At 42.3% G+C, this 72,089-nt stretch overlaps 1 protein-coding gene across 1 annotated transcript; it reads left to right on the forward strand.

The window, feature by feature from the left end:
• Positions 1 to 30,202: 30,202 nt before the first annotated feature.
• LOC147420973 (uncharacterized) lies at positions 30,203 to 32,223 on the forward strand. Its single transcript, XM_086505073.1, has 2 exons — positions 30,203 to 31,590; positions 31,722 to 32,223. The coding sequence occupies exons 1-2, from the start codon at positions 30,250 to 30,252 to the stop codon at positions 31,929 to 31,931; spliced, it is 1,551 nt and encodes a 516-aa protein (XP_086361199.1). The 5' UTR covers positions 30,203 to 30,249; the 3' UTR covers positions 31,932 to 32,223.
• The last annotated feature ends 39,866 nt before the right edge of the window (positions 32,224 to 72,089 follow it).

The following is a 72,089-nucleotide window of genomic DNA, read 5'->3' on the forward strand; positions in this document are numbered from 1 at the left end:
TTCAGAGTGAGGTTCTCAAGCTGTTGAGTTAGCCTTTGTAAAACCTCTTGTTGAGAGTTATCTCCTATTTGTGAAGATTGTGCAAGAGGGGCCCTAATTGGTGCTTCCATGGTTTGTGAAGACTCCCTCTCACTCACTTCATTCAAACCCGTTGCTCTATGTGCTTGGAGGTGTAGTTTTCTAAACTTGATGATGGCTACCTCACGTGCTTCTTCGAAGGTGGATGGGAACTTTAGCTCTACTTTAGCCTTTAAAAGTGGATACAAGACAACCATGAATCTCTCTTTTTTTAGAAAGTTAGGTGCACCACCATGATTTTCTAATGTAGCCTCCCACCTACCCCATAGATTGACAAAGGTTGCTTTATAAGAGGGATGGTCTTCAAGTGATACCTGCTTATGCCCAATAAGACATTTCCATAGTCCTTCAGAAGTATCACCTTGCCCGAACTTGGAGAGGAAGCTTGCTCGCAGTCTCTCCCAATTGGACTTGATTTGGGGTTGCAAGGTCTCATACCATGCTTTAGCTTCTGCTTTTAGAACCAACGGGAAGGCTCGTAGCTTTACTTCCTCTTCATCTATCCCGGATATGAGACGTGCCATCTCCAAGTTGTCAAGAAACTCTTGCGCATCTTCCCCACTTCTTGCATAGAACGTGGGAAAAGAACTTGACATTTTGTTTAGACTTTTTTAAATCTCTTTTTTTAAAGAAACTTTTCTCTTACAGGCCGCACAAGATTATTGAGACTATAAATCTGATTACATTAAAATGAAGATGTACACATCCATTGTTAATTCGTACTTTATCATAGGTAGAATAAATGGATTAATTGAAGCATTGATTTCATTGAGGCGAGTGGATCCAAATATCCTCCTTATGATAGACTGAAACCTAAACTTAGTTGCAATGATTATATGAATGGATTGCCGAGCAATAGGCCTAAAAGGTTCATTATTTTGATCGTGATTCATGTGCTACTCCTCGTTATTGGTTTGAAGACCTCGTTCCTTCATATGGCCCTTGAGCACCCCTTCACCACTCCTTGTTCCTGCCTTTAAAACAAAATGAAAATGTGAACATCAAAAGAAGTTTCATAATTGATGATTGGAAGTATAATTGGATTGGGTGATGCCAGTATTTCTCTAAGTCTTTCTGCACCAAACATAAAAACAATGCGTTGCTGGAAAAAGACTTTTCTATCTATGTGAACATTTACTCTAATGTGTTGTGCAAAATGAAATGGATAGATGGGAACTCCATTGTTCATCACTAAAGAATTTGAAGGTAACTTGGAAATATGTTCCTCCGTGGGGGCACCACTTTATGAGGGCGAGCTTTATGAAATGGGGCCTCTAAACCCAAACCAATGGGCCTACCCTCACAAAATGTTCGTAAAGAGGTACGCACACTACTTGGGGCACCACCTTCTTTTGGGAGTGGAGAAGGAAACCAATCAGAAAAATAACACTTGCACTCACCCACCCAAGCAACACACTTTGAAAACCCCCTTACTCTATATACACTTTGGACACTTGAACACCATCAACGATTATGCAACCCAATGCCGTGCATCAAAATGAAATATGTAATTTGTGGAATAGCATTCACCTTCTCCCCATAAGAATACCCATAATACATCCAAACTCTTCCTCTCTCAAGCACTCATCAAAAAAATCATGCGCGCAAGACTTGCCTCTCAAACACACAAGAGAATCACTTACATCAAACTAACACACTTTGCATAGAGAGCTCATCTCCATCCATGCAATGCCGTGACACAAATAAAATCACCATGAGAGGTAGCCACATGCATATGTAATGAAGCAAAAAAGAGTTGGAGTGAGAAATTTCTTTAGACCAATTGAATAAGTGTGGAGAAACAAACCAATGGTAAATTGAGAATAGAACACTTACTTGATTTCTCGCACACCTTTTAAGGGGAGGACAGACGCTGGCTAACCATCACGAATTGCGACACTTGAAAGTTTTTGAAGATGATTTCATGATCATTAACATAACCATGAGAGAGATCATGATGTATTTACAAGTTATTGAGGTGCTACAAATGATTTATTGGGTTGATGGAGTAAGAGATTGTAGAATGGAGAGAGTGGAGAATAGAGTTGCACTTCCTCCAAAGAGGAGGGTTAGGAGGGAGGATGTGAAAGAGGGAGAGTTGGGGTTTTCTCTACTATTGATCAAGAAACAACATGAAGTTGAAAATATAGGTGTGTGTGTCCTTGAGTCTCTCCAAGGGGGGCTATTTATAGTTGTGTAGGAGTGGGATTATGCTACACTTAATTAGAGTAAGTGATTAGACCTAATTAAGTGTCCTTTGACCACTCATTGAATATTGGACATAAAAGGGACTATTTATTCACCAAAAATATCATTTTAGACCGTGAAGGCTCCATAGGGGTGCATAATGTAGGTGGGCCCCACCATGAGGCCCTACGGGTGGCTCCTGCGGGGTATCTCAACTTGTCTGTCTTGGCATTTAGAAAGCATCTTTAGGTTGGTCCCATCACATGCAAGTGACCTTGAACACTCATTGCTCTTCTAGAAGATAAGTAGGGGAAAAATAAGATCTCACTCTCTTGATTTACTTGATTTACAGTTCCCTTTTGCTGCGAATCTGACAGATTTACACTATTTTGACCATAACTTTTTACCTGTAGCTCGGAATGACATGCTTCAAAAGGCAAAATTGACCTTCTCAACATGTTTGATATGAATTTGGACTATTCTTCACGCCCATGCACCAAGGAATTCGGTTTGGAAGGTCCACACTAGGCTAGGGAACCTTTTGCTTCAAAGTCTTCTTGTATGGGCCCTTTGCTTGTATGCATCCAAGGGGAATCATGCTTTTTCAAAAAGCTATGATGCTTAAACAAATATAGGAGGGCCCAATATTATTTTCTTGTGAAAGGAATATACAATTGGAGTCTTTTTGAAAGGAGAGAAACTATATGTATATTTTTAAGAGATATTGGGCCACCTATGTAGGGGGCATAGAAGACTTGTAGAGAGGGACCATAATCTTTGGTAAAGACAAGTGGAGAGTTGATTTCCATGGGAATTTATCTATAAGGGGTGGAAGATGGATATATTAATTTTCTACTACTAATTCACAAGAGGTAAGAAAGTTTGGGGGTATATAGTTGGTTATTGTATGCTTATTCTATTTACAAAGCAAAAAAAGAAAAGGGTGGTAATATAAATATATGACTAAGGTGACATTTTTGGGAAGAGTATAATGTATGTGTCACCACAAAGGTTAAACGAAGAGGGGGAATTTACTCTAGATAACTTAATAGCATAGAAAAATATATACACATATGAGGAAGAGGACGTTGAGTAGGCTGACAAATGTTGCAAAAAGATGGTTACCATTTTATGCCACTCAATGCTATGTATGACATATGTGGTAGTTGGGAAAATACAAAGTATACTCTCTTGGATTTTAGCAATGGTCTTGCAAGTGTAGAAACAGGTTATGTTAATGAATATGCATCTCTATGGGATATTGAAGACATTATCTTTGATAGCACATGCAAAAGTGATGAGGTCATGCAAATTGTGAATGTGAACTTCCAATATGAAGAAGATCATTTGGGTAAGCCTATGGTGGAGTATACATCATGGAAGCTTCAGGTAGGTCTTTGTGACCAAGAGGTCAAGAGTGATAATGAAGCATCATGTGATTGTGTGGAAGATAAAACTGTAGATGAGATGGATACTTGTCATGTGGATTTGGATGCTACAGATTCTCTCATGGATATTTCTTTTGGTGATGAAAGTGCTGATTTTGATGACTTGAATGCTGATTTGGAGTCCTTTTCTATCATTGATGTAAAGGTGAATGAAGACTATGTCTCGACATATGGGTTATTTGACGAGCTCCCCATGGTTATCAATATTGATGAAAGTACTCATGCTACACATGATTCTTTGGTGTCTTGTGCCTCTTTTGACAATGTGAAAATTGAGATATTTGATGATGATCAATATCCCATTGGTATCCATGAGATGGTGTCACATGAAGATTATGTGTTTACGTTTGGCTTGTTTGATGAGATTGAGGACATTTCTAACGATGCCAATCATAGAGATGAAGAGCATGCATCCCTTGCGAATTTTGATATGGTGGATGGTACTATGCCTCTTGCGAGTGGTTTTGAGATGCAAGAAAATGAGGAAAATTCTATGGGAGATGATGCTATTGTGGATGGTGGGAGACAAGACTTTGATGATGGTTTGTCTCTAGTTATGCCAAGAAAGGATACTATGTATTGTGTCATGAGTGAGAGATGCTTTGATGTTTATGTGAAGAGGATATTGAGTACCTTTAAGAAACATGGTAGCCAACTCATTGTATGTTCTCTCTTTTATGATGAGGTGTATGGTAGATATGTTGGGAGGTACCCTGCTGATATCAGTGATTTTGAGAATACTCATTTTTCATAGGATGGCATGCAATTTTATGTGTTTGATAGAGGTAAGCGGGATATACTTGATTTCACAAGTGCATGGGCTTTTGCTTCAAGCGATGTAGCTCTTGGTATATCACATGTATGGTTGTTACATGAAAAATGGAGGTGAATGGTGAGAGTATCCACCATTTCTAGTGTTTATCATGATAATTGGTGCCTTCTTGGGATGCAAGCTACATAAAGTGACTACTTGATGATAGAATGTGTACATGAAACACTTGAAAGTGTTCCATGCTTGTTGGGGGGGCAATATGTGACGTATTTTGGCGAAATGGTGCGGACCACCCCAAAGTATTTGAGAAATTTTTTTTAATGCTTTTGGGGGCCTTATATGTAAATAAATCATTCTTGTACAAAGTGTACAAAGGCGGTGTGTGTCAGCTGTCTAGAGCTACGCATGCAGGCCAGTTATGCGGGGTATATAGTTTTGATGTTTTTGTACATAGAAGTGTCAAGACTTCAAAGTGTGAGTTAGTGCTTTAATAATATGAAGAAAAACTGAACTTTTATCAGCTTGGGGTCGTGATTGAGGAGGGATATTCAGCTCTGAAGAAGAAACTATGTGTTGCTGCAGCCTGCGGTGAAGGGTGGGGGTTTTGGTGTAGAGGTGCTCCTCTTGCCTTGCGAGAGCTTCGTGTGGTGAGTTGAGAGTGTGTCTCTCCTCAATGGGCTGATGAAAGTGGGTTCTTAGCTCTGCATATTGACCTCTCTTCATCTTGGTTTGAGGTATGGTAGCCATGTTGTTTGTGGTTCCCTTTGGTGCAACTCGTCGAGGGTAGACTATGCATTGTAATTCCTTGCTTGTACATACGCAAAAGGGCAAGGTTTTCCCCAAGTTTTCCATCACTTTTTTTTTGAACTTTGTAGGCTTTCAAAGTGAGCTTGATTTGGATGGGTTTTGGTCAAGCTATGTGTATCTCTACTAGCGCATGGAAGGGCGTTTGAAAAGAAGTGAAGCTCTTGGTTTTATGAGGAAAAGTGCATAGATTTCCATTGTTTTTCTTTACGTTTTTACTTTGGTTTTCTTGGTTCCCTTGCTTTATTTGGTGCATTCAAGTATAGTGGGAGTTGTAGCAGTGTAGAGGGAAGCTAGTCGAGGCCGAGTGCGAGCGAGGCTGTCAAAATTTGTGAGAGAAGATCAGCCCATATTATCTTGAGAGAGCTATACTCTTCATCCTCTTTTATTGGTGTTGGTTTGAGGTGTTGTAGAGGCCAGCCCCCCAATCCTTCACACCGCCTTGCGAGCTTCCCACACCTCCATGTCCGAAAGATCCTACAAAAGTTCATGTTAGGAAAATACATTGGGATGGCCAATTACACAAGGAAGACAATTATCACATGTTGCATGTCGTCTTCTTCCGTAGTTGGTGTGAGGTAAAGGTTGAGGGACGATCTCCTCTCATCAACAATGTTTGGGGAATCAGAGTCAAGTGAGTCAACATGAAGGAGTTATTGATTTTCCACAAGCTTGGCTTGCGTTGCCAAGAACTTCTCCTCCATGACGTTTACCTGCTCTGGAACTGCAATATTTGAAGCGACTAAGGCAACTGTGTCAACGACTATGATCACTAACTTGCATAGTTTTAGAGACATCAGTTGGCATTGTAATATGAATGTCAAATGTCACAGGATTATCTTCAAGGCTTTGTAGAGGTATCCATTTCCCAGTCTTACACATACACTGCTCGTAGTGGAAGCGTATATACAAAGTTGTGCAAACTTTTAGGTACCGTATCGAAAGCCCATAGCTTGTGCGAACACTAACTTTCATAGCTTCAAAGAAATCATTTGGTATTATAATATGAATGTCAAATGTCACAAGATTCCCTTCAAGGCTTTGTAAGGTATCCATTTCCCTGTCTTACACATCCACAACTCTAGGTGGAAGCGTATATACAAAGTTGTGCAAACTTTTAAGTATTGTATCCCAATACCTAGATCCCCTAGCTTGCATCAATATCTATCTCCCTCATGCATACCCTCTATAAATCCCCAATTCTCTCCTAACAAGGATTGTAATGCTTCAAAAGACATATTCTTACATATAAATATAGTGGGTGTGACCTTTAATGGAAGGGCCTTAAATAAATGCACAAAAACATGCATGAGACAAGATCGACTTAGACCTACAAACCTAAAAGCCTTCTCAAACTTCAACAAGGAAATAATGTCAAACATCAGGCTCTAGTGACTCCATGCTAAGAAGTCATCGCATGTCAATTCCGTTGATCTTACCATAACAATACTCAGAGGTGGGCACTATTATGTGTGTGTGTGTGTAAAAGAATATTTTGCTTTGCAGTAGCATTGATGGTTGCACACTAGGAAGCATCATGGCACCAATGTCAACATGAAAATATTGAAAGGTTCCAGAGAGACTTCTTAATTGTTGTTGCTCACCAATTTTGATGGAAATATATCTACATAGACATCAAATGGCCCAAAATAAACATATTAGCATACTTGAACATATAGGTCAACTCAATGCATATGTCTATTGCAACAACAAATAAAAACAACTTACAATTAGGTGGAAAAAGTCTTGGATTAGTGTGCCCCAAATGAATATCAGGCATCAAATACACATGTTGAACATCAACTACCATCCCATTGATCCTATGGTCTTTGAGCCCAAGCAGCCTCCCTTCCCAATGTTGATCCAAGTTGTCACAATCTCGAACATGATGAGTCCTAGTGACTACAAGATGCATGAAGACCCAAGCACCTTTGCCTAACACTTTGAGGCACCCACTCCTCATTAAAATCTCTGGTGTTGTACAAGAAAACACTTTCTACCTCATCTTTTGGCTTTCTATGAGTAGTAGAGTTTGACACTGCTACAGAGAGGAAGGGGCTACGATAAGAGGGTTTGATGGTGGTTTTGAATGAGCTAGAGATGGAGGAAGAAGTAAATGTTTTTTGAGAGAGGAAGATACAGAGGATTAAACCTTCAGTGGAGAACCTTGGAGTGCAATACTGCAGCCATGGCAAGGAGACAAGAGGTGGTTGATAGAGTTTTTGTAGGTGCTCCAGCCATGGGAATCTTGGAGATGATGAGCTAATAAGGTGTACCTAAAAGGATACAAGAGGGCTGGAGAATCTCCTCTTCCTCTTCAGTACTATACACTCCATTCCTCTTTTCCTCTAAGATTGCCGCATCTAACCACCACCTAGTTGGAAAGTCAGGCAATTTCTAAAGATGGTCTGGAAAAGAAAGGTTTCTAGTGGCATGGTTGTGCTTGCATTGCAGGCGATCTGTCAAGCATTGTTTCTTTTCCCCTTCATGCCTCTCTAGCCACTTTTTCATGATGTTTGAGTTGAGAAGGAAAAATATCATAACTTTTTCTCACTTTGTGATGTCCATCTTCCTAATGATGCCTTGTCCCTATGGCTTGTTCCCTGTTAACTTGACGTTGACCTCAATAGTCCACATTCAGGGCATCTCTCTATCAATTGAGCCCAAAAATTCAAAGATGAGGACAAGAGACGTACTCTTGTAGAATCCATCCTTCAGCCATGCTACCCTCGGGGTGAGCCCTTTGACAAACGAACCCCTTTAAATTCTTCATAAATCTCTCCAAGAAGAACATCCACCTGCTATGGACTACCCTAGCAACTGCAACTTTATCAACCACAAGCACAATTACATGCAGTTGGATGGTAAGAATGTTTGATGGAAAGTACTTCTCCACCATGCACAGTGCTTCAATAGCATTTACGCGTGCTGCATTGATGTTGATTGCTCTTATCTCTTTTGAATTGATCCAATTACCAACTCACTCATTTTGTAGATTGTTCTTCTAATGTCATCTGTAAAACAATTCTTTATGGGAATAGGTAAGATAAACTATAAAAAATTGTGCCAATCGTGGGACTTAAGACCACTAAGATTGTCATCTCTTGTAAAAGCGGTTTTCATACATCACATGCACCCAGTGGGAGTCTTGAATGAAGATAAATTCTTCTTTACTTGTTTCTCTTTTTCACGACTCAAAATCCATGGACCTTTTGGTATAGCAAACTTTCCATTGGGTTTAAGTCGAGGCCACATCTTTGGCATTTGACCCACAGCCTGCAGGCCATCTCTCTGGGCCTTGCTCTCTCGTTTCCATTAATGGTTTTCCATATGATCTCCCCCACATTCTTGAAGATGTGCATTGGGTTGATCAGATGAATAATCAGCAGGTCATTCCAGTACGGAAGTTCATGGAAAATAGAAACTATTTTTATTCCAGGTGGCATGAAATCTCCCCTCTCGAGCCACATGTTTTTCCAATCGCTCGCTTTCAGTGGATGCATATTATGGTTGCATATGTTTGGTCCATATAACTCATGTCCTTAAGGCAAAAATCTACCATGCTCCTTGTAAAATTTCTTGCTCAAATGCTCAGAGCAGTGGAAGCCAAGTCGAGAAACACATTTTGGACATGCATGATTGCCTAAGTAACTCAAGCCTCAGAAAGTACAAGTTTAAAATATAGAAGTGTTGGAATAGCCAGGAATAACATGTGTGTGAGGGTTTCAAAGTCACTTACCTGCTCACTCGCTGAAGCTTGGCCAATCGTGCATGGTCCACATGAGAACCATGCACATGTACATTCCGTCATTCGATTGGTTGGGACATATCAACCACAACAATTCCTGTCCACAAGATTTGGAGCTCTTCTATAAGTGGTGCCAGATAGACCTCCATGTTCTTTGCTTTGTACTTTCCTAGGACGATCAATGACAACAACAGATGGCCCTTCTTGATAGCTATCCATGGTGGAAGATTATAATTAACCCAAAAAATAAGCCAGTGCTCCATGATGAACTTCTAACCCAAATGGGTTTACTCCGTCCATTGCCAGACCAAAGCGGATACATTGAGGCTCATTCTTAAATGTAGGTCAACTTTCCTCTATGTGCTTCCATGCACGAGAGTCAGCAAGTACCCGCACCACATCATCTGTCGATCTAGTATTTGAGTGCCATGTCATAAAAGCGTCTATAGACTTGCACCTGAACATTCTCTTTTTTGTTTGAATGATAGGAAAGTGTCGAAGGACCTTTGCAGGGAAAAATTTTCCTTGTGTGTCCTCTCTAAACCTGTTTGATCCACAATTGGAAAACTGTTCCAAATTTGCATACTCATTGTAAACAGTTGGTCAACACAAAAAGTATGCAAGTTAACACCACTTATGCTAGTTAACAACTAGTATGCTCACTAGCATGATGGGTATGCTATTTAAGACAAGGGTTATGCTAGTTAGAATTCTTTCCTTTGATTGACAAGTGTCTTATCAGGTTCGCATCCTGCATCATTGATACCTGTGTATTCCGTTCACCCATTAATTTTCATCGATACCATTTTGATTGCTTGTATGCATAGTGTGACAAGTAGCATTCCATGTACGATAGACATCTATATCCTGCAGACATTCATATTGTCTATGCTAGCTAGTATAAAACATGTGTTAACCACCATGATCAATATGCTAGCTAGCATACAAAATATGCTAACAAGGAAGTGTGAATATAGTGTGTATGCTAACTACCAGAGAATGTATGCTAATTAATATACATAAAATTTAATAGGCAAGATTGTGTGTATGCTAATGGTATGCTTATTAATGACGGTGTGATAATTAGCATACATGCTATGTTAATTGGCATAAATGGTATGCTAATTAGCATACACGGTTGTATGCTAATTAACATACAATGTATGCTAGCATAGATGGTATGCTAACTAGAGGATAAGTTATGCTAATAAACATAACGTCTCTGCTAATTAGCATACCATCTTTGCTGGTTAGTATATTGTGTATGCTATATAGCATACAAATTATGCCAGCTAACTCAAAATGTATGCTAAATAGCATAGAGGTATGTTAACAAGCATACACATTATGCTAGCTAGCAAAGAAGGTATGCTAGTTAGCATACTGAGTATGCTAATCATCATACCTTTTTTTATAGTTATCATACTTGCATGCTATCCATCATAAAAAATGTTCTAATTAGCTAGCAAAGAAGGTATGCTAACTAAACTTTGAATGCTTGTTAGCATGCACCAAATGCTCGCTAGCATACAAGGTATGCTAATCATCATACCTTTTTTTATAGTTATCATACTTGCATGCTATCCATCATACACAATGTTCTAATTAGCATATCTTGTTAGCTAGTTAGCACACATGGCTAACAAGGTATGCTAATTAGCATACTCTTTATGCTAATTAGTACACATGGCTAACAAAGTATGCTAAATACTTGCATGCTAGCCATCATACACAGTGTTCCAATTAGCATAAAAAGTATGCTAATTAACATATTAAATATGCTAATTAGCATACCCTGTTTGCTAGTTAGCACACTGTGCACTAATTAGCTTATTTAACATGCCGATTAGAATACTTTGTGTCTAATTGGGAAACTCTCTATGTTAGTTAGCATGCATAGTTTGATAACTAGCATAGAAGGTATGCTTATTAGCATACACAACCAGCTAGTATTCACAATATGTTAGCTAGGATAACTAGCTGTGCTAACTAGCATACACAGTATGGCTACCACCATGACAATGTATGCTAGCTATATCTCATAGTATGCTAACTAACATAACTAGGTTTGACAACTACCATACACAATATGCTAGACACCATACCCACTAAGCTAACTAGCATACCTTCTCTGCTAACTAGCATAACTAGGTTTGACAACTACCATACACAATATGCTAGACACCATACCCACTAAGCTAACTAGCATACCTTCTATGCTAGCTAGCATACACAGGGCTAGTGTAGGAATCAAGGCTAGATAATTGTTCCTTAACATTATCTTACCAGAACTCTGTGTGATTGGAGATCCTTGCCCTATGACCTTGCGAAACCATTCACAGGTGATAGGTATGCGCACATGGAATTTTGACCATTGCACTAATTTCGTGTACTTCTAGTGGCACACCATAGCCACTACACACGTTGCTTGTTGTTCCATCACGTACCCCTCCTATACACTCTGTAAAAGTGTCCATAGCTATCTTGCATAGGGCAGTGGGGATGAAGTAGCCTTGTATCATCCTACTTATCTGGATGAGCAACTGCATTTGACTATCGCAGGTGTGCACTTTTGCTTCCTGCACCTCCACATTAATCTACAAACCAATCAAAACAGGGGCATGATAAGTACATAGGATAGTTGTGCACATATTCAAAACATAAGGCTCAATCACAAAAACCATCGGCACTTACATGAAGACAAGTTTTATCAATATCAACAACAGTGGGGGCGTCCTCATTGTGCGGAAACCCCAAACCATCCAGTGTCTCCTTCAGTGTCTCGATCTTTACCTTGAGATCTATTTCTCTCATTACATCCACATTGTCAGTGAGGCCTAAACACCGCAATTCATTCTTAGCATCATGAAGCTTATGTTTCATAGCAAGTACTACAGGGCTGAGCATATCATGGCTTGCTTTCAGAACCCTCGCAGCTTCAAGCTCCTGAACCGCATTCTTGAGCTGTTGTTTAGCATCTTGCAATCGATTTCTGAGATGGTCATTTGAACTCATGATGTGTTGCAAATCAGAAAGCCCGAAATATTACAGGCTTGCTTTCACTTTGTGAGAGCTGTTAATAGAGAGGGGTGGTACCCTAGCATCAGAAACAACATTTGGAGCTACTTGACCAACAAAATCATCCTTTGTTTCCACGGAGCCCTACTCTATTTTTTGATTTGCGGGGTGAGTATTATGAACCCTCTACTTTTCAACATGGGCATCATAGTATCCTTTTTCTCGAAGGTCCTGCAAATGCTGGACAGCAAACTCAGTCCAATTGACCTACATGATTGAGCCACTGGATTGAATTGTTTTACAAAACCCTTTGCAAAAGCCGAATTAATTTCCATGTTGGTGGGGGCATTCTGGTACACTATATAGTGCCGCTGAAGTACTTGGTCGTACATGTCGCTACGAATGCTACTGCATTTGAAGTGATATTTGCGGTGATCCTTCGCCTCTCTAAATACACTGAACCACTCCAAATCTGTAATCTGCTCCCACTTCACCAATTTGGGGTCGGCACCGTCCATGGAGAGGTCATGGACAACATTAAACTCTTTTGTTGTTACAAAAAACGTTTTCTGCAGTGGGATGTTCAGCTTGGGATCTTTCCATCGGTCTACACAGCGTACATGATTATAAGATTAAAACCTTATAGAACCCCACTAGAATAGGGTTGTCAAGTAATTTCTACACAGGCAACTGCGCGGGCTCTCCTTAGATGCAATCATGTAAGCATGCACCTTGAATGCCTAAGGCAATGCACAAGCACCTGATGAGTGTGAGAGAATCCACAACTAGATTGTAGCCAGGGGCTACTGCAAAAACTAGCATATAAGTTGAATGCATAGTCCTTTTGTGTTGACTGCAGCATATGCTTAGCAACACAATTTTCTCATGGGTAAGAGGATTCACTATCAGATTTGTATTCGGGGCATGCTCGAGAAATGTGTCATCATTTGCTTGATTTACAACTTCCAAATGTGTTCCCCTCATTGAAGAGAGAGAGAGAGAGAGAGAGAGAGAGAGAGAGAGAGAGAGAGAGTATCTCAGTCCTTTGCTTACCCTCCCTACATGCATGTACTTTGACATTGGGGATCCTTGGGAATTAGAAGCATTCAATCTTTTTCAAGGAGGAGGAGAAGCAACAGAACCTTTGTCCCTTGACTTACCTTCTCGGTGGAGTACTGTCAAGATTGCTGTCGGAGGTGGTTGGATCCAATGGTGAGCTATCCTCCACTTGGGCTGACTGCTGGCCTCTGACTACAGACCTGCTTGTAGCTTGAAATCGCTTTCCTCCCTCTCTCTGACCTGTGGCCCCTGCGCTGTGCTTCCTTCCATGCTTTATGACTACACCACTACCTCAACGTAATGACTCAGCTTAACTCTTAGAGATTTTTAAAATATTACGATTCATTTTTTCGAAGTCCAAGTATTACACTTTCTATAGTTCATGATGGTGGCCCACACACTTGAATAAACATGATTGTCTGTCAAGGCTAGGGACTTGCTACACGCCGTGTGCGAGCCACAAAGGCTCCTAGCACACAGTCATACAACAGACAAGCTCACAAGGAAGAATGGTGTGTCACTCACCTTCCTGCGTAGTTGCGAATGAAGGATTCCCGCGCCGCGAAGAAGAGGGAGACGCCGCTACGCCGCGCTCAACCGCCTCGCCGCCGTCGTGCCGCCGCAACGCTCGATAACACACACACTCTCACACTCTCTCTCTCTCTCTCTCTCTCTCACACACACACACACACACACACACACACATACACGTACACACACACACACACAAGGAGATGGTGAAGGAGAAGGTGGAGATGGAGCAAGAGCGGCTTCTATTGCACAATGAGAGAATGAGTAAAAATTAGGTTTAGTGGCTTTTATATGAGCTCACCCCATTCACACTTGGGCTCCCATACTTAGCCAACTAACTCCTTGAATATTCCAGTTAGAGTGCGCCTGTCATCGGCGATCACCCTTACCCTGTTCCTATTGGTCCGACAAGCCCGGTACCTGACTCTAAACAATACAACGTTTATAGATCATAGGGTGTCCGTGTGCCGTGAGGGTTAACATGCCCCCCTTCCTGATGTAGATTTCGTCCTCGGAAGCTATCCAGTTGAAGCTCGTTTGTCGAGATGGAAGAGCAGTCGACATGGATGTGCGTAGCCTTCTTCAATCACTACAAAATCAAACAACATTGCCACAGTAATTGCATTCTCATATACAATTAAAAATAATATGCAATTTTAGACAGACAAATTGATTAGTAACAGAATTTTAGACAATATGTCAGCAATAAACATTAAATTGCAGTATAATCAAATGCATAAACAGATGTAAAGGTAAAAAATTAAACAAGTCCGGGGTCGCTAATTTAACGGTCAAAAGGCACTAGAGCTCGACTAATAATACCATGGGTAACTTCTCAATTTTTTCTGGTCAATTAAGTTGTTTAATCGCGAGAGCCAAGTATTTGATGTTCGAGGGCTGACTAGAGGCTATACCTAGAAGACCTTGTAGTTAAGCTACGATAAAAGGAATTTCTCATGAAATCATCGCCTGACTGATTACCTTTTCTTTGACCCCCCAAAGTCTTTTCACATTGATTCAATTTTGATGTGTGTGCTTATTTTGTATGCCTTGGGTTTTTTGCTTTTCAAGGAAAAGCGCCCACACTGGGAACCTCTAGGGCTCTAGTACCATAGGCGGTCCATGTGAGTGAAGTACCAATTTAAGCAGGGATTTCTCTTCCAGCTTAAAATTTTACATTGTGGCACTTTGATTTTTTGTTTGTTCATTTTTAGCATTTTAATTTTGTAACTTTGGGGGGTCATATAACACTGTTACCCTCCCCAGGCTCATCACATTAGTAAACTCCCTTTATAATACTTAAGCTAAAGGTCAATAGGGTTAAGCCCACTAGAAAGCCCTAGTACATTTCACACAATGCTGCCTAAATCGGATTAAGAACCTAAGTAACCATTGCTTATTAGGAAGGCATTCCCCATGGTATTAAGAGAAGATTTCTAATACCTAGCTTGGTATAACTAGCTTAGTCGGACTGCTTGATTTTTAAACCTAGACAAGTGATTATGACAACACATTACATTGAATTAAATGTTTGATACTAAGCAAATGCGCTGAATATTATGCTACCAATCACAATCAAAGCAGACAAACATGGATGCAAAAAGATAAGGGCAATGCTAATGGACATAAAACACCTGTTTGTGTTGATGGTCTCACTTGATTTGAAGTGTGAACGAGAGAAAGGTTCCATGAAGGTCCAAATCCTATCAATAGCAACACGCTCCTATATACACTAGGAAACAAACGGAATACCTCCAGGAGGCACATTAGTGGGAAAAGGTACCAACACTTATTGAACACAACAAAAAACATAAGGAACCCTAACCTAATTATTTGCACTCCCCCTAAAGAGTAAAGGGAATAGGATATTGTAGAGGTTGGGGGGAAACCCTAAGGCTAAACCCCTATCCTCGTCGTCGAGATAAACAAAGTCATCATCCATGAGACCATATGTGCCATCCATGTAGTCATGTAAATTTTCTTCTTCATCATAGGTGCCCATGTTTACTAAGAAGGTCACTAGACGCCTATAGTCATCTTGGTCAAAAGGGTAGGCTTGTGCAATGGGAGAAACGCTCTCTACTAAGTATGGATCAGACGTGGTCAAGATACGTATCAGCCATTCTAACTCCTCAAAATTCCTCTCACATGCTAGCGTACCTATCAAATCCCATTCACATGCAAGCACTGGAAAGACCATGTGAAACATTTGTGAAAAGTAACGAGGGTACCTCTCACCCAAGGCAGGAGTGGATGACTCTAGCGTACTAGCCATATCTGTACACGCAAATAGATGATGGTTAGAGTGCAAATATTACAAGGGTCGTGTTCTTGTACATAATTTGTTTTTATTATTTTGTGTTATGGCTCTTGCTCTTTTACTTTTGTATCTTGTTTTTGTGAGTATAAGGCTTTATATATACATTCCCTAAGATTGGAGATTGAGAGGTCAGGGAGGAAGGTTGAGAGGGAAGGAAGTGAATGACGGATGTCAGCAAACACTCCCCCCTTCCTTGGGTAGATCATACCTTTTGGAATGATGTCGTCACCTTTTGAAACCAATTGTTCCAAGTTGTTATGGGTAAAGGCTTTAACCAATAGTTTTCGATCACCCTATGTGTTTCATCTAGTTGCAAGGGTGGTAAGGTACTCTCCCATGATTTTATTTGCAACATTGTTGGAGGTGGTGAATCTACAACGGAAGGTGCAAACTCTTTCTTGCTTGTATCGATATGTACAATGGTAGGTGGAGGTTGTGTCGAAGCTTCTATTTCCGTATAGGAACTACATAAAGAGCAAGAAGCTTCATTTGCTTTTCCTGTTCCTGAGCTAGGTGGAACAAATCGTTCTTTCTTTGGTACCCAAACTAGCTCTGGAGCAGGTGTGTCGCATTCCGTGATTTTTTCCTTTCCACGATTTTCAATTTGTTTTGGAGCCACAGGATTGGGTTTACATGGGCCAGGTGACAGGTAAGAGTACAATTTACGTTTGGGCACCCAGATTTGATCATTTCCTTTATAGTATCCTTGGGCTTTTAATAGTCGTTTAGGAATCCAGCGCCACGTTTTCTTACATTTCTTGGAGCGAGTGGGACGTTTCTTACGAGGCTTCCGTTTTTTAGCATCAGCCATGGTTACTAAAGAAGCTTTAGGGACCCACTTGTATGCTTTCTTTGTTATATTAGGATGGTTCTTGTGTGTCTCAAGATTTCTTTCAACTACATCAGTTGAAGATCTAGAGAGTTGGGCTATGGGGACGTATGGTTCAACCTCCTGGACATGCAATGTCTTGGGTTTTATTTCCTTAGGAAATATCTCAGGGACTATGGCTTGAGTGGTAGGGATAAGAGTTGGTTTTTGCGTTGTGACACCCCCAGTCCCCCAATCAATAGTGCATTTGGTGGCTATCATCCACGTGCGTCCTAGGTTTATATTACCCTCCATAATTCCAGTAGGCATGACCAAAAATTCTTGAGCTACAATTCCATTGTCATAACTGACAGAAGTGTGCCAGATTCCAAAAACCGTAGTTTTTTTCTTGTTGACACCCTTGACTTGGATAATACTCTCAGATAGAGGTGGCTTCCCTAACTGACACCACACCCCATAGGATAGCAGATTATATTTAGCACCCGTGTCCAATAAGGCGTTATATAGCACTTTTCCATAGGCACTATTTAACTCAATAGGGTATCGTAGAGGTGTGTCAGAGTCCAATCAATCCTCTTTGATTTCCGCGTGGAATGCATTTGTGACTCCAAGGTTAGCCTTTCATTTTTGTCTTATACGTTGTTGTCGCTCCTTAGCCTCAGCTTGAGCTTGTATCTTCTTTAACTCGTTTTGTGCTTTGGCGGCCTTCTTTTGATGAATGGCCCGTAGTTCTTCTTGGCTTAAAGGATCATAATATCTTTTGAATTTACTCCCATTGAGGAATCCAATGGTTTCAACTCCATCAAGAGTTTCCACACGAAGGGTACCTTGTGCGGTAATTTCACATACTCTATATGGTCCTTTACCAGCATATTTCAACTTTTTCTTCTCTTTACGTACTCCATACATAAGGACTTTATCACCAACTTTGATGTCCTTGTCCTTCACATGGCGATCAAAACACTTCTTTCTCCTATCCTTTTCCACAAGAGCATTTTGCACAGCCAACTGTCTCTCTTCGTCTAGTTTTTCTAAGATATACAAACGCTCGATTAAGGGGTTACCATTCCATCCTTCTTGCGAAGCTACCCTAAGACTAGGAATGACAAACTCCCAAGGCATAATCGCTTCTTGGCCGTATACCATTTTGAATGGCGTACTATTAATAGCCACTTTATAAGCAGTACGATAAGCCCATAGAGAAGATGTCAACTTCAAATCCCAATCAGTGCGATGAGCTTCTACCGTCTTGGTTAAAATAGAGATTAGAGTCTTGTTGGTGCTCTTGGCTTGTCCATTAGCTTGCAGGTAATAAGGTGTAGACTTATGGTGGGATATCATAAAGGTCGTGGTAAGCTCTCTTATTACCTCATTTATAAAATGGGTACCATTATCACTAACAATTTCAAAAGGGCATCCAAATCTTGTGATAATGTTCTCAAAAAGAAACTTAGCTGTTGTCCTCGCATCAGCTTTTTGTGAAGCCTTAGCTTCAGTCCACTTTGTTACATAGTCCGTAGCAACTAGAATATATCGAGATTGAGTGTTGCGAGCTGTGGGACTAATTGGACCTACAAAGTCTAAGCCCCATTTTTCAAATGGTTGGGTTACTTTAATAGGATGTAAGGGCATTCTGTCTTTGCGCTGTGTGGTCTTGTAACGTTGGCTCTCATCACACCCTTTTGTAAAAAGTGATGCATCCTTAAATAAAGTTGGCCACCAATAGCCTGATTGCAGCACCTTTCTAGCAGTCAGGTCTCCTGAAAAATGTCTTCCTGCTATGCCCATATGTGCTTCTTGCAAGATATACAAATATTCATCCTCGCGGGCGCAACGCCTAAGAATATCGTCCTTGCCTAGTCTATACAGAGTTCCGGCAATCAAACAATAGGGTTCACATTCTTTTACTAGCCTTCGAGCGATATCCTTACGAAGTTCCTTGGGTGGAAAACCATTAACTAAAGAGTTAACAATGTTCTCACTCCATTCAGGCATAGTCTCAACTATGAATAGGGAAGTATCGGGTAATTCATCATCAACTCCTGTAGGGGCTTCACCATTGGGTATGCGAGACAAATGATCAGCCATGACGTGCCTTTTACCGGGTCTCACTACAATCGTGAAATCAAAATCCAGAAGAATTAACAACCATCGTGTGATCCTTCCTGTGGAGCATGGCTTGTTTACTAGATACAGCAACGCTTGATGATCCACATAAAATACAAACTTGTTTGCCAGAAGGTAGTAGCGAAATTTCTTTACTGCATAAACTATTGCTAAACCTTCTCGCTCTGTAGTGGTGTAGTTCCTTTCAGCATTGTTCAATTGACGGCTTGCAAAGCTAATGGGATAGTCCAATTTATGTTCTCCTGGTTGAGTGAGAACACACCCAATAGCAAAGTTTGATGCATCAATATGCACATGGAAAATGACATGCCAGTTAGGTGTCCTTAAAATCGGAGCACTTGCTAGTGTTTTCTTCAATTGTTCATAGGCCTGGTCACACTCTTCAGTCCATTTAAATTCAATGAGAAGCTTGTACAAAGGACGTGCTATCTCAGCGAAAAATAAAATAAACCGTCGATAATAACCCACGTGTCCCATGAACCTTTGAACTCCCTTGTAATTGGTTGGTGGTGGTAACTCTATAATCACTTTAATTTTGCTCTCATCGGTTGAGATACCATTCTTAGATACTATATGCCCTAAAATAACTCCATGCTTGACCCAAAATTGGCATTTGAACGGGTTCAATGAGATACGATATAACCTACACTTTTCAAACAGCTTCCGCAAACATGATAGATGTTCTTTCCAAGAAGAGTAAACACAAAGGTCGTCTAAGAAATCTTCACAAAACTCTCTCAAATATTCTTTAAAAGCAGTGTTTATTAATCGTTGGAATGTAGCAGGGGCATTTGTTAAGCCAAAAGCCATCACACGAAATGCAAACACGCCAAATTCTGTGATAAAGGCAGTTTTAGCTTGGTCCTGTAGCGCTATCGTGATTTGGTTGTAGCCTGAGTACCCATCTAGAAAGCTATAAGCTTCCTTGCCTGCAACTCTTTAGAGTACATGTTCGGAATATGGTAGGGGGTAATGGTCTCTTCTAGTAGCTGCATTAACTTTTTTGAGGTCCACGCACACCCTGAGTTTCCCATTCTTTTTTGGCACGATAACTATTGGAGACACCCATTCAAAGTGTTCAATAGGATATATGAACCCACATTTGATAAGTTTTTCTAGTTCTTCTTGAATGATCTTTGCGTACTTAGGATTCATCGGGTAGGGTCTTTGTTGTACGGGCTTCGCAGTGCTAATCATAGGGATTGTATGTTGGACCACAGAAGGTGGAACAAGTTTCATATCATGGTATGTCCAAGCGAATATGTCCTTGAATTCCTTGAGAAGCTCTTTGAGGACCGCCTCTTCAACTTCTGTGAGGTCTTGGGCAATAAAAATAGGTTTTGATTCTTCACTGGGGTCGGCTAATTCTATTTCTTTAACTATTTCCGGACCATCATAGATTCCATTATTCCCATCGATAGGTATTCTTTCGGCTTTTGTGTACACAACCTTTGCTTCCCCTGTGGTGTAAGATTTGAAATGTTCTGGTGCAGGATACAAGTCTGTGGATTCTGGTTGTGCTTTGGTCTATGCTTCTATTTCTGCTTTCTTGTGTTGTCGAGCTAACTCTTGGTTTTGACGCCTCCTTGCAGTGCGGCTCAACTTTGGCTTGTCTATGATCTCTAATTGGGCTATGTCATGGGGTCGTGGTCTACACCACATAACACTTTGGCGATATTCACCCCAATCGTCTACCAATTTTTGATGAGCATCACATGCTCCTATATAACTGAGCCATTCTGCTGAGGATCTCTTCTTTTTTATCCTAGCACGTACATTGGCTCGATATCGACACCTCTTAAAGTTTTTCTTTTTCTTATTTGAGACCTGCTTTTGATTTGCATTTAGATCTGGCTCACTAAAGGAGTCCTCGTTGGTGTCCTCTTCACTCTCGGAGGAGCTATCATCGGTTGATGTGCTCGGTCCTTCCGAATGTTTTGACTCTGAACTTGCTCCACTCTCTAATTCATGAGATTCAGAATCCGTTTCACTCTGGGAGTCCGTGTCTGAGTCGTGTTGGTCAAAGTCTTCTATTGAGCTATCAGTGTCACTGTCAGATTGGTCTACAATTGCCTTGCCCTTAGAAGATGCATGTATGGCACTTATCATGTTCAAAGGTGCAATTTGTGGTACCTCTTCCCCCTCTGGTGTGACCCAAGTGGTTCCTCTATTTCCCCAAGTATCTATGGTTGCAGCTAGGTGTACCCAGTCCACGTTGTCTGATTCCGTCATACCCGGTAACACATCCATGTAAGGAGAATCTTGGCCAATGTCTGTATCCTTCTTACAAGTGTAACAATATTGTAGTGGCGCCGAGTGAACTGTGGTGTCAGAGCGATGATCAATAATGGTTTTACTCCCTAAGGGGTGTACCTTACCAGTCACCAAATCCACTCTAAGGACAGAGTCTTGGAATTGCAAATAGACATGATTTTTAGACCAATCATGAACCATTTGTGCTTCCCTCATGAATGGTCGTCCTAAAATCATTTCATATGACATAAGGTGTTTAGAGAAATCCATTACAATGAACGTATGTCGTACCTTGTGTCCTAGAACTTTGATCTTAAGATCCTTGAGCATCCCCATAGGTTTATGGTACCATTTGCCATCTTTACCACAATGTTAGTAACACTGAGGCGGGGTTTTCCCATGGATTCCCAACAATCTTTTGTAACGATGATAGCTCCCGCACCACCATCAAGAATTCCCTTTATAGTTAATCCCTTGGTAGTGATGGGTAGGGTCGCATTAGACTTGTCGCCTTCAAAATACTGCCCTAATTCGTTAATGGGTACCTTGATCACAGACTCGTGTCCATCTAAGTCAAGTGATTGCACATGATTTTCCTCATCAATCATAATCGAGTCAGGCCTATTTGTTTGCGCAAACTGCGGTAATCTCGTTTGTAGCTCTCCGTTAAGGAATGCTCGAAGTGCAAAGAATAACTCAGGATCTCCATACAGCTTTGCTATGATTGTGGTTCGGACCTCAGAAGACATGAAGTCCACTAGTTTGGCAACACTCATTGGCATTTTGCAGGGTGTAGGTCCTTGACTAGGAACTGGTGAGGATGGAATCTCATATTCCTCAATGGGATTAGGTATTCCTTCGTTAAGCATCCTTTCCAACAAGAAAGGTGTATGCTCACTTTCTGATGTCCCGTCCTCACTCCCTTCTTGGATGATACTAGGTATGGCTAACGGTCTATGGTTCATGTGGGGTGGATGAATTTGCGTGGGAAACACTGTGCCATGAATTTTGACATGCATGGGTTCTGGTTCTAGTTTCCTTTGAGTCTCCTCCACTAAACCTCTTAGATGTTTCACCTGCTCAATCTCGTCTACTGGGTTTGGGTACGTCCCAATCTTCTTTTTATGATTCTTCCCTTTTTGCCCCTGCGATTTATCTTGGGGGTCTTGGATTGGATTTGGAAACACTTGTGGTGTTTTCAGAGGCTCTTTATGGTTTTCTCTTATTCGGTTTTCATTTGGTTCCATGTTACGGTTTTCTTTGTCAGTCTTTTCCTTTGTGGTATTGGTTCTAGTCTCCATTGTCTCGATTGAATCTGAATCATCCTCGAGGTCATTCATATACACGGGGTCATCTCCTGTTCCTATGTTTGTTTTGGAACTTGGCTTTGAATTTCCCGTATTCTGTGACCTCTTTCTTCGTGTCTTCTTTTTCTTTGCTTGGATAACTGACGCGGTATCTCTCTCTTCGAGGATATGGCCTGGCCCTTGAAGCATGGACCGTGCAATCGCATAAGCGGGTGCGACGGGTGGTATTGGCGATGTCACACTAGCAATTTTGACCAAATTTAGGGGTGTGATTTTAGGCGCATTTGGGTTATAGGGGCATTGGGCAATCAAGTGATCTATGCCACAACGATTACATGTGAGTATTGGCATTGCAGACGTGCTCCCTTGATTCATTTGCATCTGTGCAGCATTCTTTTGTAGCCTAATAGGGCACTCCGCTGCCCGATGTGGTCCACCACACTCATAGCATTGAAGAGGTGGCCTCCTAGCCTGGGTGTTGATATTTTGACCTCTGGACACTCTTCCAATGTATCAAGTCCGTAGGCAATACTAGTGTCTATTTCCTCCTCACAGCCATCTGCATAAGCATTAGATGGCTCGCAACCCACTTGGTTCATAGGGGCGACTCTTGGATGCGGGGGCTGCGCTCCTAGCACAGGAGGTGGTAGCGGTGTAGCTTGTACAACATTTTGAGATCTAGGGACCATGTGTTGCGGTAGTTGCTCAACAGGTGGAGCAGGCATCAATACAGGAGCTCGAGGCGCATCCGTCCATGCTACAGGTGGTCTATTTGCCATCATACGTTTGATCATTAAACAATCCTTATCTTGGTGACCTTACCTACCACATGCGTTGCAAGTTCCATTAAATTTTACTCTAAATGTAGGGCACTCACTAGTGCTATGTGGACCTAAGCAAATGGAACACCATTGTTGCTCCCTTCTTGGATACATGTGACTATTTTGAGGGGGTCGATTATCCTTAAGAGACTCTTGGATTGCCTTGGTGAGGTCTGTCAAGAATGTCTCAAATACCTTTGGCTCATTGGCAATGGGCTTTGCAGTCATGGGTTCATACTCAATGGCTTGTGAGCTAGTGGATCTCGTGTCAGTAGACACCCTCATGCCTGCTATCATCAAGTTGTTCTCTAATTGGATTGCATTGGCAGTGACATCTTCCCAGGTTGTGATACCTCTAATCACTAGTCCATTATAGATTCCTTCATTTCTCAACCCTCGAATGAATCGATCAAGCAGTTGGTTATTGTTGAAGCGCTCATTTACAGGGCAACGAGAGTTTAAGTGCTTTAGACGACTAATGAAGTCCCTTACTGACTCTCCTTCCTTACGTTCGGCATTCTGTAGCTGAGATTCTACACCCCAAAGCACACCTTCTCGTATGTACTCCTTTAGAAACAACCTTCGAAGGGTAGGGTAGATTGTTTTCTCGTCCACCCTTAGGGTTCTATACCAATCTCCAGCCTTCCCACTTAATGTCAAGCTTAAGGCATTGCACTTATGTAGTTCGTTGCGTTCCCCTAAGGAATCACATACTTGTTCAAACACTTCAATGTGTTTTCTAGCATCTTCGTCCTCATTGAACTTTTGCTTGAGTTTGGCAATTTGTACTGCCTTACTTCTAGGCTCTCTATCAAATGCATGACGCATATTTTCCGCGATAGATCGACCTATGGTTTGAGCAAACGCTACCAAGTCACCTATGTGAGGAGGCAGGGCCGGTGGAGGTACTCTTGGAATCATATGTGGGAGAGGGACGGGTACCGGTCTTGGCATATGTGTGGATGATGCAGGATATGGAACATAACCTGGCATAGGTCCACTCGGATAAGGGCTAGGGAGCGGCACTCGAGGAGCATAAACAAGTGGTACAATTGGAGGTGTGGGGGGCATGTGTGCATAAGGGGCTAGAGGCACATACGGTCGAGGCCCCATATTAGGTACTACGACACTAGGTAGTGGCACTGCGCTAACCGTAGATGTCATCGGTACATTCTCTATCAGGTCTATCCCTGGAGTGAGCACTGTGTTTTCCTTAATAGAGGGTTGAGCCAAGTTAGGGAAGCTAAAGTTGTCGCTCGGAGGCTCAGATTGCATAGAGACCCCAGGTGAAATGACGTACGATGGGTCCATGGGACTCATTAGAGGAGTCTCCATTTGTGATAGAGTAGGCTGTTGAGCCTTGCTCGTATCCAGAAATCTCATGGCGCCAGTTGAGAGTATATTTACCCCTCGGTTTTGCCTTTCTGATTGAATAATGCCATGGATAACATTACATATCATTTTCTGTTGATCTTCGATGCTCGTGGCACTAGAGGTGGATCGTACAATCTCTATCCATCCTACATGGTAGGCGTCGCCAGAGTGTAGATCCGTCAACACCTCAGTGTGGAGGTCGTATGTCCAATAATCATTAATGAACAATCCTTCTAGAGTCGACGTGTTAACGGTTTCTTGTGAGGTAGAAGCAATGTTGCTCCCCATGGTTTTACTTGTCACCAACGGTACTCTAGAGGGAACTTCTGAAGGAGGCAGCTCAACAGGGCCTTCTTGGTAAGAAGTTGGCAGGATATCCACATGGACACTCTTTGGGGGTGTGGGGTCCACGTGCGATGTGAAAGGAGAGTCCACTTCCCCATCCCCTTTGTGTGCTTCATTTGCATCAGGTTCCGAGCGAGTAGCTCTACCTAATGTTTCCATGAAACGGCTAAACATACTAGTACTAGGCTGTGGAGCTTCGGGAGGTGCATGGCCTTCTCTCTCACTTTTTTGGGTAGGGGATGCTTCCATGATTTCTGAGTCGGAGGAGGAATCACTAGCGGCTATTTTAGGGTCTTGGGTGGTGCTACCTTGTGTCCCCGCTGGGGGTCTAGAGCCTATCGTGGATGGGTAATGGGTGTCCGTATGAACAGAGGCACCCTCAATATGCTCGTGTTCTAGCACCCGCCCAGAGCGTAAGTGCATGTGCTTTTGATACCCTAAGGTGTCAAAAAGCTGCTCTAGGAGGCCTTGTGACTAGTTTTTTGCGTGTTTTTTGTTTGTTTTTTCGCTAGATTTTTTAGAGCGTGTCGTGGAATGGGCCGTGTGATAGCTCGAAATGAGCGTATCGCTAGGAGGGACGCACTGTGCTTTACAGCCCACCGTTTGGTTCTATTTTTCTCCAGAAAAGCCCGAAACAGTCTTTTCCTAGCTGGGGAACTAGGCTCCAAATAGCAAGTCCTAGTGCGCAATGAAGGAGAGGAGAGTGTAGGACTTATCCCACATTCCTCACTCCCTCCTTGTGAGTCTAGCCTATATATATAGGAGTGAGACTACCCTATATCATAAGACAGAGACAGAGCTTGGGCCTGGGCTTGGGCCTGGGATTGGGATTGGGTTAAATGATCTCGATCTCACTTTTATACAAAACAACCCGTCCGTTTTTATAACCTCCCCCTCACTCACGTTTTTATTTTTCGATTTTATTTTTTTAAATTTTTAATATATATATATTTTTTTTATTTATTTTTTGGATATTATTTGGTACGCGTTTTGGTGCGCGTTGACCTCACCTAACTATTTACTGTCTCACCTACCTACTGACCTGCTAATCAGTGGTTCACCTAATTACTAACCTACTTAATTAACTAACTGTGCGCCCTAACTGTGCACAAACCAAAAAATGCAGAAAATTGAAACTTGACAGAACTGTGCAGTGCAAACCAGAAAATGCAGAAAACTCAGAAATGCTAGAAATTCTAACTGTGTAAGCTGAAATCTGAGCTTAATAGAACTAGCAAAACAGAGCTTAACAGAACACAGAAAACTTGAATGCAGTCAACAACAGTGTGTCTTTCTCTACTGTTTTTGCATAACAACAATAATCAAACTTAAGCCGCGCCTTTCCTACATAAAAAATAGCTTCAATACAATTTACAAGTCGCCATTGGAGCTTCACGCGCAGTAGCTCCCCGGCAGCGGCGCCAAAAATGTCAAGGCTAGGGACTTGCTACGCGCCGTGTGCGAGCCACAAAGGCTCCAAACACACAGTCATACAACAGACAAGCTCACAAGGAAGAATGGTGTGTCACTCACCTTCCTGCGTAGTTGCGAATGAAGGATTCCCGTGCCGCGAAGAAGAGGGAGACGCCGCTACGCCGCGCTCAACCGCCTCGCCGCCGTCGTGCCGCCGCAACGCTCGATCACACACACACTCTCACTCTCTCTCTCTCTCTCTCTCTCTCTCTCTCACACACGTACACACACACACACAAGGAGACGGTGAAGGAGAAGGTGGAGATGGAGCAAGAGCAGCTTCTATTGCTAAATGAGAGAATGAGTAAAAATTAGGTTTAGTGGCTTTTATATGAGCTCACCCCATTCACACTTGGGCGCCCATACTTAGCCAACTAACTCCTTGAATATTCCAGTTAGAGTGCGCCTGTCATCGGCGATCACCCTTACCCTGTTCCTATTGGTCCGACAAGCCCGATACCTGACTCTAAACAATACAACGTTTATAGATCATAGGGTGTCTGTGTGCCGTGAGGGTTAACACTGTCCTATCCATGTGTTATGCTTACAAGATGTGCTTGTTGGCATATGTTAACTAGCACAAAAAGCGCGACACGTTAACATGCTTTTACCCCAATATGTCCCGTCATGGCAGTACCAACTTCATATTGTAACTTGTTAAGCAACCCTCTCAAATAAAGTATTTCTGTAACAGATTTCCTCTGAAAGTTTGTAATAAGGTACTTCCATACATTGTGGGAAGTAGGCAGTTCATACATATCAAGCAAAAGGGAATTAGTAAGAGAAAAAATAATATATTGATGAGTTGCTTTATCATGTCATTGCCAATCCGTATACGCAACATTCCAATCTTCAAATATAGGTCCTTCAGTGATAAGCACGTTATTACGATCTGTATCAACAGACTGAGGCGAACAAACACGATTTCCAAGGACAACATCAGGGAGTTCATCGCCTTCAAGAATTAACAACATCTTTGCTTTCCAGCCTAGAAATCCTTGGCCTTGAAAAGGAGGAACAGAACACTGGCTAGAAGGAAAGCCGTTAACAAGAATAGTCATAGCCATATCTGGTTGTGAGAAGACGTATAAGATAAGATCACAGAATCTGCACACCATACATGGTGAAGGCTGCAATTGAGAACGAGAGAATAGGACGACTGTGTTCTGTCAACGATAAACGCAAGAAGGATGCTCAATAAACGTCCAAAGATGTGAGAGACGTTACCCAAAAAAGCAAGAAAAAGGAGACGTTAATAATAAAAGAGTCCTCAAAATAGAGTGACGTGAGATGCAAGATTGAAGGTCAAAATATGAATAGCAAAAAGCTAAATTTTCTAGAAAAAGTTGACGCCAAAATTAGAAAACGATCGCGGACACTTCATGAAGACGCCCGAGGACGAAAGCCTCGTCAAGCTCACTTACAAAAAAAACAACATAACTTTCTGTTGAGAACTCCGATCGATACAATCCTAGAACTCAAATCGAAGAGCTCGAGGAGACGAACAAGTGTTGGATGAAAAGCGCCATTTACGCTGCGTTCCATGGTGCTTTTCCCGTTTCTCCAAATTTTTGAGTAGAAGACCCCCAAAAATTGAGACGAAGTTCAGGGTCTCAAAAAACAAATCAACAAGAAAACATAATCAATGATTCATTATATTGATTAGCAATAAACACCACACAAAATACTAATGATATTCTTATTAACACAAAACAACCACAGCTAACAAGAATCAATCCTCAAAAATAAAATTTGTAGCAATTTCGAATCTTACTTACATGTGAATCGCATACACATACTGTTTTGTCACCATGAATTGAATCGGCGCGTGATTGTTACCGCTCTGGTACCATGTTGAGATGTAGAGAGAAAGAGAGAGACAAGACAAGAGACACACCATGCACGTTCCCAAAGACTAATTGATATTGAGGAGAAGATACAAATATAAAGGTAAGACCAAGTTGAGTAGAGTGAGCCATATATAGCTCCAACAAGAAATGATTTCTTTTGCCATTGTAAGGGGACGGAGTCATACTTAACACTTACTCTCTCTCTCTCTCTCTCTCTCTCTCTCTCTCTCTCTCTCTCTCCAAAGGCAAGGTAAGGTGGGACTAGTATATCTATATGTATATAGGATATAGTCACCTTGCTCATGCACATAGTAGGTCGAGTCCTATCCTCTCCTCTCCACCTTCAATTACCAAGAAACATGATACATTTGAGGAAAATGCGGTCCTTGCTTTAGTTTTTTCCCTTCATATTCCATCTGTTAGATGTCTTTCTCTACTTGCATTTTTTTGTGAAAGGGATCCAAGTTGTGGAGACACCAATGCCACTTGAGGGGATGCCAATGCTAAGTGGAGGGTAATAAATTGCGTGCACTTCGTGTACCTTAAAGTTGAACCTTGTTCCTTCCCTTTTGATGCATCAAAACTATTTGTGCAAGTATGATGAGCTTTAACTACTACCCTACCCTTCACTCTAGGGTACCAGTCACAACCGTAGGGCCTCATTGCCCCTCTTGCACTTTGAGGTAGACATATTGCATGGTTTGGCAACACTATGGCTCACCCTAGCTCAAAGATAACCTTGTGACATTGCCAACACCATGGTAGTATCTCAACCATCATCATCCACCTTCGTAGTATTTTGGTTCCTATGTGCTCCTTGATAAGGTCTTTCTAAAGCTCCTATCCCTACCACCTTGCCATGTAGCTACATCCTCCCCCCTTATGTTCTACGATAATTGGTTAGCTCAATAGTGATAGCTAGGTTCTTACATAGAGGAGGGTCTACTCTAAAGATTATTACTCCACAGAGAAGATAATGGGATTGTTAAGCATAACATTGGAGCCATTCATTGTAAAGTCCTTCGAAAGAAAGTGACATTCCTCTATCTATGCCACTCTTTTGTTTTGAGAACTCTCCTTCTCTTTTGAATAACTCTACAAATATATTTCGATATCCCCCCCTCCCCCCTTCTCTCTCTCTCTCTCTCTCTCTCTCTCTCTCTCTCTCTCTCTCCAAACGAAACGAGGGAGTGGAGGGAGTGGGAGAAACAACCCTATAGGCCATCGCCATTGAAACATGGTGAAATTAAGGGACCCCATTCGCATTCTAAAACAATTCAATAAAATGGACCCATACGAAGCTCTTAAATAAAATGAATCACGAAAAATATCTTAATCAATAATACTTCACATGATGAGTTACAAATTACAATCTACTCCCAACTTCACCAAGGCTTGTTTTGTTAGGGCATAAAGGAACTCCTGGATGTGGGCAATGAGCCGAAGACCGTTGCAGTGTAGCCTCCTTAGCCTATCCCCATCCGTTCGATATAACCCCCCTAACTAAGGATAGGAACTGTATGGGCCATGTTAGTTTGATTACCCAGAGTTTTGTATCTACTTACCAAAAGGTAACTATGCCCATGTGGTAGTCCATTGTAACTTTGCTTTTCTTTCTTTAATATAAATCTGCTCGCGCCCTTTATGGTAGAGTTCCAATTATTCCGTTTGGCCGTAATTGCTATAAAGTCCAAAGCAACCGCGTTAACGAATTGTGTTTGGGAAGAGTCCATTCATTAAAATATGGGTATAAGATTGGATGATGGAGGTGGCACGGGGGGCCGCGGGTGTACAAAGTCGTTGGGTCTCATCTAGATCAGGGGTGAGGACCAGTCAAGTGATCCCTTGGGTACAAAGTGATCGATCGTGCGAGAGAGATAGACAGAGAGAGAGAGACAGAGAGAGATGGCGTTGTCCTTTAAGGGGCAGCTGAAAAAATTGAGAGATCTGGCCGTTAATGCCGCTGCAGGCGGTGGTGGAAATGCGTGGAGTGGCGGCACAGGTGGCAGTGGAGGTACTGCAGTAGGGAGTAGCAGCAATAGCGGCCTCTACATCGGGCCGTATGTAGAGCCTGGGATAGGGGCCTGGGAGCATGAGGCTGGCGCTGCAGGCGGTGGTGGAGGTGCTGCAGCATGGAGTAGCAGAAACAGCGGGCAGTATGCAGAGCCAGGGAGACACCCCGCGCCGGTCTATGCTGCTGGCGCTCCAGGTGATGGTGGAGGTGCTGCAGCATGGAGTAGCAGAAATAGAGGACACTATGTAGAGCCAGAAAGAGAAACCACACCGGCGTATGCGGCGGCTAGTGGCGCGTCCGGTGGTGGCGGAGGTGCTGCAGAATGGAGTAGTAGCAGTAGAACGCAGTATGTAAAGCCAGCGATAGGGGCCGTGCCGGCGTCTGAAACGCCAGTGGAACCAGGTAGAGAGGCCCCACCGGCGTATGCGGCTGGCACAGCAGGCGGTGGTGGAGGTAGCGGCAATATCGAGCAGTACGTAGAGCCAGGGAGAGAAGCCGGGCTGGCGTATGCACGCGGTGGTGGAGGGGCTGTAGCACCGAGTAGTAGCAATAGCGGGCAGTATGTAGAGCCAGGGAGAGAGGCTCGGCCGGCGGATGCGGCTGGGCCTGCAGGGGGTGGTGAAGGTAGCAGCAGTAGCGGGCAGTATGTAGAGCCAGGGAGAGAGGCCGGGTCTGCGGACTCGTCTGGAGCTGCAGGCGGCAGCGATTTTACTATGAACATTGATGATGCAGCACGGTTGCTGCTGCGGTTTAATGCGGACGCCTTCTTCAGGGCGATGTCCGCCGAGCAAAAGGCCCTAATAGAAAACGACTTCGTTGAGCTGGGCGCGGGCGCCCAGGGGCTGCGTGGCCGGATGACGCTGGCGCCGCTGCTCAAGATATTACGCACCGTGCCCGAAAGCTACAATCTTAACCTGGATGCTGTAGCCAAGCTCTTCCTCTTCCTCGACGCCCCCTCCCCAACCGGCTCTCTCTCATTCCCCGATTATCTCGTCATCTCGCAGTTCGTGGTAAGCTACGGCGGCGTCCGGCTCTGCTCTTCCTGCGCCTCCCTCGTCCTCCCCATGCTCGGCTTCACCTGCGGCATCTGCTGGGGGCAGGCCCCCTCCACTTTCGACCTCTGCTTCCCGTGCTTCTCCTCTCGCCGCTTCTCCTCCCACCCGCACTCCGACCCTACTACCTTCGTCGACCTTGGCGGCCTCATGTACGCTTCCGTGCTCAACAAGAACAAGGTACGTCTCTCCTCTTTAATTAATCAAGATTATCATCGATCTCGTATGGGTTCAAAATTTTCCACTAATTTTCCTCTTAGGGTTTCCTATGTATTGAATGAACTCTTTGTTTCTCCCTGGTGATGTTAAAGGCTAAAGCTCCCATATCATCAAACACAAATGCTGCAGCTACGGGGCTACAATCAGCTGAAGAACTTCAGTTATTTCACATGCGCCTACAACACTCACGACAATTGGCCCAGATGATGGCAAACACAATGGCAAATACTGGGGCCGCAATTAGTAACTTAGCAAGTCCAAGCTCATGTACCTATACCTACATTGAAAGGCCATATTTCTAATGAGACTAGATGTGCCCAAATTACATATTCAGAATTTGTGTCGCACATGTATCCACCAAATTTGTAACTTCGTGCCCGCCGCACCTACCCCAAAAAACCCTTAAAAAAAAAAAAAAAAAACCCCAAACACCCAAAAAAAAAAAAAGAGAAACAAATGGTCTGAGCATATAGTGTCTTCTACCTTGAACAGATTAAACCCTGTTGTTTTGTCACTTTCTTCTCCATGAAGTATAGCACCGTGTTAGATTACATTGTGGGAATTTCTTGCTAATATAAGTGGTATTATTATCTTGAGCTTTGCGGTAGATTTCTGTTACATGGAGGGTTCGTATTATGTAAATATCAAAAAAATTGGTACGTTTGCATGATGATCCCTGGCTCGGCTTGTTTTGATACTTTTTGACTTGATAATATATTCACTCACTATTGTGAGTTTTGCTAAAAGAAAAAAGATTTTCAAATGTTCTTTTTAGTTTTTTGAAGAAAGTTGTTTTAATTACTCCCTGAAAAGCAAAGAAAGTTGTATAGATGTCGGTTCTACAATCCCATATACTTATTGACCATCTTTGTCTTGTCTCGCATCTTAACTTGAGGGCACTCAACCTCATTGCCATTTTCTTCAAGGTTGAAATCCTGTAAACTAATCGACTTTGGCTTGTCTGAGGGGTTGCCCATCTGCATATGTTTATCTTGCACCTCCCCAGTTGGTCTCTCAATCTCCTTGCTAATCCCACCAAAAGGTCCAACCAAGGCATCTTGTTCCTCTTGTAGCTCCATTGCATTGCCTACTCTTCAAACCTTCATGAGCACCTGCGAGGTCTATACAGCACACCACTTTTGTAGTCGGTACCAGTTTGCACCCACTTCCACTATGAAAATCTCCAAGTGTTTACCGTGCTGTTTTACCTCGTTTTGTAGAGAGAAAGTGTAAATTCAAGTAGAAAAACAAGAGAGAGGAAGGCGGGGGGGTTCTTTGTGTTTAAAATATTGTCGGATTGTTTTCGTTGTTGTTACCACGTTTATTACCGTTGTTATTATCGCGCGTATTACCGTTGTTATATCTGACAGCCAAATTTAGCACCGAAACTTTCAAATTCTTGCTTACCCCCTCCCTCCCGCCCCCTTCAAATTTTGGTGTTTCTCCCCTCTCAATAAAAATTCAAAAATATTGTATACAATTTTCAAATTTAAAAAAGAGAGAGAGAGAGAGAGAGAGAGAGAGAGAGAGAGAGAGAGAGAAGGGGGGGGGGGGGGGGGGGGGGGGAGAAGGAGGTTGGTGATGCAAGATTACACTTGGTTATAACTAAGATAATTATTGTCAATTGATTAACATAATTGAGCATATTCTCAAATCTGAAGAGAGGAAGAGGAAGGAGAGAGAGATGAATGAATTACACGACCGAAAAACTTCATAACTACAAAATGTTTATGAATCATCTTCCAAAAGATCTCTACATGAAGCATCATCCGATACTAATCCCATGGCTCCTAAATCTATAAAGAGAGAAACGGAATTGTCGTTTGTGGATGCATTGCCTTCATAATCTTCGAGTTCGTCATCCTCCATCTCATCATCTTCATCATCATGACAATCATCCTCGCTAAGACTTGTTGCCGTCGGACTTGATTCATCGACCTCCCTCTCCTCTGTTTCCACCTCATCCAAAGTCGGAGGTGAAAGAGGGTCGAAGATAGTCTCCACTTCATTAGTGAAAAAAATGGTTCTACCCCAAGGTGTTACGGGAATAATGAAACAAAGTTTTGGTTGGTGGATTGCTGGGATTTAGATGACCTATAAAATAGAAGATCAAAGTGAGTAACATTGGTATAACTAACGCTACAAGATAATAAGAATAAAAAAGGTACATGTCACTCACTTGCTCACGATTGCACGGTAAAGCTAAATTGGCATACCTCCCTGTGTGATGCACACTAGAGTCCACCATGTAGAGGCCATTTTCATGTCATCTAAACACATTTGCAAACCACTTGCACTCGAAGATGAAGGTATGAAAGGTTCTAAAATTAACCTTTAGTATCCTTTCAATAGTTCCACAGTACTTGGCTTCATCACTGTCTGTGTCAAAGCTTCCCATAATGACACAATCCATGGTGGTTGAATCACTACAAGAGGTTGTGTGCTTTTGTGACGCTGTTAGCGACGGAAATACACTGGGTTTTTATAACCCCCGGCGTCGCTAAAACCGTTGCTAATAGCGTCGCTACGAGAGCGTCGCTATATGTGACGCTATATGAGTCACTATGAGCGTCTCTATATAGCGACGGTCATAGCGACGATCATAGCGACGGTTATAGCGACGTTTACACAGAAGTCTATAGCGACGCTACAGAGCCATAAATAGCGACGGTTATAGCGACGCCTGAGAGAAATTTTTTTTGGTGACAGGGCATTGAATGCCCTGCCACCCATCAACCATATTGTACTTGATTCACTTTTTAAAAAAAGTGCAAGGGTAGATAATAGACCCAAAATAGTCACCCACAAGACGCATTGTTTGCAAAATTGACAAGCGTAAAATTGACAATTGTACACATCATAGGCAAAATGAATTGATTGGCAAATGTAATAATGACAATTGTACAACATCATAGGCATAAAGAATTGATTGGCAAAATGAACTGCGGTGACAAATGTAATAATATACATGGTTCAAAAAGACGTATAAAATCCGTCTCATGATACATAAGCTATGAGAAACCCTAAACTAATGCTATCTAGCTACGGCTAAACTGACGTCATCTAGTCAGACGTCTCATCGCGTCCAAGTGGCGTATCTGTCGGATTCTGCAAAAAAAGACAATAAGACAGCTTTCAGTAAGTATAAACATATAACGACATTTATAAAACAATACAAAAAATAGAAAAGAGTAAACCCTAATACTAACCATGCCGCCGCGAGAACTGAGAATGTCCATCAGGGCGTTTAAGCCCTTCCTGCCTGGGTACTCGCGCTCGTACGGTGTGGGATCACGTCCTGTCATCGACCACTGTCAAAACATACAAAGAATTCATTATGTTAGAATTAAAAAACTCATAAACCCTAAACTATTGAACATAAAGAGCAATGCGAAAACACTTACAAAATCGGCCTCAAATGATGCCCATCCACCGCTCCCCAAGTGGTACGAGCTCCCTGCCTCTACTCGCGCTCTGGCTGCATCCTTTTGTTGCTTCCACTTGTCGGGATTCTCGCGCGCTGCTTTCTTCGCATTCTTCCAATCTTCTTTGGCCAGCCAATCTGGCCTGTTCCACCCATGCTTGATTGATTTTTGCACTTCGGAACGCTTGTGTTTGCAGTATTCGCGCATTCGAATTTTCATCAGGTCTTCATTGAAGCGCTGATCCCGTGTTGGAACGGGAAACTCATCATGAAGTATGCTGATGACTCTGTTTTTTAAATCACTTGGTACTTCACTCCATTTGTTTAGTATGTAGTGTCTAAAAAGATGAGAGCAAAGACCATGCATGCGCGAGATCACCTTCTTCCCGTCATCATCCATGATGATGCCGCCGCTGAAGTCGACGGAGTAAGGCAAGCCCTCTGGCCGGTGACGCGTGAACCTGGGTGTCCCGACAGGGGTCTCTAGCGGCGTGTCGATGGGGGTACGGACGTCACGTGTCTCCACCGGCGTCTGGGCCCTGAAGCGAGGAGTGTCGAGTGGGGTGGCTCCTTGCGGAGTAGGTAGAGGTGTGTAGCTGCTAGAAACAGTCAGCCGTGCAAAACCTGGCGTAGATGGCGATGTTGTGGCTGGTGTGGGGGCGGGCAAAGAAGGGGAGGGTAAAGAGCCTCGTCGAACACGAGGCGGTGTGGAGGCATCGGTGGCGGAATCCCCGCAACAACCGCCACCGCCACCACTAGAGCGTCGGTGTCTAGACGAGTGTGAAGCTCGTCTCGTTGACGCCGAAGCTTCGGAGCGCGTCGAATGCTCCGAAAGAGAGGGAGATGCGGATGGAGTAGGAACGCACGATGATGCGCCAGAGCAATGACGCTCCACGTACCACTGTCTCTGCTGCGGTGACAAAGAAGAAAGAAACTCCTCATCATCCATACCTGCATTAAACACACGAATATTTAAACTTAATATTGAATGAATAAAGTAGACAATGACGCAAAGACCATTAAATACAATGACGTAATGATGCATATAAATACAATGACGCAATGAATTGAGTGATAGAAGAGGCAAGTCGAAAACTCAGAATTTTCAATCAAAAGATGTGAGCGCGAGTAGAAAAGAGCGTTATACACCATGGAAGGTACTTAGAGAGCCAGAGCTTTTACAACACGGAGAAAAATTGTTCAAATACAATATTTGTGGCTCTCTCATCCTCGCATAACTCAGCATAACTTCCTATATCTATATAGAGCTCTCCGTTTAAACACATATCCTCTGTTTCATTTTGTAGCTCCTCTACATGCACCCCATATAGAGTAGTAGCATCTTGATGCTCATATGGCACCACCGCAGCGGCTTCTGATTGAGCATCTTCTCTGATCTCCTCCATTGATGCCATTGTGATTGGCACATGGTAGCCTTCATACATCCTTGCACTACGAGGGGCTACCTCTATGACATACCACCAGTTTGATGTAGACTTTGTAGGATGAAATATTACCTGCCAAAGCCACATAACTTACATGAGATCTTTAAAGCACATAACTTGTAAAAGAGGAATGTTAACTATTTACATACTTACTTGTTCACACTCTCCTCTACACACAGTAGCGTTGCGACCCTCCATGATTATCTTGAACCATTGCACATCGAACAAGTCGACAAAAAATCCTCTGTAATCGATCCTCAAAATCTCTTGCAACGTGCCGAAGTAAGTGAGTTCCGCCACCACAGGATCTGCATCAGAGGAACGTCGTCGACTAGATTGTTCAAATTTTTCCATGATTCCACAATCTTGAGTAAAACGCTTTTTGTCGATTCGTTCCACCCTAAAATGTCAACCTTTACACCATGCTGCTATGTATGACTTATACTACAACGAACAAAGATTATGAGTGGCCGTTCAAACGTTTAGAAATAAAGTCACTAGCTAGTCATACATTGCAAACTTACCTTGGTCGCGCAACCCCGAGAGTACTCCCACTCTTCCTCAGTCACTTCGTCACCGCATTGTTGTGTGCTTTTCAATTGGTTGTGCAACCATCTTAAGCTCATGAAGGTTGGGAGGCTCTCCAGAACCGTCGGATAGTGCATTGGTGGTCGTCTTTCCCGTCTCCACTCGATTCGTGCCCTTTGTCGCTCTTGCTTTGCATCCTCATATTGTGAAATCCACTTTTGCATCACTGGATTGTGAAGCATGCAAAATCGGTTGATTTTAGCCTCTAGATCTTCCGTCATCTTCTTCTCAACACCGAGACTGCACATGACAATCCCAGATATGCGCTCATCATCTATGGTTCGCCATAGCGTGTCCCGGGCTTTATCAAATCCGTCTAGCCACTCTCCAATGTACACTAGGGACTCTGATACCAACCAACCTTCTGCCATGCTACCCTCCGGACGTGCCTTTTGACGCACATATCCCTTAAGCGTTTTCATGAAACATTCTAAGAAGAACATCCATCTGGAATGAAGTGTGCCAGCTATTTCCACCTCATCAACTATGTGAACAAGAAGATGCACCTGAATGGTTAGCATGGTAGTAGGAAAATGTTTCTCAAACATGCACACAAGCTCCATAGCATTTAGTTTGGCGAATGGTATGGAGTCTACATTGATCTCCTTTTGTGAGATCCATTGCACCAGCTTTGTAAGTTTGTAGATTGTGTTACGGATGTCGAGAGACAAACATCCCTCAATGGCAACCGGTGAAATAAACTGTAAAGTATGTGCAGCAATGATATTAAAGTCCACATTTTATGCAATGATATTAAAGTCCACTATGAACGTACCTGACACATTTTATGCCAATCGTGTGACTTCAAACCGATAAGCTTTCCTTCTTTAGTAAAACACGTTTGGAGCGAGTGCATTATGCCAGTGGGGGTCCGCAAAGATCGAATGGTCTCTTTTACTTTGCGTTCTTGGGCTCTTGTGAAAATCCATGGTGCTTTAGGGAGTTTTATCGATCCATCAGACGCTGTTTGTGGCCAATATTGCTCCATACGATCCACATTTCTAAGGTCAACTCTGGCTCCCAAAGTATCTTTCTTGCCGGTCAGATAGTCCCATAGTAGATTACCCACATTCTTGAATATGTGCATTGGATCGAGCAAGTGATTGATCATGAGTCGGGGCCAGTATGGTAACTCGTACCATAGAGATAGTCTCTTCATCCCTGGAGGCAATCCGTCATCGCACAGCTCCTTCTGCTCTAACGATGCTTGTGCAGACATCCTTGGTGGCTCTCTTCCCAAAAAAACGTCGCGTAACACATGATTCTCTGGAAGATACGCTTGATGACCTTCGTAGATTTGCTTCTTCAGTGAGGGCGGCCTACGTGCATTCAGTCTAGGTCCACATGTGACACATGCTCTGTATCCGCTTGTTTGAAGCCCTTCATGTATACACATGATAATAGATCAACTATGGGAAAAAACAAGATTTACAGTGTCTGAGTGAGGAGTGTCAATAGATCACCTGAGCATTCTATTGCCCGGGATAGTCATGCATTGTCCACATTAGAATGCCTCTGATCAAAGCATTCCGTCGTCCTGTGTGTTGGCTCATATCCACCACCTCTATGCCAATCCACAATTGTTGTAGCTCTTCCAATAGTGGACGAAGATACACATCCATATTCTCCACTTTATATCGCCCTGGCACAATCAAGCTTAGCCATAGGTGCCCCTTCTTCGTAGTCAACCACGGGGAATGTTGTAGTTGACGATGACAACGGGCCATACACTGTAAGAAGTTGATCTTTGACCAAATGGATTTATGCCATCCATAGCCAAGCCTAAGCGCAAATTTCGAGCTTCCCAGGCAAAATCCGACCATGTTCCATCTATATGTTTCCAGGCTGCACAATCTGCAGGAATTCGTAGCACACCATCCGAAGATTTATTCTCCTCATGCCATGATGCTAGGGCGGCCATGGACTTACATTCGAAGAAATGCTTGATGCGAGGAAGCAGAGAAAAATATCGCAAAACCTTTTGTGGAATTTTTGTCCCGTGGAGATCTACTCGATATCTTTCGGAATCACATTTCGGACACTTCTCCATGTCTATGTATTCCCCTCTGAAAAGAATGCAGTCATTAGGACAAGCGTGGATAGAATTGTAATCCATCCCCAAGTTTCGCAAAATCTTTCTTGCTTCATCTCGGGAATTTGGCATCACATTGTCAGCTGGTAGTATGTGCTCTTTAAGCAATCTACACAACATAAAAATACGATACAGTCGTGTAAAAATCTATCAGATCATTATACATTTAGAGTTTTATTAAAGTAAACTAATTGTAATAGATCACCTGAAAAGCGTTGTGACGCTAGTGTCACTCCATCCAAACTTTGCCTGCATGTTGAGAAGAACCAGGAGTGCTTTCAATCTAGACATACGTGCTCCATTATACAATGGCATATCGGCTTCACTTTTCATATCATCATAGATAAGCCTTTCTGAATCCATGATCGTCTCGATCATTTCATCAATATCGGGCTCAAACATTGCCTCGTTGGGAATGTGCTTTGCATGATCATCCCCCAAGCTGTCAGAGGCTACATCTTGTGGCCTCACATATGCTGCTTGAACAAAGCGCCTGCGAACATGTCTATCGGGTTGCAAGATTGCTGCTTATTGACCAGCGTCAGAGTCCGACGAGTTATAATTGGCAACAACTCGATCTATAATAGATGGATCGAACTCGCCAAATTCGCGAACGTGCTGCAAAGAAACACGTCTTGTCCGTCGCCAGCATGCTTGCATTGATTACAAGGACATAAGACCCTCGTTGAGAGATAGGTGTTTCGGTTGGACGGTCCCACATCCTCGTCACTACTCATAATGAGGATAAAAATCTTATAACCTGGACAACAAATTTAATATTCTATTGGCATTCTTCGTCTTCTCTCTCTCTCTCTCTCTCGCTCTCGCTCTCTCTCGCTCTCTCTCTCTCTCTCTCTCTCTCTCTCTCTCTCTCTCTCTCTCTCTCTCTCTCTCTCTCTCTTTACCTCACATTCTCTAGTCATGTCCAATCCCCGCACACCTCGGTCTAGAGGTGCACGGAGATCAGAACCACCGGGTTATAATCTCGTCTTTATTGGTCAATACTTATATTTGTGGGTACAAGAAATCTACAGACCCACGTCTACATGATACTGCATGTAGTGGACAAAACCCCTTTGCCTCTTCTCTAGCTGTAGCACTTCACAGCATCTTAACATCTTTTCACAGTAGATCTTTTCACTGTTCGTCTAACTCTAAACCCTAAACCGTAAGTAATTCTTGCGTGGACTCGATCTAACGTAAATAAGCTTAAATCTAAATAAACGTAAATCTAACTAAAAATAAACCTAAATCTAATTTAACGTAAGTCTACATCTAACCTAATCTTTAACGTCTTTTGGGATAGTTTCCTACGACGTTAAAACTCTCTTCTTCTTGTGTGTGTGTGTGTGGGTAAACCTAAATAAACCTAAGTCTAATCTAATATAACATAAATCTAAATCTAACGTAAATTATGTTATATTTAAAACAAAGAACTAAACTAACAGGGATTATAAGAACCTTAAAACTGATTTAACACATAATTTTTCACATAACTCGGCAAGAGTTGGCATTCTCATCACTAAAGATGTGAGAGTTGACTTCCGGCGGTGACGCTGCCTCATCTCCATCCACATCTGACGATAGCAATTGGCCCTTTAGACCGTTCTTGCTCTTGTTACTAACTTTGAAGTTGCTGTTGAATGACTAGAGGTTGTCTAGATGGTCATTGTGTCGGGGATGTAGTGACTCTTGCCGCCATGAAGATCCACCTTCTTCCCTATCTTCTAAAGACATTTCACCAGTACTTTTGGATCGACGGAGCCCACCATGAGTGAAGGCAGCAATACCCTATATTCCATTGAGGGCTTTCTTCACCCTCTTCATGCAGGCATCGCAGTCTATGGAGACCTAAATCTAATCTAATATAACGTAAATCTAAATCTAGCGTAAGTAAACGTAAATCTAATTAAAAATAAACCTAAATCTAATCTAATTTAACTTAAATAAACCTAAATCTAATTTAACGTAAGTCTACATCTAACCTAATCTTTAACGTCTTTTAGGATAGTTTCCTATGACGTTATAACTCTCTTCTGCTTGTGTGTGTGCGCGTGTGTGGATGTGTGTGCCAATAAAAAGAGATAAATGCTATAACCTTTCTATCACCCATGCCAAGTATGATAGATTGGTTATGCCATTTCCCTCTTGAATAATAGGTCTTGAGTTCAACTCCTCGTCGGCTAGATCTTTAGGTCTTTTAATTTTAATTAGTTTCCTACGACGTTAAAATAGTTTCTCTCTCTTTCTCTCTCAATGTGTGTGCGTTTTTTTGTTTATGCATGTTTTCTCTCTCTTCTCCTCTCTCAATGTGTGCGTTTTCTGTTTATGCATGTTCTCTCTCTCTTTTCCTCTCTCAATGTGTGTGTGCATTCTTTGTTTATGTATGTGTGTGTGCGTTTTTGTTTATGTTTGTACTCTCTCTCTCTCTCTCTCTCTCTCTCTCTCTCTCTCTCAAAAACACTATGTGTGTGTGTGTGTGTGAGAGAGAGAGAGAGAGAGAGGGAGAGAGAAAGAGGGGAAGGGAACATGAGAGTGAGGAGAGGGAAGGAGCATACCTCGCTCTCCTTCCTCTCCTCGTGTGTGTGTGTGTGTGTGTGTGGAGAAGAAAGAGAGAGGGAGAGAGAGAGAGGGAGAGCGTTACCTGCTCCTTGCTTGAGGGCGCCGAAAAACTCAGATATGAGATCTGAGTTTTTGGGCGCTCTCTGTTATTTCTTTAGCCCAGCCGTCGTCGCTATGAGCGTCGCAAATTTACAAGTAAATTTGCGACGCTCATAGCGACGCCGGGAATTTTTTTTTTGAGCGTCGCTAATATGAATAGCCTCTTGTAGTGAATGCTCGTCAATGTGGCGCGTACGAAAGTGACGACCCTTTGACCACATAGAGTTAAAGGAAAGGCACTACAAAATAGAAAAATTTATTAATTTATCAAATAGATATTAAAGATAATATCAAGAAATAGCGTTACAATATGGTTTAGTTATATGAGTACTCTATCTTTGGTACGCAACCTCGTGCATACTCCCATTCTTTGTTGGTGATGTCTTCTGCGCTTTTGCCTCGGTCATTCTCTCATGAGTCCACTTTGCACTAATGCAATCTGGGAAACATGCAAGGTATCTAGGCACTGGGGGTGCCCCCCTTCCTCCATGTGCTTGTTTCCATGCTTCTCTCTCTTGCAAACGCCTTCCCTTTGCCACTGTCCACAAGTCCACCCACTTGGTCATAATCTTTGCATTGAGAATTCAAAAGTTATCGACCACTCGGGATAGATTCATATTCATGTTAATTAGTTTCCTCTTTCCACTTGGAAAGTGTGAATTCATCCTAGCATCATCCTCGTTTGACCACACGAGGCATTGAAGGATCAACTTGTGCCAAATACTCTGATATGTAAACAAATTCTTCTTGAACGATCCACCCTTTGGCCATACATGCCACTGGTTGAGACCGTAGCCACACAAAATCTTTGAGTATTTAAAAACCTCTCCTAGAAGAACATCCATCGTGCGTACACTACTCCACATATAGCTATCTCCTCCACCACATGAATCAAGAAGTGAATTTGACTAAGAAGGACCGATCGAAGAAATGCATCTTCAATGGCACACAAAATTTCTGTTGCAAGTGTTTGAGCAACAGGGATATCATCTATTTCGATTTCCTTGGAGCTCACAAATCTGCAAGAAAACACGCAAGGATACAATAAGTGCTAGTTGAAATTATTGTGTACATAAGAAAGGTGTAGTTGAGTGGAGTCTTGTGGTGTACCTTACTAGCTCTCCTAGTTTGAAAATAGTGTCCCTGACTTTCTTGTCCAGACATATACACATACTCACCGAAAGAATGAACTACAATGTAAATCAGGGAAAGGGAAAGTGAGCGATAGTCATACACACAAACTATAGATAGAATAGGGAGTATCAAGATTACCTGAATCATCTTGTGCTAATCATGGGCCTTCAACCCATACAATTGAACGCTACCCTTCTTTTCTTTTGTGAAATCTCCCTTTAGCGACCTCATGTATCCTGTTGGTGTGCGAATAGAAGCTATGGTACCCTTCACCTTGTCTAATTCTTCTTTGGCTAGCATCCATGGTGATTCAGGAAGCACAATATTTCCATTTGGGGCATGCCGTAGACTAGCAGAGACAAGGAGACGTTTTAAAAGCCTCAAACCCTCCCTCGCACCCAAAGAGTCCTTCTTGCCAATAATGTAGTCCTATAGTGTTTGGGCTACATTCTTGAATATGTGAATGGGATCCAAGAGGTGTTGTATTTTTAAGTCCTTCCAATATGGAAGCCTTAAAAATATGGAATACCTTGACATACCTTTTGGTGGAGGACACGAAGCCAGATTGTTATTGTGGTGTTCTTCAAAAAAGGTTGCCCAATCTGCCATCGTGAGCTTTAGAGGAGTCTTCCCATTTGTTGGAGCCTTGTGCTTGTTATGCCCTTCGGTTAAGAGACGATGGTTGTTTGGATAGATTACCTTGCGCAAGGAATCGGGTCTCTCCATCACCAACGATGGCCCGCAAGTAGGACATGCATTGTGCCCCGATGTGGACAACCGTGCATACATATTATATGGTTAGAGAGATAAGTGAACTAAAGTGAACTAGAGGGGGAGAGGGAAGGCGGGAAAGAGAGATAGAGGAAAGGGGGTTACTAGAAATCTCTCCAAGCCCAGGATGGTCGTGCATAGTCCACATAAGGATTCCCCTCACTAGGGCCTCCCCCCCCCCCCCCCCCCCCCCCCCCCCCCCCCCCCTTTGCAACACTATAACATATGCGCGGTATTATCGCTCACATTACTGCAAAAAAACAAACAAACTTGAAATATAAAAATTCCCGTATGCGGAAAATACAGCGGCAAAGTTTGTGGTAATGGTCTAGCGGTAACTTCTGCGGTAATGGCTGCGGCAATATTTTCGCGAACATTATCGCGTCTTTTGTTGTACAAATACCCGCAAACATTACCGCGATAGAGTTATCGCGAGCATTCCCGCGGCGGGATTTATTATAAAAAAACAGATGACTGTTTGGATTGTCCTTTGCAGGACCATCCAAAAGGTTATCTATTTTTTATTTATTTTAGTTATTTTATAAAATTATTATTAATTACAACAAAATATCACAATTGGACAATACATTGAGCCGAAAAAAGATTGATAATTTCATTTACATAAGTGGAATTACAATTGGGGGAGGTATTGAGCCAAAAAATGATAGGTATTGCATTTACATAAAGGGCAAAAAAAGCCCGCGTGTACAAAATAGATAGAGTATGGTCATGTGGGATAGGGAAAACGGGGCCCGCGTATACAAAATAGAGGATGCTCATGGGGGAGTTCGTGGCATTTCAGGTGGAACTCCTTGACTCTGCAAAACCATAAAAAAGAAACAATTAACACTTTGTTATTGAATATTTGATATAAAATCAACAATTTGATTATTTAGATAAGATTAAACTTACATGGTGCAGACTTCTGCACGCATTTTCGAACTCCTCTCGAGAGATCATTTGATTTTCAAACAACCAACACCAAGTTTGATACTCGGTATGGTTCTCTCTATATCTCTGCACATCTCTGGTCGGGCGACTCATGGTAATGTTATACTGACAAAAAATAGTAACCAATTAATTAAATGAAAAACATTAGATTTTTTACAATAAAACTAATATTTTTACTTACATATTTGTCTTTCCAAGCCGTTTTTCCTCCCGAACCATAATGCGTAGGAGTCTGATGGGATCTGGCCTCAACTTGACATGTATACATTCTCGCACCCATTGCCCTTTCGTCCTCTTTCTCACCCATAGCGGTCTCCCACTCCACATCATGGACATGTCCTAGCCGATAGCTATGCTCTGGAGACTCCATTGTCTTCTTTGTCGCTTTCCTCACACTAGATTTTTTGTTGTTCAGAAATGTTTTGACATGCTCTTGCAACCATTGCCTTGAGAATTGTTGCCCCTCAGGGTTGGGGAAACGCATGTGCATGGTTGTCTCTATATATGTGAGGTTGTAGGGATCTTGCTGATCAAATTTGAGAAAACAATTGATATATGTGGAGTGGATTAATTGGTTGACGTGTGTGCGGAATCTCCTGCCCTGCGCTGTCATGAGATCCACCATACCTCCTCTATGAACCTGGTAGTATAACCCGCGAGCATCTGGTGAAGGCATGTCATGGTCCTCATCTTCTGCTGGAGCAGGGAGCAGTGACTGTGGAGGAGAATCTGTAGTACTTCCCCCCCCCCGAAAACAACAACTAGCTCCGCTCCCTCGTCGAGATCGACCGGCGCTAGCGCGCGAGCTGCCCTGACGCTGACTGCCAGAAGAGCGCAGATGTGAATATGGGGCAGAAGGTGGGATAGGTGATGGATAGGTGGACGCTCGTGGCGTCTGACCCTATGGCATCGCACCCAACGGCGTCGGACCCTGGGGCGTTGGACCCTATGAAGGAAAAGTTGAACCTGGAGCTGTAGCTGGAAAACTCTGCAGGCATGGAGTGCCACCAGTCGGAGTAGAGACCTCTGATAATCCAAAAGCTGCTAGCTGCACCGGTGAATAGCGCTGCGTAAGGGTCTGCTGTGAACCTAACCACTCAGCCCGAAGACGCAATGCCCTCTCCACATATGGATTGGTCACATGTACGGCAGTGGACCTACCTAGAGCATCCCGAAACTAGCCGAACCCTGATGATGACTATTGAGGTGACGACTGTGAATGATAGGTAGAGAGAGCGTCGAGATATGACATCCCGTCTGCCATGAAATGCTCAATGCTACAAAAGCGTGGTGTGGAAGAAGAAGACATGGTCTGCATTTATTACGACAAAGATTAAACTCGGGTATAAAATTTGAATATATGATTAAAAATTTACACATTGATTTTTTTCAAACATTGGATTTTTTAATATTGGATTCTCTATAGTATCCAATGTTGAAAGAATCCAATGTGTGTCTACAACCTATAAAAGAGTCTTGCAAAGCCTTGAATGCTAATAAGATATTAGTGTGTGTATTGACTAATAAAAGATTATTGTGTTTATGATTAGTGTGACCGATTGCGTGATCACTTGGACGGTCATTGGGGCCTAATACCTCACCTACGACTTAATCATGGAGGTATGTTTCTGTTTTTGTGTTGATTGTTGTTTAATTTAACATAATTAGTGTGTGTTTTAGTGTTGGCTTGTGCACACACTAATTAGTGTGTGTTGACATACACTAATTAGTGTGTGCATTGGCTTCTGTAATTGGCTTGTGCACACACTAATTAGTGTGTTTTAACATACACTAATTAGTGTGTGCATTAGACTGTGCACACACTAATTAGTGTGTGCATTGGCTTGTGTAATTGGCTTGTGCACACACTAATTAGTGTGTGCATTAGATTGTGCACACACTAATTAGTGTGTGTTAACATACACTAATTAGTGTGTGCATTAGTGTGTGCACACACTAATTAGTGTGTGCATTGTCTTGTGTAATTGGACTATGCATTGGTCAATTCCATTGGTCAATGCACACACTAATCACACACTAAATAGTGTGTGTATTGGCCAATCCAATTGTCTTGTACACACACTAATCACACACTAAACCATGTGTGTATTGGCCAATCCAATTGACCAATGCACACACTAATCCCAAACTAATGCACACACTAATTAGTGTGTGAATTGGCCAATCCCATTGCCAATGCACACACTAATCACACACTAATTAGTGTGTACATTGACCAATCACATTGGTCAATGCACACACTAATCACACACAAATTTGTGTGTGTTAATGAGCACTAATTAGTGTGTGAATTGGCCAATCCCATTGACCAATGCACACACTAATTAGTGTGTACATTGACCAATCACATTGGCCAATGCACACACTAATCACACACAAATTAGTGTGTGTTAATGAGCACTAATTAGTGTGTGAATTGGCCAATCCCATTGACCAATGCACACACTAATCACATTCTAATTAGTGTGTGCATTGACCAATCACATTGGCCAATGCACACACTAATAACACACTAATTAGTGTGTGCATTGACCAATCACATTGGCCAATGCACACACTAATCACACACTAATTAGTGCTCATTAACACACACTAATTAGTGTGTGCATGGCCAATCCCAAATTTTACATATTAGGTTATGCAAGTAATAAATTTAACAAATTTGACAAATCTAACAAGTTTAGATTTTGCAAGTAGCTAATAATTAACAAATTTAAGTTTTGGTGTGTCTTTACTTACACTAATTAGTGTGTGTAAAGAACACATGCACTAATTAGTGTGTAAAGAACGTACACATGCACTAATTAGTGTGTGTGTGTATGCATGTGTGTGTATGAGTGTATGCATGTGTGTATGCGTGTGTGTGTATGCATGTGTGTGTATGCGTGTGAAAAACTCAAAAAACATAACAACAAAACTTACACGGAATTGAAGCGCTTGTTGGGAGAGCGTAGGAGAGTGGAAGAGTAGAGATGGTGGAGAGTAGAAGAGTAGAGATGGAGGAAGAGCTCAAGGTTGTGAAGTTCGCGCTCTCGGCTTTTGTGGAGAAGACGATGAAATTCGAATTTTAGGGCTTTGAACTTCGCGGGGCACGCGGGTGCCCCTATTTATAAAAAAAATTGAAATTTGATTTTTCGCTCCTATTACCGCGAGTATTACCGCGTGGCTTACCGCAATCATTACCGCGTCTATTACCGCGGTGCAAATTCGGGCCATATAAACAGATGGCCACGTTTTGACATTATTACTATTGATCCTCAAAATCTATTGGTACTATGTTTTTTATAAAATATATATAAAATGAAAGTATTCCTAGTACTTTGAAAATGACACTTTTACCTAAAAGTTTAATTTTTACTTTTTACTGATATTTTTTTAACATTCTTTGGTAATTTGATTTTAATTAGTGTATGTAATTTATTAATGTAGGTTGCTTGGGATGATTTTGGCCCGTCCACTGAACCGGATAGATCACGGTGGTTGGCCGAGCGATTACCATGCCCATGCGTGCGATGCAAATGCGCCATTGCTCGACATCGACGGATATGCTTGAGCCATGTAGAAGATTATGGACTATGGGACGATCCTCGCAAGCGTGCACGGATGGAAACAAATGATCCGCGAATTTTAGCGGCTATAGACGTCACCCCTCATTGGCGTGTGGTTGGTGGAGGAGGGGAAAGGAGGGTGGAAGAGCGCATGCGCCAAGAATCCATTAGAGAGGGAGGAAGCATATCAAATCAGCCAAGTACTGCTGCTCCCTCTTATCCGAGTGACCACATCCCATCTCCTTACGTGGATGCAGAAGACGACCATTTGCATAGAATGGTTGAGGATCTTTTTGCACGAGAGGAGGAGCATGAACCAGAGTGTGCATGTGAAGAAGCTTCCGAGCGAACGAGGAGTGAGCTACTCGATTCGGCACACACCGCACTATATGATAGATGCTCTTACTCCATTTTAAGGGCATCTCTCGAAGTCCTTAACCTTCAGTCGATGTTTGGATGGAGCAATGATAGTGTCGACGCACTTTTGAGGTATGTATACAGATTGTGAAGGATGCTTGTGGAGTGCATAAATTAGCTTCTAATGTACTTTCTTCTTGTGATAGATTGCTGGGAAAGATGTTGCCAGCTGGCAATCACATGCCGGAGAACAGACGAAAAGCCCGCGAAGTGGTGATTGCATTAGGGATGGATTATGATCGCATTCATGCGTGCGTGAACGATTGTGTGCTCTTTCGTAATGAGCATGCCGATTGTGACACATGTCCATCGTGCGGGGAGCCTAGGTTCAAAGAAGGAATGGAGAGCAACAGAATTCCACGTAAATTTTTGAGGCATTTTCCACTCATCCCTCGCATCCAACACATGTTTAGATCGAAGGGTACGAGCGAGCTTTTGAGTTGGCATGCAAAAAATCGCTCCACAGATGGTATTATGAGAGTGCCAGCTGACTCACCAGCATGGCAGCACATAGAGGACACATGGCCAGAGTTCAGGGATGAGCCTCGTCACTTGAGGATTGGGTTAGCTAGTGATGGAGTGAATCCATTTGGGCACCGCTCTACTTCATCGAGCACTTGGCCGGTGGTTGTTGTAAACTACAATATTCCGCCTTGGGAGGCAACAAAAAAGGGGAACATTTTACTATCACTTCTCATTCCAGGAAAGCACAAGGTAAAAAACATGGATGTATATCTGCAGCCTCTTATTGATGAGCTTCAAGAACTATGGAGAGGCATAGATGTCATTGAAATTTCACAGCCACCACAAGACCGCAAAGCCGTCATCAAGTGCATCCTCATGTGAACCATGCATCATTACCCAGGATTTGGAGAGGTATCTGGTAAGTATGCACATGTTAATTGTACTCTTTGCTTTAGGTTTATCGTCTCATGTGTAATGTTTGTTTACCTCTTGGTAGGATTGGCAACATCTGGACATAGTGCATGTCCCACTTATGGCCCTTCCCTTGTGAGAGAGAGACCTCCTCTTCTTGGGAAGGCAATCTATCCCAACAACCATCGCTTCTTACCTCCTTCACATCGTAGATATGCTCCCCCTATCAATGGAGTACAGCAGTTCCATTGGAACATGGCTGATTGGGCGAAGCATTGGGAGGAGCATCATGGTACCTCACCGCCTCCCAATGGGTTGCCAAAGGGTATGTCAAGGTACTCAATCTTCTTGTTGCTCCCCTATTGGGCTTCGTTGAAAATTCAGCACTTATTGGACCCTATGCATGTATTCAAAAATGTTGGGCAATCTATATGGGATCACATAATTGGCAAGAAGGATTCATTGGGTGCTAGGGAAGATTTAAGAGCCATTAGACGTCTCCCCCCTTCAGCCACGCCCTGCATGGGAGAGCGGGGAAAGATGATTCTCCCAAAAGCACCGTGGATAATGTCAAAGGAAGACCAAGAGCGGACAAAGAAAGTTATTGCATCCATCAGAACTCCAACGGGATATATGCGGTCACTCAAAGGTGCTTTCACAAAAACCAAAAAGGGTGGCTCCACTCAATTGTATGGATTGAAATCCCATGATTGGCATAAAATCCTTCAGGTAAGAGTAGAACAGTTTGTGGTGTCTATGTGTCCTTATATATAGGTTGACATTCACTAAGATGTTTTATTGCTTGTAGTTTGCATGTACTTCCCATAACTATACTATATCATGTTGTGCATGCATGAACTTTGGAATTTTTTTTCATCTACAATATAACATTTGCCTTGAAGATTTGTGATCTCCAAGGAGATAGAAGTAGAAGCCATACCAGTAGCCCATCAGCTAGTAGTAGAGGCAATGTGTGCTATTTAGGATGCATTCCCACGTACAATCCTTGTTAGCCAAATACACCTATTGCTTCATCTTGTTGAGGAGATTGCCATTTGTGGGGTGGTTCACTCTAGATGGATGTTCTTCTTGGAGAGATTCTTGAAGACTTTAAAGGATTTTGTTAGATTGAGGTCACAACCGGAGGTATGCAAAATAAATACAATATAGATAGAATTTATACGCTATGGAGTTACTAATAAAAATATGTGGTTTTAATGTTTTCAAGCGAGCATGGTAGAAGGTTGGGTGGTGCAAGAGGCATTTGTGTATGTCTCACAGTATCTCATCACAGTGGATCCATCATTGCCTCGTCTGTGGAGTGAAGAAGAGGATCCTAGGAAGCACTCAACCATTCCCAGTGGAAAAGGCTCACTCTTGGTCATGGATAGAGAGTTTCATGCCATAGTCAACAACTACTCTTTACTTAATGCCACTATCATGACCAAATGGGTCAATATGTACTTGGAAGCCCGCGCAGCTAGAGAAAGGGATAGAGATGCATGGAAGAGGTCCCATGGAGGTAGACGTGCACCTCCTTTTCCTAAAGAGCTTGCAAAATATCCTGACTTGATTCAAGTAGAGTGGATCCATAATGCCATGACCAATGCCAAAGCACAAGGAGAACAAATAAGCCCTAAAGAATGGGAGTATGCGCGAGGATGCTTGCGCAAGGTGAGTGTGTATATATTATGTATGCATGTATGCAAATCATTAATGAAATGCGATGTAACCTCTTATGCATTGTGATTGTAGGGTCTCATTTTCAACTCCATTTGGTCCGAAGGCCGACATTGTCACACCCGCAAGATAGATGAGCGTCGGACCACTAATGATTGTGGCGTGATGGGAAACTTTGACACAACAACAGATGAGGTCAGATATTGTGGTACTATAGAGAGAATAATCAAAGTGGATTTCAGATCTTTTCACAAATTCCTCTTTGAGTGTCGATGTTTTGCGGGTGAGGTCAAAAGACATGAAAATGGGCTCATTATGGTGGATTCCACCCAATTCCATCGGGGAAAAACTGACAACTTGGTGTATCCTAGTAGTTGCGAGCAGGTAATTTAGGCTATGTGAAATTAACTTAAATTAAAAATTTAAGTTATGTATATCAGCTTATTCTTAGTGTGTGATGTACAGGTCTTTTATGTGCCATGTATAAAGAAGACTTTAGTATGTCATTCCAGTCACGCCGCGGGGTAGATCTATCTTTGCAGAGACAGACATTGAGCCAGTAATTGATCCCATCATACCATCACCACAAGATGCAGAGGAAGATGTAGTAGAAGTTGAAGAAGGTCAGCCAAGCCTTGCAAATAGTCATCTTGAGGAGGAGGAAGAGGGAGAAAGCGATGATGATTCTACAGGAGGTGATGGATAGGCGGAAGAATCTCTAAATTTGTTTATTGATTTGAATACTATGGGTTTAAATATGGATCCTAGTGCTTGTAGAGATCTTATACAAGATGAGAATTAATAAAACTCTCCATTCTTTCACTTGGTGTAGTATATGATTAATTTGCAAATGTTTCGTTATGTGCTTATGAGTAGTATTTGTAATGGTTTTGTTGTGAGTTCAATGATTTATGTATATAATTTTTAGAGTGAAAGAGAGATTAAGTGAAGTGAGCAAGCATTTTGGAGAGTGTAGGAGTTGTATTGGATTTAAATGGAAACCCGCGGGAGAGGGGGGGGGGGAAGGGGGTCCAGCCTGTCTTAGCGGTAATGTGAGCGACAATAATCACGGAAATTTACGCGGTAATATTTGCGGTAAAGTGCCGCTTCAGCATCAAAAGGATTCTCTCTCCTCATTTTGAATTCCTCTCTCTTGTTTTGCGGTAATGGCCCACGGTAAACACCACGATCTCTCATAGTGCAAGTGAGACATCGACAACAGGAATGCCTCTCCATAACTCCTACAACTCCTCAATGAGGGGCTCGAGGTAAATGTCAATATTTGACACTTTGTACTTCCCTGGCATAAGCAAGGAAAGAAGTATATTCTGGAGCTAGCAGAGGAGGAGAGGGAATGGATGGTCATCGAAGAATCCAGAGTAGAGTTTCTTATCTTTGATCCGCAATATGAGAGATTTATTTTTGATAGTGATATGGTTAAACACTCTATAGTTCACACACATGTGGTATGTTCCATCTTTCTTTTGTACTAAAAGGATTGGAGAACAAAAGGGAGAGGAGCTAGGCCTCACCATCCTCTTGTTGAGCTTGGGAAACTCGATAAGGATACTTGTTAGGCAGTGAGCTTCTTGGTAGGAGCTCAATTCAATGGTCATCTTCCCCTCATATTGGAGGTAAGTCCATAGGAATATCATTGATAAAAATATCTTGGATTCCATTTAGAAAACTAGACAAGTCTACTCTTCTTGATTCCTATCATTTTCATTTGATAAAACATTAGGACCTTTTATGATTTTTTTAATAAAAAATCATGTACGCATAAACTGAGCTTTCCATTGATTTGTCAAAAGAAGGAGAATTTACAAGGAGTATGATACGACCAGGCTGATTAGCATCTATGTACATGTTCTTTTCCATGTACTTGAAATACAAACTTCTTTAAGGGAACTTTACATTAACAGCCATACGATCAAACCATCGTGCCCCTAGGACGGCATCTTCATGCTTGAGAGGAGAGATGAATAAATCTTCTTTGTCAACATAGCCTTGGATATGAAGCCTCAATTTCCCAACCAAGGGAGTAGCTATAGTTTCTTGCACCTTGAAGACTCCATTGGCTACAACAAGATCTCCCATCTCATGAGCTTGAATGCCTAACTTGGTGGCCAACTTCGTGGAAATGAAATTTTGAGTAGAGTCAAGGTCAAACACGATAAGGGAATCATGCTCCTTTACCTTTTCCCAAACAAGGAGATAGGTGATCCTTTGCAATGAGCATCCTCTTTTGAAGCTTCAATCGTGGAATATCTAGGAGTCTCATTGCAGGCCCTTGTTGGAAATTGATGCACGAAGCAACCATAGTCTAGTTGATTACTGTAGAGATAGATCAAGGCCATTGGGGGTTGACATACTTAGCCATTCCTTCAGTTAATCCCATACAAAATTGTTGCATTCACTCGGCAAAGTCTATCTTTTGAAAGATAGTAGCCTTGATATGTAAGTTTTAAAAATTGTCCACGTATTTGTGGATAGACTCATTAGAGAGCAACTTTAAACTCCGCCATTTACTAAGCACTTTGCATCGCTTGCAAGGAATTGATTCATGATGGAAACTTGTAGAGTTTTCCATGTCTTTGGGGCTTTCCATTGCCACCAAGGATAGCCCACCATTTTCTCAAAGTGCATAGATACATGGTGTTGCTTGAAGGACTTTGTAAAGCCCTCATCTCCAAAGGCCGCGTTGAATTGTTGGATGAATTCCAATACTTGTCAATAGTACCAAAGGTGACATCATAGGTAAGAAAAGAGATACTCTTTTCTCCCTCTTAGAATTTCTTAAGATTCTGGGACATTCTCCAAGTAGGGTAGTATTTTTTATGTCCTCTCCTCTTGTATTCTCTAGGAGAATAGCTGCATCTTTTGTCAAAACAGGAGGAAGGTCAAGGAGAAGACCAAGAGGGTAACCTCTTTATTGCTTTTTCCTTCCTTTGTTTCCTCTCTTCCCTTTTGGAGTGACGATGAGAAGGACTATGGGTTGGCCGTTTCCTCTTGAGAGGAGTTGGCGATCGTCTAGATTTCCATCTTCGTGAAGCTACATGTTTAGAGGAGCTTAGTGATTCACTTCTTTCTCATTCTTTGGATTCCTCATCTCTTATGGAAGAGAGTCTTCTTTTGGGAGTCTCATCAAGAGGCTTCCTAAGATCTCTCTCCTCTTGAAGAGGTAGGGAAATCCCGTAAGCACGAAGTTCTTGGATAACTTTGGCTTGCAATGTAGGGTTGCCCATAGCTTGTTGCAACCTAGTAACATGATAATTAGCAAACATGGGGGCATCATCATTAGCACCTTTATGTGAAAAATGAGAGTTGTCAATATTCATTCTACTCTCTTGATTATTTTTAGCCATGCTAATTAAACTTATGTATAAATTACTTTGTGCTTTGGTACCCTCAAAAACATCAGTCGTTACTCGTCTTTACCTTTGAAAATTAGTTCTCAAGCTGCCACACCCATGGTTTAGAGACTGTTGATTGCAAATACTAGTGGAGAGGGTCTAGCATTGGTCGATTGATTATGATTCGTGTTGATCTTGCTAGTAACTCAATAATGGTTAAGCCAAAGGCAAGCCCCAAGATACTCCCTTATTAAGACTATAGTGCCCAACACTCTACCTCAAACCAAGTCCTTTTCAACCAAGATAATAGAACCATGCCCCACTTACCCTATTGCAATGAACACATCCAACCTTTCATGGAAAACTTAAGGACCTCTCTCCTTTAGCAAGAAAAGAGAAACCAATAGCTATGATACCAATGTAATGGAAATGGACTATAAACATTGAGAATAGCAGAATTAAGAGATCTGTAGTAAGCATTTTAATGAGACTACTTTGAGAGCGTAAAGGGTGAACTTATTTAGCGGTAGCAACATAGCATGCTTAGTTTCCTTCACCAACAAGTGACGCCAAGGGTTCTCTCATCGATACCTTTTCTTTTCTGTTTGGGCTTGCCCAAAGGTCAAATAATTAGAGTTTTGTTCTCTTTTAAAAATAGGGAAAAAAAAATTTCTTATTTTAGGCCAATTAAAAACCCATGCCATGTCATGATTAAAATTGATGAGTAAAGTGGATAGACATCCATATTACAACAACTTACACTTCCAGTTTACCAAGCAAGAAAGTGGGGTAGGTACATAGGGTGTGGAGGTGGTGTTGTCAAGGTATCCTAGGGTTCTTAATATCTTGTTAATTTGGACGGATTATTCCTAGTCTTCCTTAGTAGCTCGTAATGATGCTCTAGGGATTCCCCTTTTGCTATGTGCCACCTTCCAGCTTAGGATTCTGTAATCGTAGTAGGGTGGGTTTTACATTAGGGCTATGTATAGCTTTAAAGGTCTTTGTGAGTGGTAGGCCTTTTCATTTAACTCTTCTGTGTTTGGAGACACTGAAGCGCCGATGGGCTTTGAAGGGGATGATGTGAGGCTGGCAAATTGTGTAAGGCTCATATTAGGGTTGGAGTAACTTCATTCTTTTGCTATATGTGCCACTATGACCTTCTCTATAGGCCATCATCATCTTGGGTTTTGCACGTAGAGATACCTTTTACTCTCTTCTTGTTGTTTGTTAGGCATTAACACCACACATTTTTTGTTTGTGTTTTTATCTATGTGTAGGACATTAATGAGGTGGCCTCTTGTCATAAAATCTAATATCTAACCAACCCAAATGATTTTCTCATATTAAATTGATCACTTAATGTGGGAGAATAAACGGGAACAAGTGTTAAGATATAGATATGTGCTTATAGATCTATCTCAACACGGGGCCAATGGTAAAGGGGCCCAAAAGGGAGATGGTATATCAAAGAGCAAGGCTAAACAATGGAGCATAAGACCTTAGGGTTAGCTTCATTGAAGACCTCCAATAAATGTGTGTAAAAGTCCTCTGACCTTAGGTAAGCTAGGGCTGAGCTTGAGGTGGAAACCCGGCCCAAGCTCGAGGTGCTTGTCCTGCTTGAGGTGCTTGTTGTGCTTGAGGTGTTTGTCATGCTTGAGGTGCTTGATTAAGATGCTTGAGGTGCTTGACTGGCTCCATGCTTGAGGTGCTTGACTTGCTGCATGATTAAGGTACTTGAGGTGCCTTGAGAAGCTTGCCTGAGATGCTTGTGGGAACACCCCCTAGTTCAAGTGCTTTGTCATGCTTGGTGAGTAGGGTGCTTGATCACCTAAAGTCAAAAGCATTCCTACAAGAGGGGGGGCAAGCCCTTTTCCTAGGGGCTAGAGAGAGAACACCCACTCACACACACAAGGGAAGCCCCAACTTGAAGAGGCAGCAAGAACACATGTCAGGCCCCTACCCATGTTACCTTCATGTGTTGCTTGAAGCCTATTGGCTAAGCTTCAAAGGGGTCCAATGATAAATTACATGGATTATCTAATTGTTTTAGCATTTATCTAGCCCTCTCTCTCAAAAAGGAAAGGGGGACACCTGTCTCAAGGCTACCCCTACTGCTTGTAATGCCTCCTACTCATGATTGGCTAGGCCTGGGAGGGTCGAATGAGCTTCAAGCATGAGCTACAAGGGGGGGTCGACCCAAGCTAGCTAGGGGCTTGCTTGAGGGGTATACTCACCCACACACACTCACAATCACTGGCATTGTGTGCTATGCAAAGTGCAAGAGCTCCCTCTCCAAGCAAGTAGAGGTTGAGAGCCTACACCAACACTCTTGGCTATGGAGTGCAAATCCAACCAAGAGCCATGCTTCAAAGCTTGAGCTTGTCATCTCCTTCTTCTTCAGTACTATGCTATTATGTATGCTAGCAACAAGAGTATGATAAGTGAGGAACTAGTTCTTTCTCCTATGAAATGTTTCTTCTTCCTCTTCCCTACCCTCATTCCCTGCTAGCTCTCTCCACCTTCGAAGGTGTTTGAGGTCTTGGGACTCAGGCTTGGGACAATTAAAACTTTCTTCAAGTTCATGTTATGCTATGATTGTGACGCATGAAGCTTTCCATCTTCATTGCATCACCTAGGTCACAAGGAACACAAAGAATGTATTTTAACAACTCTCTCTTAATGGGAGAAATCATAATACAAATGCCTATTGGAGGGGGGGACCGGCTCCACATAAATCCGGTCCTCAACTGTTGTCATGTTCTCTAAATTCTCTCTCTTGCAAAAGTATTGTTCATGCCAAGTTAACTAATTGCTATGATTATGTTGCTATCTTCAATTATGTCTACCCGCTATGCTCACAAAGTTATTTCTCGAAAGTATTCTCATTAATTTCCGCTATTCTCAAGTTGAATAGGCTAATTCCATTACATTGGTATCAGAGCATTTGGTTTCTCTTTTCTTCCCTAAGAAGAGAGGTCCTTAAGTAGCCTATAAATGGTTGATGTTGTTAATTATAATAGGGTAAGTGGAACTGGGATCTAATATCGGTTTTGTTAAGCCCACTATGTGGGGGATGGTGCACACCTCGGGAGCTTTGGACTTAATAATGGAGTCTTTTTAGACTTGCCTACGGCTTTACCATTATTGAGCCATAAGAAGTCCGAAAGGAGCTAGCCCTTGGCAACTCTGCTATGTTAGACCTACTCCTCTACTCTCTATAATTAACCACTTTGAGCCATGGGTGTAGATACTTAAGAGTCAATTTTCAAAGGCTAAGAGGAGTGGAAACTAAGGTTTTGAATTGCCAAAGCATACACTAAGTACATACATAAAATTTTGTTAACATGGCTAACAATAATCAAGAGAGTAGAATGAACATTGATAGCTTTGATTTTGCACATGAAGGTGCTAATGATGATGCTCCCATGTTTGTGAATTATCTTGTGACTAGGTTGCAACAAGCTATGGGCAACCCTACCTTGCAAGCCGAAGTTACTCAACAACTTCGTGCCTATGGAATTTCCCTTCCTCTCCAAGAGGAGAGAGAGCTTAGGAGGCCTCTTGAAGAGACCCCCAAAAGAAGACTCTCTCCCATTCGAGAGGAGGAATCCAAAGAGAAAGAAAGCAATGAAAGTCTAAGTTCTTCTGAAGATGTGGCTCCACGAAGAAGGCGGTCTAGACGATCGCCTACTCCTCCCAAGAGGAAAAGAGCAACCCATAGTCCTTCTCCTCATCACTCTGAAAGGCAAGAGAGGAAACAAAGGAAGAAAAGAGCTAGGAAGAGGTCACCCTCTTCTCCTTCTTCTTCACCCTCCTTCTTCTTCACCTTCCTCCTCTTCTGATGAAAGTTATGGCTATTCTCCTAGAGAATACAAGAGGGGAGGACATCGCAAATCATTTCCTGCATGGCGAAGGTCACAAAAGCTAAAGAATTTCAAGGAGGGAGGAAAGAGTATCTCTTTTCTCACCTACGATGGCACCTTTGGTGCTACCGACAAAGTCTTGGCCTTCATCCAGCAATTTGACGCGGCCTTTGGGGACGAGGGCTTCACAGAGTCCTCCAAACTACGTCATGTAGCTATGCACTTCCAAAAATCAGCTCGTCAATGGTGGGATAGCCTTCGTGGCAATGGAGAAGCCCCAAAGACATGGAAAACTCTACGAGTTTCCATCATGAAGAAATTTCTGCCAAGTGATACTAAAGATAAAGTTCTTACCGAATGGCGCGGCTTGAAGCTTCTCTCTCATGATTCTATCAACAAGTATGTAGACAAGTTTTGGAATTTACATCTCAAAGCTACTGTCTTTCAAAAGATAGACTTTGCCGAGCAAAGACAGCAATTCTGTGCGGGATTACCTGAAGAGATGGCCGAATAAATCAACTCTCAACGGCCCGGTACTATTACCGAAGTAATCCACCACACCATGGTTGCTTCACGCATCAATTTCCATCAAGGGGCTAGACGTAATGTCAAGCCCATGGAAAGCAAAGATAAAAATGATGCAAAGGGGAAATCCAATGCTCAAAATAATTCCCAAGGCACTTCCAACACCAACAACAACAACAACAATCGGTCCAAGGAGAAGGGAGTTTACAAAGGTAAAAACAAACTCTCTTCTGAAGAGCTTGAAGATTTTCGCAAGGACCATAAGTGTTTCAAGTGTGGAGAGCAAGGACATGGCTATCGTTCTTGCCCCAAGAAGAATACTTGCAATGAGACTCCTAGAGCTTCCACCATCGAAGCTCCAAAAGAGGATGCTCATTGCAAAGGATCATCACTCTCCTATGCTTGGGGAAAGGAAAGAGAGCATGATGCCTTCATCTTGTTTGACCCTAGCTGTTGACCCTAGCTCTACTCTTAACTTCATATCAATAGAGCAATGGCCACCAAGCTGGGCATTCAAGCTTTTGAGATGGGAGATATAGTAGTCGCTGATGCAACTTTCAAGGGACAACAAACCTCCATTACTCCCTTGATTGGGAAGTTGAGGCTTCATGTCCAAAGCTATGTCGACAAAGAAGACTTCTTCATCTCTCCTCTCCAACATCAGGATGTTATCCTAGGGGCACCATGGTTTGATCGCATGGCTGCCAACATGAAGTTCCCTGAAAGAAGAATTTACTTCACTTACAGGGGAAAGAACATGTATATAGATGCTAGTGAGCGTGGTCGCACTATTCCACTTGTAAATCCTCTTTCTTTTGATAAGTCAATGAAGAGCTCAGTTTCTGCGTACATGATTTTTGTCAAAGAGTCTCGAAAAGATACTAATGTTTCATCAAATGTAAATGATAGGAATCAAGAAGAGTTAGACTTTTCTAATTTTCTAAAAGGATTCCAATATGTGTTCATCGATGATATCCCTATGGACTTACCTCCAAAACGAGGGGATGATGACCATCGTATTGAGCTCCTTCCTGGAAGCTCACCACCTAACAAGCCTCCTTATCGAGTCTCACAAGCTCAACAAGAGGAGATCATGAGGCAAGTACAAGAGCTGGTAGACAAAGGGATGGTGAGGCCTAGTTCCTCTCCCTTTTGTTCTCCAGTCCTTTTAGTGCAAAAGGAAGATGGTACATACCGTATGTGTGTGGAATATCGAGCACTAAACCATATCACTATCAAAAACAGATTTCCCGTACCTCGGGTAGAAGATCTGTTTGATAAGCTACAAGGCTCTACCTACTTCAGTAGGATTGACCTTAAGAGTGGCTATCATCAAATAAGGATAGTGGATGAAGATATCTTAAAGACCGCGTTTTGCACAACGTTTGGTCTTTATGAATATCTAGTCATGCCTTTTGGCTTGACTAATGCACCAGCTACGTTCAATCGTTTGATGGAGAAAATTGTTAGACCATATAGAAAATTCACTGGAGTGTTCTTTGATGATATCATCATCTACTCCAAGTCTTTGGAGGAACATAAGCAGCATCTCCAAGTGATTTTTCAAGCATTGAGGGAGAACAAGCTTTATCTCAACCAAAAGAAAAGCGAATTCTTCCTTCAAGAGATTCAATACTTAGGTCATATTATCTCTAAAGATGGTATCCAAATGGATCCATCAAAGTTAGAGGTAATAAAAGCATGGCCTAACCCAAGAAATCTACATGAGATAAGAAGCTTTATTGGTATGTGTGCATACTATAGACGCTTCATAGCAAAATTCTCTCAAGTAGCAGGACCACTACACGACTTAACTAAGAAGAACGTTAAGTTTGTATGGACTGCTAAGGAGCAAAATGCTTTTGAAAAACTCAAAGAGAAGCTTACTTCCCAACCAGTCCTCGTGCTTCCAGATCTCTCAAAGCCATTTGAGGTCCAATGTGATGCTTGTGGTGATTGCCTTGGAGCGGTTTTGCTTCAAGAAGGCCATGCCATAGCATATGAGAGCCGAAGGCTCAATGGTGATGAACGAGTCTTGGGCATTTATGAGAAAGAGCTTTTAGCTGTTCTACATGCCCTAGACACATGGAAGCACTACCTATTGGGGACTCCATTTATCCTATGAACCAACCACCAAAGTCTCAAGTATTTTATGACGCAAACCAAGCTTTCCGACAAACAAATGAGGTGGGCAAATTTTCTTTCGCAGTTTAATTTCCATATTGCTCACATAGCTGGTAAGCACAATCAAGTTGCCGATGCACTTTCACGATGACCAAAAGTTAATGCGGTGTCTATAGCTACTCACAATGATCTATCCTCTATGATAGATGAGTATGCTACTGACCCTGACTTTAGAGACATAATGTCAGCCCTTGCTTCGGGGAAGAAAGAGGAACCATTCACCTTGCAGGATGGTTATCTTCTCCACGGCAATAGGCTATGTGTTACTCATTCCCTTCGTGAGAAGGTTATGTATGAATCCCATGCTCCTCCATATGCAGGGCATAGAGGTATTCAACCTACTCTCCGAGGAGTAGAGATGTATTTCTATTGGTCTACCATGAAAGTGGACATACAAGAGTATGTTTCAAAATGTGTAGTATGCCAAAAGACCAAGTATGATAGAGGGAAGCAACTTGGATTACTCCAGCCATTGCCTATTCCAAATTCACCATGGGAGAGTATATCCATGGATTTCATCTTTGGATTGCCCAAGTCTATCCATGGGAATAAAGGAATATGGACAATAGTCGACAGGTTTAGCAAGCAAGCACATTTCATTCCTGTCAAAAAGACTATTAAGGCACACCAAATGGCAACTCTCTTCATATCTCAGATTTTCAAGCACCATGGATTACCCACATCCATCGTGTCAGATAGAGATCCTAGAATGACCAGTAATTTTTGGAAAGGTCTGTTTGAAAATCTAGGAACAAGATTGAATTTCTCTTCGGCCTATCACCCACAAACGGATGGCCAAAGTGAGATAGCCAATTTTATGATACTCGATCTACTCAAAACTTATATTACCGAAGTAGATCAACGCTCACAATGGGAAAAGTATTTATCCCTAGTAGAGTATGCCTACAATAATACTATACATACTTCTACGGGGAAAGCACCTTTCGAGATCATAGAGGGAAGACCTAAAAGTCCCTTGCTACTGAAAGTACATGGGAAGATCTTCTCCGCCGATGAGTATAGCCATGACCTACAAGAATCTTTTCAAAAGATTAGGGAGGCTATAGCCATCTCTCAACAAAGGCAAAAAGCTGCTGCTGATAAGCATAGAAGAGCCTTAATGTTCAAAGAAAATGATTGGGTCTTACTCAAGTTTCCTAAGGCTCGATTAAGGAAAACGACGGGCAAAAATCCTACGGGCCATCAAAAGTATTATGCTAAACTAGCAAAAAGATACTATGGTCCCTTCCAAATCTTGAAGCTTATCAATGAGACAGCTTATCAACTCAAGTTGCCCAACCATTGGCTTATACACAATGCCTTTCATGTAAGCTTACTTAAGCCCTACAAAGGAGAGCCACCAATTGAACCAATTATTGAAGACCCTCCCGAAGTCGAAGACCAAGAAGATGTGCTACAACTCGAAGTTGTCCTTCGGCATGAAGACAAGGTACTATGACATGGTAAGATAATCCGACGGTATCTTATTAAGTTCAAAAATTATCCTTTTGAAGATGCTAAATGGATGCAAGGAGTACAACTTAAGGATAGTATGAACCTTGTCAATGCTTACAATGCTACATTAAAGTAAGAAAATGTACAAATTTCTTTTAAATGACTCATGTTTTTGTCTTATATGACTAGTCCTCTTTTTAATTGTGCACAAATTTAACTAGTATGCATGCTTAGAATCATGTTTGTGATGACGACGTCTCTCAAACACCAAGTAGAATTTGTCACTCTACTTTGGGAGAATAAAATGGACTAAAGAGCAGACATGCTTGCGGAAGCTATGTCTCCCAAGCACCAAATGGATTAGTCATCCATCTTGGAAAGATGTCGAAGGGTAAAAAGGGATCCTTTACCCGCTAAGTACGATTGACTAATGACTAAGACTTTATCTCTTCTACCTCATAGTCGAGGACGACTATGATTTCAAGAGAGAGGTAATTTCATAAAATCTAATATCTAACCAACCCAAATGATTTTCTCATATTAAATTGATCACTTAATGTGGGAGAATAAACGGAAACAAGTGTTAAGATATAGATATGTGCTTATAGATCTATCTCAACACGGGGCCAATGGTAAAGGGGCCCAAAAGGGAGATGGTCTATCAAAGAACAAGGCTAACCAATGGAGCATAAGACCTTAGGGTTAGCTTCAGTGAAGACCTCCAATAAATGTGTGTAAAAGTCCTTTGACCTTAGGTAAGCTAGGGCTGAGCTTGAGGTGGGAACCCGGCCCAAGCTCGAGGTGCTTATCCTGCTTGAGGTGCTTGTTGTGCTTGAGGTGTTTTTCATGCTTGAGGTGCTTGATTAAGATGCTTGAGGTGCTTGACTGGCTCCATGCTTGAGGTGCTTGACTTGCTGCATGATTAAGGTACTTGAGGTGCCTTGAGAAGCTTGCCTAAGATGCTTGTGGGAACACCCCCTAGTTCAAGTGCTTTGTCATGCTTGGTGAGTAAGGTGCTTGATCACCTAAAGTCAAAAGCATTCCTACAAGAGGGGGGGCGAGCCCTTTTCCTAGGGGCTAGAGAGAGAGCACCCACTCACACACACAAGGGAAGCCCCAACTTGAAGAGGCAGCAAGGACACATGTCAGGCCCCTGCCCATGTTACCTTCATGTGTTGCTTGAAGCCTATTGGCTAAGCTTCAAAGGGGTCCAATGATAAATTACATAATTTATCTAATTGTTTTAGCATTTATCTAGCCCTCTCTCTCAAAAAGGAAAGGAGGACACTTGTCTCAAGGCTACCCCTATTGCTTGTAATGCCTCCTGCTCATGATTGGCTAGGCCTGGGAGGGTCCAATGAGCTTCAAGCATGAGCTACAAGGGGGGGTCAGCTAGGGGCTTGCTTGAGGGGTATACTCACCCACACACACTCACAATCACTGGCATTGTGTGCTATGCAAAGTGAAAGAGCTCCCTCTCCAAGCAAGTAGAGGTTGAGAGCCTACACCAACACTCTTGGCTATGGAGTGCAAATCCAACCAAGAGCCATGCTTTAATGCTTGAGCTTGTCATCTCCTTCTTCTTCAGTACTATGCTATTATGTATGCTAGCAACAAGAGTATGATAAGTGAGGAACTAGTTCTTTCTCCTATAAAATGTTTCTTCTTCCTCTTCCCTACCCTCATTCCTTGCTAGCTCTCTCCACCTTTGAAGGTGTTTGAGGTCTTGGGACTGAGGCTTGGGACAATTAAAGCTTTCTTCAAGTTCATGTTATGCTATGATTGTGATGCATGAAGCTTTCCATCTTTATTGCATCACCTAGGTCACAAGGAACACAAAGAATGTATTGTAGCAAGTCTCTCTTAATGGGAGAAATCATAATACAAATGCCTATTGGAGGGGGGGAACGGCTCCACATAAATCCGGTCCTCAACTGTTGTCATGTTCTCTAAATTCTCTCTCTTGCAAAAGTATTGTTCATGCCAAGTTAACTAATTGCTATGATTATGTTGCTATCTTCAATTATGGCTACCCGCTATGCTCACAAAGTTATTTCTCGAAAGTATTCTCATTAATTTCCGCTATTCTCAAGTTGAATAGGCTAATTCCATTACACCTCTAGTAGTTTTGCCTAGCTTGTTTAGCAAGAGGTAACCGTGTCCTCTAGGGTTTCTATGGAGAGTGGGCAATCACATCTTGCATTTTTCTATGTAGGTTTCAATGCTTTAAGGGATACACAGATCAAGCTATTGGGCATCTTCCAAGAAAAAGAACACTTTTGGTGGTGGTTTAGTTCTATTGGGTGGGAGAAATTATTTCAAATACTTGATTTAATGTCCATTGTGATTATTGTGTATGCTTGTTATGTAACCAACTCATTATGTTGTGTGTAGGATGATAGATTTTATGCCACAAAAGGCAGGTTAAGAATTATCTTGTGATATGTGTAGCTCCTTGTAGTCTAGTTCAATGTCGCATCTTGGTTTTCTTGATGCACAATCTGCAGGGGGTGTTTTGAAGGAGGGGATATCATTTAAGAAGCCAAGATTTCCTTGAAGTAGATATTCATGGTTCGGAGCCGATGAGAAATGAAGCCAAGCTGTGATGATGTTACAAAGATGAATCTGCTTGACTGTTGGTTCGTCATTTTCTTATTGTGTTGAGTACTACCTAGCCACTTCCGGATTTTCTTCATGTATAGGAAAATTGCAAATTGGAGAGGTAAGCATGGGTGTGTTTTTTCTCTATTGCTGTGATTTGAGGTTCTTTGGTTTTCCTAAATTCTTTTTCGATTGGCAGTGTTGTAGTCCCTCTTCTTGCAGCTTGGAGCACATGATGAAAACTCGTGCCTTTGTTTAGCAAGTTGCTGTAGTTTTGCTATAGGAGGATGAAGAGTTTTCCATGACCATTTATTGTGTATTTTAGTGAGAGAGTCCAAAAAGGGGTGGCCAAATTTGGATACTTCTTTTTATTTTGCTAAAAAAGTATATAGAGCATGATATTTCTATAAAAAATGGATATAATAATAATAGGAATTTGATCATTAGATTAATCACATACTTATGATTAAATTAAAAAATAAAAATCACTTTTTAATGAACCAAGCAAAAAAGCATAAACTAACATGTTTGATAACATTAGAGAGAGGGAGAGAGGAGAGAGAGGGGGAAGGGACACACTACATAAAATACTCATAGAATAAAATATAGAAAATGTTTATGAATCATCTTCAAAAAGATATGTACAAGTGGCATCATCTAAATCTTAACCCATGTCTCCTAAATCAACAAAAAGAGAAACCATCACATTTGTAGATCATCATCTTTGAATTCCTCATCTCATCATCATCATGATAATCCTCCTCATCATCAAGATTGATGGTGGGACTTGATTTATTGATCTCTTTCTCTTTGGTGTCCTCTTCATCGCATGTAGTGGGTGGGAGAGGGTCAAAGATGGTTTCCACTTCATTAGAGGTAAAGATGGTCCTTCCTCGAGGTGTTGAACCAAAATATTCATTGATGGATTGATGGGATATAGATAAGTAGAAAAGAAGTTCAAAGTGAGTCACATTGGTATTAGGGTGCAAATAAATAAAGCTAAACTTGATGATCATGTACTTGCTTACATTTACCTCACAAAATTAAGTTGTCATCATGCATATGAGCTGTGTGATACACATTGAAGTCTATCATGTAGATTCCATTCTCATTCCATCTAGACACAGTCACAAACCACTTCAGACTCAAAGATGTAGGTATGGAAGGTTCTAAACTCAATCTTCGGTATCCTTTCAATAGTCCCATAATACCTCGTCTCATCACTATCTACCCATGATGCCACTATTGGATAAAGGTGGTTTCCTTAAATAACACCACACTCCATAGGGTAGTAGGGTGCATGATAAGATGTACCCATTTTCAGCAGTTGCCCCAACTAAGAGAGCCAAGAAACAGCCTTCTTTTTTCCATTCTTACATACATTTGACTTGCTTGCACTTACTTCGAAGAGGCACGAGTAGGTAGCCAAACAAATCACATAGTTGCAAACACAATGGAAAGCTTTTATCTTCATTTTTCCACATTTAGATGGTAATTTTATTGTGCAAAGACTAATCTGGTTCAGCCTGTCACACCTTGTCACAGCATCCTGATCTTGATGAAGAAATACTTAAAACTTCAAGAGATTTTCTTCTTTACTTACGCTCTCACACATAAAATGTTCACTTGGCAAGCAATTTAACTTGATCTATTGATATTTTCTAGATCTTTGCATAGTTAATATTTATTTTTCTTTGTTAGAATTTTTATTTACAAAAACCTAATTTTTTACACCAGATATCTAATGATGTAGAACTTATTTTGCAAGATCCAACAGTCATTTGATAGATTAGGACCCAAGGAATGTGACCATACAAAAAGAAATTAAGCTTCAACGGTTCATTTTTTAAAGATCTACCTTAGAAAATAAAATAACAAAGATTGCTTAGAGAACCTTGATATAGTTTTTTTAAAATCTAATAAATAATGTACATTGCTACTCATTTTGATTTTCATATGTATCATAACTCTTAGTGTAAGGTCCTCATAGAAAAAAACATTTGAGTCAATTTGAGTAAGGGAAAGACATGTCTTCATTGTTTGAATTTTTTTCACTTGCACCATTCACTTAGGTGTGCCTTCTTAGGTTTGATAAATACCAAACCTAGAAATTTCGACACTTGTCAACCAACCATGGCTTGATTCTACTCTCCCAATCCTAGTTGGCTAGTCCACCTCATACAAGGAGGCCGCCACATCACCAAATGTCCATGTCATCACCCCATCTCACCTTCCACATCACCATAGTCAACACTTTGACCGTAACACTTGGCTTGCCATGTCACTTTAATTGCCAACTCATCCACCGTCCTCCACTTCCACCTTGCGTGCCACTTCACTTAAGTGCCATGTCATCCACCACCTCACATGCCACGTTGGAAAGGGGGAAGTCGAAAAATCACCAACACACTGAATGCTCACCTCTCTATAGCCCAGTAATTTCACAACACCCCTATCCCACGTTGGAAAGGGGGAAGTCGAAAAATCACCAGCACACTGAATGCTCACCTCTCTATAGCCCAGTAATTTCACAACACCCCTATCCCCTAGTAAACTCACACCTTGACTATTTCACAACACCCCTATCCCCTAGTAAACTCACACCTTGACTCCCAATCTGAAAAGAACTTTTGCCCAAGACCGTGCCCAATCATCCCTAATTGTAAACACTCGACCACAAAGCACACAATCTATTATCTCGACCTTTGAGCATAACACCATTTAATCACATATAACCAACCCCAAAGCCCTCAAGACACCTCAAGATCATTGGTCGATCAAACTCAAGCTTTCCTACTATCTTTCGTCCTCAAAGCAAATACCACAATCATATATAGAACACACACAATTAACGCACCCACATAGTCATGAGAACAAAAGAGAACATGGTATAACATTTGCACCAAGAGTAGGAGTAGGGGTACTATGAAAATCCGACCAGACGAGTCTCATAAAAAACGAGAAACCATCCTTCTTTAGTATAGGATCAGATGAACTCGTCTCACGCCATCTTCGAATCGGCCATGCCTTCAACATACGCTTTTATGCCTTCGCCTCTTCCCAACACCTCCTCTTTTTTGCTTTGAGGGGCGTCCACCAACAGGATACGATCGTCAATACCATCTCATCCGTTTCTTCCTAGGTGTAGGTTTTGCTAGCTCTACCTTGAGAGCTTCACCTTCACGAGTGAGCCCACACGTGCCCCACGACCACCCTCAGATATGCCTCGACTGCCTTCATCCCTCATTTTCTTTGAGCGACCACCTTCATCTCAAGGCGGCCCTCGGCCCTTCTCCTCCTCTGCAGCGCTTCCTCGCCTTATCTAGTCTGGTCTGCCCCTTGGCGGCTCCAACTCCTGCAAACCTGCAAGTTACCCCCGACCATCAGCTTCAGCGCTCGCTTCTCTCCACTGTGAGCCCCAACCTCGTACCCTAGCGGCTCTGGTGGAGGCTTCTTCTGCAGCAGCCCCCTTGCCTCAACTGAGCCCTCCTGTGTGGCCTCCAACCTGCAAGCAGCGCCTCTCCTGCAACAACAGGCTGCCCCCCTCCTCGACTACGACTGGCGATCACTTCAGGCCCTCTATGGCCTGCCCTCTGTTCTCCTGTGATGCTCCCAATAACGCCCCCCAGGCCTCACACCTTAACTGGCAGCCCCTCCTTCATGCAGCCCACTGGCAACTCCTCCTCCTCATGCATGGCCCAAGTGGCGCCTGCTACCCGATATGGCACCCCTCTCATGCCAATTACCTCCAAGTGGCGTTCTTTTCCTTCCAGCGCCACCCTTCTTTCCTGCATATCATTTTTTTCCTGTTATTAATAGCTTTAAAAAAACTTGGGTTTGGCCCCCTTTCACACGGTCATGAATGACGACAGTACTGAACGACCAAAAGCATCCATCATCTGCAAATGATGACTCATCGGCGATGCACTGAGCTTGAACTCCTCTCAAGATCTCCAAATGCGAAGCCGCAAAGGCCGAACCACAAAGCTCATCAAAGGCTACATTTTAAGCATCGGTAAACATTCCGACAAGCAAAGCATAAAACCATCATTGACCTGCAACACGCCGTATCTGACATACACATCGTAGTCGCATTTGTTTCAATCTGCATCTAGCACATGGCCAAGCACTCTGACACCTTCCTGCATACTGCCATACACTTGCTGTTAGCATTTTCTTGGGTCGACATTTTCTTGGGTGCACCAACGTGTAAGTATTGCTTACAGGGCTTGCCACATCACTCGCCACCTTGCCAGCTCATCACGTCCTTTTTTGCCACCTAATCATTACATGTCACCATTTTGACATGTCATCATATGACATGGCAAATAGGGGATCCCATCTGCCACCTCATCCTTTCACCTATGCATTCCATGTCATCAATCATCCACCTCAGCTTGCCGCATGGATGATCGTGTCATTCATGCATGGCCACATCAATAGACATGCCAATTTTTTAAAAAAAAATAATGTAAATAAAAATTAAATTAAGATATTTTAATTTAATTATTTACGTGGTAATTTAAGCAAAAAAATATATTTTCTATGTAATTTTTTATTTTTTTTAAGTGTAAATTAATAATAAAATTTTGTTTATTTGAAATATCATTGGATCACAAAAAGAAAGGTTTTTTTTTAAATAGCTTTTGGTTTACTTGGTTCGGGACCTTCCATATCAATACAAGCCGCACATAGCTCGCGGTGGAAAAAACGTCTGTCGTGTTCCTTGATCACACCGCGGCCCGGGCGGGAGCTTACCGTAGTTGATGCCTCGGCCCTAGACATGGTCCATCATCACTCATCGCCTATCGTGCCCTGTAGACAAGCCCGAGTGCGTTGAGCCGTGCGAGACCTGAAAACGGTCTGAAAGTAGACAAGCCCATCAGTGGAAGGTAGCCTTTGCACTCGTCCTGGGGGGGGGGGGGGGGGGGGGTGCATCCCAATGTCACAAGAGGGGTGCGAGGAACTCGTCCCCTCACCTCACCCGTCCTTCATTCAGTGGTCCGCCCCATTCTCGTCTCAACCGAGCACCACTATCTTATACTTGTTCACAATCTAGCGGGACAACAAACCCCCCAAGAACCATGACCCATGGGCCGGCAAACGGGGGAAACCCCCTTGTTGAGGGAAGGCCATATGAGAAGGTTTCCATGAGAGGATGCGATGGTCGAGGGAGCAAACGACGCATCCATCGACGACACCCAATGTGCTGACGGGATGCCTCGTGGTGCGGCGAGGAGGGAAGGGCACAGATGAGGGCCGATAGGTGCTTGACGGAGCCACCTCAGAGTCCATCATGATGTGGCCGACTACGTGGGTGAGGATAACCGAGTTCATGGATGGAATGGCGTGGGCCAACGGTTGGGTTGATGCTTCAAGTATGTGGGTGAGGACTGACAGGTATGTGAAGCACGAAGCGGACAACGTCATTGCCGATGATGACATCACACGGCTGATCAAGGTCAGGTGCGTCGACGCTTGGGGGGTGCACTATGTAATCATGTTAATGCATAACGTGAGTTCCAAAGGAGGGGTTTTAAAATGCAATTGTTTTTGGCAATTTAAGAGAGATACATTAAAATAAGGGGTTTTTATATTCAATTTTGGAAAAAAAAATCCTGAAATAAGGGGTCATTTTATTCATTCAAACATGTTAAAAGAGGGGTTTTTTTAATAACCCGCAAATGCACATTATATAGGGGCGTATTAAACGGTGAACCCCAGGAGCATCGACGAGACCGACTACGTCAAGGGAGGACAATCGATAGGTCATCCATGCAAGTCTTTGATGACGGGATGGATCTGACCGACAGGGGTGGAGAGGTGAATGGGTGCTTAAAGCACAGCGCATACAATGCCACCGTTGATTGCATTGTGATGGAGATGATCAAGGCCAGTAGTGCCGATGGAGCCAACAAGCCATCCACGTCAAGGGTGATGGGACTGAGTGGATCGACGTGTGAGCCATACGATTATCAAAGATTGCGTGAAGGAGAGAGCAAACAATTCCACCACCGACTTCATCATGATGGAGCCTATAGCATTGACGAGGCGCATAGGTCGTGCACGGGTGCAACAATGGGACGACGTTGCGGGATGGGTGAGCCAACACGATGTGTCGGAATGTGTGCGGTCTAGCTGGGAAGGTGCAAAACCTCTGGCTGTGAGAGTTCGTGATGAGATTTACAAAAGAATTTGTGAAAAAGCGTTTGTGGAGAATCACCAACCCTCTTTCTAAGGGTGACTAAAAATCTAAGAACGTTCGTGACAACGAAGTCACAAACCCTCTTTCCTATCGTGCTTGGAAATTGCTTGTTTTCGTAGTTGAGATTATGATGAGAGGATCACCAAATCACATTCAATTTCACTTAAAAAGATCATTTAAAAACACTAAAGTTTCAACCATGAAACCTCAATGCTCATAAAAGCACAAATCTCAATCAAAACCCAAACCTCTTTCATGGTATCATGTAGCCTCGTCCCCAATTACATAATCATAACCTCAAACAATTGAAAGGAATACTCAGGCTTCCACCTTCATGGTGACCATTTTCTGAATTTTCAGAGTTTTAAGAGCTTCTAAAGTGAAGCCCACATACCATTTTGATAAGGGGAAACCCTAATTCACTCCCTCACAAGCTCAGATACAAGATGACGAAGAGGTGGGACTGCCCTACACATAGATTGAGCAACCATGGAAGCAATTGCACAGTAGAGCAAAATTGATGGTTTCTTTCTGTAAAATGCAGCCCTCTCTCTATTATCCACAGCATTATGAGCTGATGTGTCAATTTTTGGGCTGTTTTGCCACCTTGGACCAAAACTAGGTCATTTTCAGGTCATTTTTAGCCTAAAAAGGTCATTTTTGATG

This window comes from Adiantum capillus-veneris, chromosome 28 (assembly GCF_014529385.1).
Source record: "Adiantum capillus-veneris isolate H3 chromosome 28, ASM1452938v2, whole genome shotgun sequence".
Classification (NCBI taxonomy): Eukaryota; Viridiplantae; Streptophyta; class Polypodiopsida; order Polypodiales; family Pteridaceae; genus Adiantum; species Adiantum capillus-veneris.

Excerpts from the sequence above, each read along its gene's own strand:
- LOC147420973 (XM_086505073.1), top strand. The coding sequence starts at position 30,250 with ATGGCGTTGTCCTTTAAGGGGCAGCTGAAAAAATTGAGAGATCTGGCC. Across the intron at positions 31,591-31,721 it reads CCGTGCTCAACAAGAACAAG|GCTAAAGCTCCCATATCATC; the intron begins GTACGTCTCTCC and ends GTGATGTTAAAG.